The sequence below is a fragment of the Tiliqua scincoides genome, chromosome 2 (assembly GCF_035046505.1).
Source record: "Tiliqua scincoides isolate rTilSci1 chromosome 2, rTilSci1.hap2, whole genome shotgun sequence".
NCBI lineage: Eukaryota > Metazoa > Chordata > Lepidosauria > Squamata > Scincidae > Tiliqua > Tiliqua scincoides.
In genome coordinates, this window is record NC_089822.1 from 122,425,587 (window position 1) to 122,497,164 (window position 71,578).

Below are 71,578 nucleotides of genomic sequence, written 5' to 3' on the forward strand. Positions count from 1 at the left end.
GGCATTGCCCATCAAGTTATTGCATTTCAGTATAGCCTGCCCTTCTTCTATTATTCAATTCCAAGGATAAACACAGGATCCTAAATGCCTCCCATACAGGCAGTGTTCACAATCCATGTTAGATGGACGGGCACCAAACCTGCCATCTTTGTTCACTGGCCTTCCTTCCTGTGCCTTTAAGAACAATCTGCATATGAACACTTGAGGCTGCCTTACACTGGAGTAAGGTCATCAGTTCAGTAGTGCCTGTGCTGCCAGGCAGCAACTCATCCAAGCTTCGGACAAGGGTCTTTCCCTGCCCCAGATCAAGACACCAGGGGCTGAGCTTTCAGTACACAAAGCAGCCATTCTGCCACTGACCTTTTCCCCCACCCCTCCCAAGGCACTGCAAGATAAAACTTCCTAGCATGAAGATAACCTTCCTTTATTTACTTTCTGCATGTTGGACTGTTATTAAGGGTGGGGCGGGGAGGGGGGCAGGGAAAAAGAACAGAAAAAGGGAGGTCTCTTTGGCAAGGCTTGATGGTGGCTGGTATGGAATGGGACAGAAGAGAGTCGGCTCACAGCACGAAAACAGGTACAGTGAGGTGATGTACTTGGACAGATCTTGTGGTGATGTTCAGGAAAGACGTTGTGGCAGCATTCTTTAGGAGCAGTTTGTTTTAAATTGTGCTTTTAAGGCAATTGGTTTGGCACGTTTATCAGGAGTGGAAGAAGTGGCTTGAATATCAGTGCCTGTATCAGTGTCAGAGACAGGATCTGGTCCAGGTTGCAGGTGGTTGCACTATCTCAAGAATTAGGGTTGCCAGGTGAGCAACCAGGGACTGCCAGTAGCCTTTAAAGTACCATTTCAGCATGGAGAAAGAGCAACAGTGCTTGCTCCTGCTCACTGCGCCCTGGAGTCCACCCTCTCCTTGACATGTTGTTGATAATTCCTGCAGCAGCAAAACCACCTCCAGTTGCTGTGGGGCAATCCCTAAATTTGCATTTAGTTGGCAAACGGAAGGGCACTGCTTAACTTTGTGCTGGGAGGATGTCTACACTTTTACTATGTAATTTGCTACAACTGCTTAACCCAAAGCTGTTTTTTTTTCCTCCTTCCTTTCAGTTTTGTATAGCTCCCCTGATTCCTGCCAAGGGCGATGTAAGGAGAAGTACAACCCAAGTGATGTGTGTCACTGCAATCCTAAATGTGAAAAGTATCAGAACTGCTGTGAAGACTACCACATTCATTGCAAACAGAGTGAGTGAAACCCCTGAAACATACATACGTACACGCACATCTCCCAGATGATTGCACATGATTCCTCTTTCCAGAGAACAATCCTAACTGTGCAACTGTTTACCCCATTAAAAAGTGGATGATGTACACATTAGTCTGATTTGGTCTTCGGAATTGGGAAAGATGTGAAATCGAGTTTGATGAACAACAAGGATATGAAACTGTAACTGGTTGTGAAAACCTCGCTGCAATTGTGAAAATCTGCCACTACAATGCAAAGTAGTTCATGAGAGCACAAGGATGCAAACCAATAATGGGGACATTTCTGGTCCCTTCCCCATTGCAAAAAAACAAACACAAACCTAGATCTGTTGTTGTGGATCAGTGTCTTGCATACATGATGAACATTTTTAACAGGATGGAAATACAAGTGTTCATAGACATAAATGGGAAGCTTTTGTATACTCTGAAGGTTGGGCGGTTCATGTGTGATTAATTGGGGTTTTATTTGGGCTTTGATGTTTCATCTCATCATCACTGAGATGATGTTTCACCTCATCATCTTCATCAGAGTTGTATTTCTCAGACACTCCCAGGTGCTTTGGTATGGTTCAATTGGAATAACTTCTCCCTTCTTTGTTAATATAGATGGCAGTGAAATGGGCAGAGCATCAATTGGTGAGTATGTGCATCACTTTCGAGATAAGACATGACAATGAGCGACATTGACTGTTGCCACTATGGAGCAATTGAAGGCACACATGTACTAGCTACCTCCAGGAGGTAGAGGTCGGGGACACTTCAGTCAACACAATGCAAGCATGTGGTTGGTAATGAGCTGGCAGCTCCCAGTGTGGCCAAAAGTTGCTGACATCAGCAGTGACTGGCAGCCAGTCAGCAACCACCCATTTGCATGGTATTGACAGAGATGCATCCTGTCTCCCCTGCCACCTCCCAAAGGTTACCTGGAAAGATGTGCTTTCCCCTCCTGTCAGCTGACCCACAGCAGTAGCAGGTGATTCACCCCACCAGCTGCTGCTGAAAACAGCTGATAATAGCTGTTTACATGGATGAATGTCTTGCAGGGTGGCCACCAAATTCTGTAAAACCTAGAAGTAGGCCATTGATTTGGAAGGTTTGCAGATAGAACCTGCTCTGAAATTTGAGGAATTAGGAAGTAGGGAAATTTGCCAGATCCCATGTTAAGTTCCATTTTGATCTAGACTGAGTCCTCTATTGTGCCAGGCTACCAAGTGTGCCAAGCTAAACCTACCAAGTGTCCTCTATGCTGCCCCAGTGGGGTCAAGAGTCTTTGACACATCTCATTTCTGAAACTCATTTCAGAGTAGTGTCTGCCTATTATAGGCTCCTTACAAATTTGTTACATCACGGGAACATAACTGCTTCTCACATAGAGGGATTCTCCAGTAGTGACGATGGCATCACCAACGAGGACTTGCAACAAGTATCTGAGCAGATTTACCAAAGCGACAGCAACAGAGCAGAAGAGTCTGATGTCATCATTAACAAGCAACACTTTACTTCAGAGACGAAACACCAAGAGGACCAGTGCCCAGAAAAGTGAGTTCCACAGAAACTTGATGGATTTTCAGCTTGCTGGAATGCAGTGTTTGATGATGACAAAAGTGTAGATAGTTAAGTAGTTGTGTCTCAACTACAGAAGGTATAAGTGTTCTGGGGGGGGAGACTTAGAGGTCTCTTTAGCATTCCAGTTTTTAAATCTCACAGATGGAAATGCTCTTCAAGGTTCTTGGCTTTCAGATTTGCACATGGCTATCCAAACTATGGACATCTAAACCCCAAAGATTCTGATTTCCTAATTGCAGCTGGATATTTTTTTTAATTATAAGTGAATTGGGAGGGGACTCTCTCTTTGCTAGATCTGTGTGCATCTCTTTCTTGGAGACCAGACTTGAGTTAAAGCCCAAATAACAGTTTTTCACAGTCAGATATAAAATATCTTATTTTCTTAGATGTTACAGTTAAGGGCCAAATGATACATTAAGGGCACATCCCACTGTGTAATTAGGAGCTTACCTTTATTTCCTGGATTCTATTCTTCTTCCTGGACTGAACTGTGCTGCAGGTGGAGTATCATATGTTGAAAGCAGCAACTTACACAAACCCCTCCCTGTACATGGAAGGATAAAACACATCTTGTCAACATGTTAATATTCCGTGTGCAGAACAGGGCTGTTTGCTCTTTACCTGAGGGGGCATTCCAAATTGTGTTCCTCCATTTGCAGTCTGAAGTACTAGGAACTTCAGTATTTTGGTACTCGGGTATTTGCATTCTGGACGATTGTGTCTTGATCAGATATATTCAGTGGTGGGATTCAAATAAATTAACAACAGGTTCTATGTCCTAATGAGCAATGAGCAACTCAGCTTCAATTGTCTGCAAAGGAAGTTGAAAGAGTACGGCTGCACTCCTATACTGTACAGTACACACTTTCCTGGGAGTAAGTCCCATTGAACATAATGGGACTTACTTCTGAGTAGACAGTCATAGGATTGCACTGTAACTTTAACACGCACCCAATGTCTAAATCCAAATTGCAAGGCTGCAATTCTGTCCTCTATAGTCATACTTACAGGCCTCTGGCCACTAGTTTCCAAGGAGGATAAACATGTGGCTGAAATGCACACTTCAAATGGACATTTTTTCTTGAATTCTCAAGGCAGTTGTATAATGAAATCAGGAAGGCACCAAGAAGAGGAGGTGGAAACTGCCAGGGCTCCAGGTTACCAACCTCTGGAGACACCACAGCAGCATAGCACCTTCACATCTGCACAAACCAACTTGCTGCACTGGGCTTTGAGCTGGGCCACCTTCCTTCTCAGTGGGAACTTGGTGATTTTTACCAGAGCAGTCAATCCTCTCAAAGATCTGGTTCACTTTTAGTAGTGAAGATCTGGTCAGCAAAAGTGCACTGAGCACATAGTCTGACACCTCATCATCAACCAAAAGCAACAACAGCATAGTAACATCTTTACATCTTCCCTTCTTTTTTGTTCTATTAAAGCATTCCTCAGCATCTGCCTCTCGCCCGCTGTACCATTTTGCATGGCCCACCTCTGGGAAGTACAACTGGAAGTAACTGGAATGACTTTATCACCAGTTATTTCCATACTAAGAGGCCAGACATGATGGAACAAACCACGGTAAGAGGCTCAGGCTACAATCCTATCCACTTTTTCCTGGTAGTAAGTCCCATTGACTATAATGGAACTTACTTCTGAGTAGACATGCATAGGATTGGGCTCCCAGGGTAGATGGGAGGGCTTTTTTGAGTGCAAGGAAAGCAGAACTGAGCCTCCTACTACTGTTTGTTGCATCATATTGCTGGTCTCACTGCCAGGCAGTGGAGGTGGGGGGGGGGGTCCTGCCATGAGTACCACTGGACACCACCTCAAGTACCAATGGTGGTATGAGTACTACTGGTTGAGAAATGCTGCTCTATTGCTTTTACCACCCAGCCCCAAAAAGAATTCCAGTGAACTCTAAAACTTCCTCCTCCAACTTGCAACTCTGCAATCCAATGCACATCTACTCAGAAGCCCAACAAGTTCAAGGGGAGTTGTTGACTTCCAGGGTTTGAGAGAGAATGGCAGCCTGGAAGGACAGTTTCACTAACAGTTTCACTGTTATTCTAGGTTGCTTTCCGACAGGGAACAGCAGATGCCCATCACTTTGATCTACTCTAGTGGCGATTCTCCCACAAGTTTGAGGGCTGCTATTGACCAGGGAGTGCAAAGCAGGGGCCTGCAGTGGGTGGTGAGGCAGAACCTCCCCACCACAGTCCTTTGAAAGTGTTGCAGCTGTGTAGGTGCCCAAGCACCCACAACCCAGCCTAAAAATGAAAATTAACAGCACATGTAACAAGCCTTGCAGGTTTTGAGGTTCACCCTGATCACAAGTTAAATAATAATAATAATAATAATAATAATAATAATAATAATAAAAAAACTTTATTTTTATCCCACCCTTCTCCCTAACGGGACCCAGGGCGGCTAACAACATATTAAAAAAACAGATTTTAAAAATATTAATACATAGCAGATAAAAACATTTAAAAACACATTACAGAGGCCATAAAAACAGTAGTCAGATTAAAAGACAGAATAAAAGAGCAAGTCACCGAGGAATCAAGCCTGTAAAAAACTAAAAGATGTATAAAAATGTTAAGAAGGCAGAAATCAGAAGGCTTGTTTAAACAACAGTGTTTTCAGGCCTCGCCGAAAACTCTCAAGAGAGGGAGCCATTCTCAAGTCAAGGGGAAAGGAGTTCCATAATGTTGGTGCCACTACCGAGAAGGCCCTATTTCTTGCAGCCGCCCCCCGGACCTCCTTGGGTGGCGGCACTTGCAAAAAGGCCTTCTCTGATGACCTGAGAGGGCGAGCCAGATTGTATGGGAATAGGCGGTCTCTAAGATATCCTGGCCCAGAGCAGTATAGAGCTTTAAAGGTCAAAACCAGCACCTTGAATTGGGCCTGGAAACGAATGGGCAGCCAATGTAGCCCCTGGAGAAGCGGACTGACAGAGTCAAACCGCCTGGCTCCGGTGACCACACGGGCCACCGCATTCTGTACTAATTGTAGTTTCCGAACGTCTTCAGGGGCAGCCCCACATAGAGCGCGTTACAGTAATCTAACCTTGATGTCACCGTGGCCAGGTCTGCACGATCCAAGTACGGTGGCAGCTGGCGCACCAGGCGAAGCTGAGCAAAGGCCCCCCTAGCCACAGCCGCCACCTGGCTAGGAGAAGTTCTTCCCAGTGCTTCTCCAGTTCTTCTTCATTAGGTGATAAGACCTAAACCCAATTTGCAAACTTGTTCAAAAAGTTCAAAAAATCTTCAATTTCTAGTCAGCCTGCCATTTCACTTGCGTGGGGGTGGGGAGGGAGAATAACCTAAAGGAACTTTTCTGCTAGAGAAGGAGCAATGCTAACTGTACCATCCTCAGCACACTTACCTGGGAATAGCAGCCCAATCCTATGCAAGTCTACACAGGAGTAAATCACATTATATAGTCAATTGGGCTTGCTTCCCAGGTGTGAGTAGGATTGCAGCCTAAGGGCTATCCAACTTTCCAGAGCCAATGCAGCCACATTGCAGTCCCAGGGTAAGGGAACAAACATTCCCTTGTCACAAGGAGACCTCCACAAGGAGCTCCACAACTTTCCAGCACCACAAGGAGGACTTGGTGCTGGAAAGTTACAGTTAAGAGGACTTAGGACCCAATCCTATCCAATTTTCCAGTGCCAGTACAGCTGTACCAATAGCGCATGCACTGCAACCTGTGGTGGGGGCAGGGAACATTTGTTCCCTTACCTCAGGGCTGCATTGTGACTGCACAGGTGCTAGAAGAAAGCCTCACTGAGCACAATAGGATTTACTTCTGAGTAGACATGCATAGAATTGTGCCCTAAGGCTGCAATCCTACTTCCACTTTCCTGGGAATAAGCCCCATTGGCTATAATAAGATTTACTTCTGAGTAGATATGCATAGGATTCTGCTCAAAGGCTGCAATCCTATCCACACTTTCCTGGGAGTAACACCCATTGAACACAATAGGACTTACTTCTGAGAAGACCTGCATAGGATTGTACCCTTAATGAAGTAATGTTTTGTGCCACATTCCTGCCTTTTTTTAGCCTGAGGAATTTCAGCTGTGGGAGCATCGCCTCTATGTGTCTGATAGTGTATTATACAATCATTGTGTAACAACACATTGTATTGCAATGAAAAGATCCCAGGCACAGAACTGCATTCCCAAAGCCCAAGGATGAAAACCAACCCCATGGTGCAGTCCTGTGCTTGTGGGAAGTAAGGGCACAATCCCTATGCCCCTCTACTCAGAAGTAAGTCCCATTATAGTCAACAGAGCTTCCTGCAGCATGAGAGCCCAAGCCTATGCATGTCTACTCATTATAGAGTCTCATTATAGCCAAAGGGACTTATTCGCAGGAGAGTGTGGCTAGGAGTGCAGCCTTTGAGCACAATCCTATGCATGTCTACTCAGGAGTAAGTCATTATAGCCAAAGGGACTTACTCCCATGAAAGTGTGGATAGGATCACAGCCTCAGTGACTAGGATGAGATGCTTCCTTCTTCACCTTCAGATTGACAGTGTCTACTCAGAGGTAAGTCCCACTGTATTCAATGGGGCTTACTCCCAGGAAAGTGTGGCAAACTCAGAGGATGAGATGCTTCCTTCTTTCTCCTTCTGATTGGCAGTGGCTGCAATCCTAACCGCACTTTCCTGAGAGTAAGCCCCATTGAACAAAATAGGAGTTGCTTCTGAGTAGACCTGGTTAGAATTGTGCTCAGTGCCTACCCAGAGGTAAGTTCCAGAGGTAAGTTCCATGGACGTGCGGCAGGGGGGCTCGCTCTCGGGGGGCGGCGGGGGCTCTTTGGGCGGTAGCTGCTCCGGCACCCTCCTCTTCGTCCCGCCCGCGCCCCCGACCCACCAGGAGAGCTGAGCCCAAGGAGCCTCCAGGCGCAGGAACAGTCTACTCGCCAGTTGGCCAGCTTGGCCGGGGACGGGTGGTGTGGGGCAGGCAGCTGGGCTGCTTCTCTCGCCCTTGTCAGCAGGATGCATCTGTGGGCGTGCCGGCCGTTCGCGCCCTTTCGCAGGAGTTGCGAAAGCGAGCTCGCAAGGGCTGGTGAGCGGCAGCCGTGTCACGGGAGACTCCAGTTGGCCTTGTCTGGCTCGCCCCTTCAGCCCCAGCAGCCTCGGCACCCGCTGGGAGCGACCCCCTTTCCCCCGGGACGGGTTGGCCCCGCATGGCCGCTGCCCCCAGGAGGGTTAGCCCTGACATTTCAAGGCGCGAGCTCCCTGGCCAGCAAACGGTTCTTAGAACCAACAGCTGGATTAGGTAGGGGTTCTATAGAATAGGTGAGAACCTGCTGAATCCCACCACTTGATATATCCCACTCATTGGCATCCCTGGACAGTCACATCTAGATTTTTTTTTTTCATCCTGGTTATTTGCATCCCAATATAACTGGGCAATAAATTATAACAGGGCAATAAACCCCTCTTATTATATACATATAGGCTATATTTCCCAAGCCTCTTATTCCAGCCCTAACCCTAATGCTAACCCTACCTTTGCATTTTAAAAATAAAAAAGTACATCTAATATAAATATACATACATTGGGACACAAATATCCAGGATGCAAAAAGAGTGGATGCAAAATGTCCAGTGCTGGGATGCATTTGCCTTGGACACAGTTGTCCAGGATACAAGAGTCCTGTCACTGTTATTTTTTAGGGACAAACAATCTGTTACTGCAGGTTTCAGGTCCTAGTTGTAATATATGTGGAAGCCTAGTTTGACAGGAGGGGGCTGTGGCTCAGGGGAAAAGCAAGTAGTTTGCATGCAAATGGTCCCAGGTTCAGTCCCTGCCGCCTCCAGGCAGGTCTGGAAAAGACCCCTTTTCGAAACTCTGGAGAACTGCTGACAGTCAGTGGATGCTGGATTGACTCAGTAGGGAGCAGCTTCATGCCCCATCCTCCAAGAGATGAGAGGTCATTTAATAGCTGGCCCTGTTTTCATCATGCAGCCTCTTCACGTACGTCAATGAGGAGAAGCTCTTCTCCAAGCCCACCTACGCCAGTTTCATTAAGCTGCTGGATAACTACCAGAAGAGAGTTGGGACAGGGGAAGAATTCACTGCTGAACAGCTACAGGAACAGGATACCTTCCTAGAGATGGTCATGAAGACAGAGGTCATGAAACAGCTTTATAAGTTCCTTCACAGGAAAAGTAAGCCTCTCCTAATACTGAAGCCTATCAACATGTTTACAATAATATAAGAGTACAACAGATTATATCAGTGTTCTCAGACTGTGGGTTGGGACCCACTAGGTGGGTCATGAGCCAATTTCAGGTGGATCCCCATTCATTTCAATATTTTATTTTTTATATATTAGACTTGATGTTGCCATGGGATGTGACTACATTTGGGGGAATGTTACAGACCTGTACTTTTAACAAGCTACGATATACATATATTCTTTTAACAGTGATAGTAAATGGAACCTACTCCTGGGTAAGTGTGGATAGGATTGTTAAAAATTTTCCTCCTTGATGACATCACGTCCGGTCATGACATCCCTTCCAGTGGGCCCTGACAGATTCTCTTTCTAGAAAGTGCTAAATGTGTGGGAACCACTGGTTGATATAATATGAATAACATGGTGATAATAATTGGCAATGGCTTCAGGACAGAGAAAAAGAGGCATTTTTTCCACAGCAAACCTTCAAATAACTTATGGAATTCTTATGCTACAAGATGTGATGATCATTGCTGGCTTGAATTGCTTCTTCTTAAAGCAGTAGACCGGGGTGTTAAACATAAGGCCCTTGGGCTGGATGTGGGTCATAGAAGCTCTTTATCCGACCTACGTGAGAGTTGGGCTCTCCAACCACAATCATCAGCTGCTCTCAGCTGCTGAGCTGTGCTGAGGTGTCACTGCTGAAAGGGAAGTCCACATGATAATTGGGCTCTCTCATATCTAGAAAATATGGTCAAGATCTTCGTATTTTCTCTTCTTCCATTTGCAGTTAATGGATTCCTAAGTGAGCAAAAAAGTGCTTATTTCTGGTCATCACCTGCTCAGTGACATTACTTCCTGCTTTATGACATCATTTCCAGCCCTCAGCAGGCATCGTGAATGCTATTTGGCCCCTTGTATGAAATGAGTTTTGACACTGCTGTGTTAGACCATTTTAGGCAGAATTTTGTCTATTTTTAGTTATTAGCCATGGCAGTTAAGTAGAATTCTCATATTCAGATATAGTATACCTCCAAGTATACAATAGGTCTACTTCTGAGTAGAAGCAGGTGGAACTGTGCTGTTTGGGCCCTGCAGCCCTGAGGTAAGGGAACAAATGACATGACTACACAAGTCCCATGCCTACTTCCACTACTTGGTATTCCCCCCTCCAAATCATTGTTATACTTGAGAATTGCCGGCAAACTCCTGTCACCAGGCAACTATTTTCCATGCTGCCACATCAATATAAAACTCAGTTTGCACACCTCTTTATAATACCCCAGGTATACAGAACAACACAAGGAAGAATAACACCTTGTCAAACTTTTTGCTTTGGTTCTTTTTAACCAGGACGTGACTTTTTCTCCATCCCGCCCTGTCTTTCTCTCCACAGATCGTTACGACACTGAGGCAGAATTTGTTGCTGACCTAAAGCAGATGTGGTTCGGCCTTTATTCTAGGGGCAAAGATGAGGGTGATTCCAGCGGCTTTGAGCATGTCTTTATAGGTACAGTAGCAAAAAACACTTACTTTCCACTCTCATATTTTTTATGCTGTCTTTACAGCCATCCACTCTTTGGGATGATTTCTTTTAAACTAAAAGGGCTTATTCATGGCATGATCCTAGCCAATCAGGGTTCCTGTAGTAAATGTGATGATGTCACAGTACCATGCACCAGACTTGGATTTGGCTACATATGACATCTCTGAGCACAAACAAAATTCTCCCATTGCCCTTAGACCAAATAGGGGTGAAGAAGGAATCTATTTTCCCCACTACCCATGCAATCAAGGCAACGTTTCAAAGAGAGAAAAGCAGCTCACAAACCATTTTTAGTTGTTCTTTTTTTTTTTTTTTAAAAAAAAAAAAGCCTACATGTGGGGAAGAGAACCCTCTCCACCCCATACACATTTATTTCCTACTTTAATTTTCAGACTTCCCAGCTGCAATTTGTCAAACAAAAAAGCATCGGAGCTAACCATATGCAGGTGTGTGTCATATATAGTTTGGTCTTAAGAGCACTACACATAAGCCACACTGACTTGATATCCTGCATTCTAGTGTGCATTTTAGGGATGCTTCCAGGGTGCAGCAACAACAACAACAACAACAACAACAGCAACAAAAATGTGCTGATATGATTCACAGTGAATAATCAAATCTTTACCCTTTAGGAGAAGTCAAGAAAGGAAAAGTATCTGGATTCCACAACTGGATTCGTTTCTACTTGTTGGAGAAACAGGGCATAATAAACTATTTCAGCTACAACTACGATGGACCAGTAAGTACCACTCTGAATGCCAACAGTTTTCCAAATGCACTGGAATACGGTTAAAGTGGCCTAAGGGTAGATCAGGATGTGTTTTTAATCACAATTCTCCTCTGAGGAGCTTAGGGAGTGCTCCTGGTACCACCCCAGTTTTATTCTTACAACAAACTTGTGAGGCAGGTTGGACTGAGAGATGGTGACTGGCTCAAGGCCACTCAGTTCATGGCTAAGCGGGGATCTGAACCCAGGCCTTCCTGGTCTGACAGTCTATCTGCGCGCCACACTGAGGGTCATTTGATAGATGTTCCACAAGCTCTTAGTAAAAGCTGAAATGAGTCCTTCTTCCCCAATGTATTATTGCATGGATATACAGTCCTTCCTCAAAGTGATGCATGCTATCCTTCACCTACCCCCTCAGGTCTGGAGGAGGCAGTGAACTGACAATGGGTGCCCTGTACCTGTCTGCCTGCTGTCTTCACCAGCATCCTGCCCACTTTACTGCTTCTCGATGCACTCAGATCTACTTCCCACTTGCTGAGAGTGAGGGAGAACAAGATCAAGGCACTGGCAATACACCTCTTCTTCCAGTGCTGCTGTCACAAGCTATTATGCAAGCAAGATAATAATAATAATAATAATAATAATAATAATAATAATAGCAATGGCCATTCTAGAAAAAGAAGTGGCAAGGGGCCACAGCAATCTTGTTCTAATCACATTGCTCTGACTTTCTCACCTGTTCTTACTCGGGTGGGTGGGTAAGAAGGGGGAAAAGGCAAGCTTACCTTAAGCTCTCCCCCCCCCCCCAAGCTGGTTCCAGTTAGGCTACTTCTTGAAGCACACAGGCTGGGTAAAGCATACTGGGAGTGGAATCCATTTCTGCTCCCAGCACGTTCAGCCCAGTCTGTGTGTTTGAAGAAGCAGCTGGGTGGGAACCAGCCATGAGCAGAGATGAAGGTTAAAAAGGTTACTCTCGGTAGACCATGCTGCCCTTCTCATTCCCAACATACTTTAAATGACTGGGTGAGCAGAGAAGAGGAGGTGGCCATAAGGGACATGTGTGCATCTCGCAAAAAGGGAGGGGCACAACATTTCTGTGTGGCTACAACTTGGACCACGCCTCTCTCTCTCCTGTAATCTTCACAATAACAAACCTGTGAGATATGTTCACCTGAGAGTGAATGACAGGTCCAAGATCACACAGAACTTCAGGTGGGGAATTGAATCTGGGGTTCCCAGTTCCTAATCTAACCCTCTTGCCATTGCTTAACTATGGAATGGTTGAAATCTAAGAGCAGATAATTTACTGCGGCAGATTCCTGGAAAGAAAGGGTGTAGCATAAGGATAGCCTATCCTTACTATGTCTTCCAACATGTTTACTGGCCTTGCTTGTTTCTCTAAGAGCAGCCTGCCAGGCATATAATAAGCAAGTAAACTTTCCCCTGGCATGGCAATAAAGGGATGGGGGAAGCTTCCGTAGTTGAATTTCAGGATGCTGAGTGTTTTGGGAGTTGATCTAAGACCTGTAAGATGCAGATTCAAATTCCCACTCAGCCATGAAACTTCCTGGGTGACCTTGGGCCACTCTCTCTCAGCCTCACAGGATTGTTGTGAGGACAGAAGGAGGTAGGGAGCTACATACACCACCCTGAGCTCCTTTGAAGAAGGGTGATATTAAAAAAAAATGTGAAAAAATTTCACCATGCTAGGCTGCTGTTAAAGATCTAGGAGCAGGGCTAGTCCAATATGTTGGCAACTCAATTATTAGAAGAAAGGCACATGCCAGAAAGGAAATCTGGCAAAACTGATCAAGAGAGGAAAGAATAATCAGCAGATTTATTCTTGCAAGAAATACAATTGGTGGCAAGCTCTCCTTCCATTTTCCAGGAAGTCAGTGGGCAAAATCCTGGGCCTGCATAAAAAGACACACAACCTCTTCAGCACTGCACATTTTCAGTGACAATGCTGTGGGCAAGGCAGTTCTGCTAACTCAAGACACCTGCCTAAAGAGCAGAGAGAGGCTCCTGGACAGGTGAAAGGGGAGGGGTCCAGGTGATGTGAGCTCACTTCATTGGTTACCTTTGATCGAGGAATGGAGAAAAAAATCTTCAAATGGGACACTAAAAAGAGCTGAAGTGCCTCTAGTGTTGGTAATATTTGGAGTTTAGAAGGAAGTGGAGTGTTTACGCTAGATAATGACAGATGTTTACAGTCTCCTACCCTCCTCTTCCTTCTTTTCATTACTATTTCTGTTTATGGGTCCATTGCCGCCCGCCCCCCCATGCTACAGTAAGCAAGCATTCTGAGCAATTTTCTTAGTTCATCCAAGCTAAGTGTAGGAATTCCCCGACATAATTCTGTTTGGTTGGTTTCATCCTATTGGGGGAGTGCTTTTTTTATTATTATTATTTAATCCATTTTTGCCCAGCCCACGGGTGTACACGTTTGGTCCCAATGGCGTAAATGCAACGTTGGAAAGAAATGACTTAATCTTTTGGGAAGTACCTTAGTGGTGATGTGTTCCTTTTCCTGCCTCAGTGAAGGCTGGTGGATGCACATGAGCAGTTTTATCTGTACATTGGAGCAGGGAGAGACAGGTCCTACTTCTTGTCGTCTCTTTCATGTAATGTCCTATCTAAGAGTTTGGCATAGAACTGCCTGCATGTTGTACCGGTTGTTAGGGGGCTTTATCAGTACTTGCTGGCCAGTCTTCCTGGTGAAAGCTGTTCTTGGTGCACTTTTAGAAGGTACACAGTGCTTCCCTATAGCTGTGCACCCTCATAGATCAGTGAGGGTGGACATGCTGCTTTCTTCACAGCTTGTTTGATCTTCTCATCTTAGCAGCCCTGCTAGATCAGACCAAGTGCCCATCCAGTCCAGCATTCTCTTTCCAAAAGTGACCACCCCAGTGGATGGCCACCTTCAGTCTCGAAAGACTATGGTATAAGCCTACAGCACCAGGTATTCCCAGGCGGTCTCCCATCCAAGTACTAACCAGGCCTAACCCTGCTTAGCTTCCGAGATCAGATGAGATCGGGCATGTGCAGGGCAACAGTTGCTGTGTAGAAAGCCCACAAGCAAGATATTGTTTGCTTCCAGTCTCTGGCATGCTGAGAAACATGCCCTCTGGAGATTCCATTAGAGAATGTGGCTTATACCATTCATTAGACCTACCTTCCACAAATTGGTTTTATTCTTTTCTAAAGCCATCTACTATGCTACCAGCCACCACCATATCTATAAATCAGGTGTGAGTTGCACACAAAAGTACTTCCTTATTGTTCATGCTGAACTCCCTGGCAACCAGCTTCGTTACTGGTGAACCATTCAAATGCCTTCTGGATCCAGGAACTTTTGATTATGGCAGCTCTTTCCCTCCATCCCCATTAGAAGGCATATGCCTCAATGAGATGCTCTGAGCATTTCTCTGCCGTCAGGGCAACTTGTGCCTTCTACCGTGAGACTCACTCTGGTCCCTGAACCGCCACTCAAAGCATGAGCTCCAAAGATTCACCTGTTTACATCAAGATAGGTTCCACTGAACTCAAGGTTGGCCCAAGACCTCCTTGACACACCTGAGGTGGCATTCCAAATGCTGCCACCCTTGTCCGATGAGGTGGCAGCCTCTGTCCCTCCCTCTCTCCAATGTTCTAGCTCAGCACTCTCTTCCCTTCCACATTTCCTCTTCCTCTCTTAACTCCCTTTTTCCTTTTCCAATCCAGGCAATGGGAGGGGGAGCAGTGGAGGCAAGCAGGCAGATGGAGATGGGCATCCCCCCCCCCATCAGTCTGCGGCCTGAGGCAACTGCTTCAGTTGGTCTCATAAATGGGCTGATCTTGACTGGTTTCCTCTCTGGCTGAGATTCCTTACCTGTTACCTGTTGCCTAGTCTTCTTTCTGGTCTGCCCATTGCATCAGGTCTTTTGTTCCTTAATGATAGTCCTGAATGCGGAATTGTTGCATTCAATTGCTGCTGTTTCCTTAGCGCTGACTTAGCCTGCCATCTAGCTTTCCTGAATGGTACTAAAGGACTAGGTACAAATTGCTGTTACTACTCATCGCATGAATGAGATACTATTTTTTTATTTATTTTCACAACTCTGTGAATGGACTGACAGATAGTTACTGGCCAAAGATCACTCACTGCTATATGGTTGGCAACCTTCAGTCTCCTGGTATTCCCAGGCGGTCTCCCATCTAAGTACTAACCAGGCCTGACCCTGCTTAGCTTCCAAGATCAGATGAGATCCGGCATGTGCAGGGTAACAGTTGCTGTATATAATTGAGGGGCTTAATGAATCAGGTCTTCTGGTCCTAGTCCAGCCCTTTAACCACTACTCCACATTGGATCTCTTTAGCCAGCATATTTGGAACTTTACGGGGGGGGGGGGGTAAAATTGGACAGTAGGCTATTTATTTTTCACATTTTTATTTCACCCTTCCTTCAAGGAGCTCTGGATAGTGTATATGGTTCCTCCCTCCTTTTGTCCTCACAACGACCCTGTGAGGTAGGTGAAGCGGAGAGTTAGTGACAGGCCCAACATCAGTCAGGAAGCTTTGCGGCTGAATGGGGATTTGAAACTGGATCTTCAAGTTCTTATTTCAACACAAGAACCACTACACCATCCTGGCCATCAGTCCGATGTCACACTCAACCCCAGTTGTTGCCTGCACCAAAGCTCAGAGTTCACACCAACGACTTTAACTTAGATATTTCCTTTTAAAAGCAATCATAATGCAACACAACCAAACAAAATGCTAAGAGGCCTTAGAGTCTGTGCCAGGCAAGCCTGCCAGACTGTACACTACTGTACACATCAGTCACTATAGCCATGTGAAGATATATGAAACAGACAGCAGAGAATGCACAGCCCTCTTTAGTGTTGTAGGAGCCCCTGCTTTGTTAGAGACAAAACAAGCTTGCCTGTATTTTTCTGGCAAATGCTGACAGGTTTTGCTCTGTCATTTACACATCACCTGTGTATCAAATGCTTGCATCTTCAGGAGCTGGATGATATTTGTTCTGCCTCTGATAGGTCCAGTGGGAGCCTTTCTCCTTGCAATGTTGAAGATCTGCATCTCAGAATGACCCTGTATCTGAAAATTCCATGCTTTTCTTTTTTGGTTTAGTGGACCTCCTACCCAGATGTACTAGGAATGCAGTTCAACTGGGATGGATTTTACAAGGAGGTTGGCACAGCCTTCATAGGAAGCAGCCCTGAATTTGAATTTGGCCTCTACTCACTGTGCTTCATCGCTAGGCCCGGGAAATTGTGAGTATTGTATCGGAGTTGAGAGTCTTTTTCACAGCTTTTGACGATGGATAGATCTGCTGTCATAAATGGTTCATAGGATAGGGCTATAAGCCAAGGAAGCCCTCTTAAAATTGCTAAGTTTGCTTTCAGTAGTTATGTAGAATTCAGTGCTGGTTCCTGGAGATTCTTGGTCAGTCCTAGTGGGTTGACAATGCTAAGGGAAGGGTGTGGTTGAAGTTTGGACACAGAATTTTGGGAGGCAGCACAATGCAGTCAACTGACAGCCCAATCCAACATAAATCCCAGCGTGGCAATGCAGCAGCGCTGGTGTAGGTTATGTTGCACTCCAAAGGGGATTTTTGGCTGCTGAGTTTCCCTGGAGTAAGGGGACTTTTGTCCCCTTGCTTCAAGGTAAGCCATAGTAGCTGCCCCAGGTCAACTCAGACTTGTACCAGCAATATTGTGTTTTCCACCCACACAGACCCTCATTAAGATTGGGTTGTAAGGAACGATTCACACAAACAGTTCTATATGAGAAGACCTTTCATTTGTAGGTTCTGAAGATGTTTTTGCTCTGCTCGTGTTCAGATCACAGTCTAACACAACGCTAGTTTTATCCACTCATTGAAGATGTGTTGAGGTGAGACCTGGATCCCAGTCATGAGATTCCCCAGTCCTGAGACTGGTTTCACATTCGCTAATCCATTAAATACGATATATTTATTGTGTTGATGGCAACACAAGGATTGCATCCAGCTTGTTTCAGAGCTGGCATTATTCCAGGTCAGAGCGATTGCAGGCTGAAGATTCTGTTAGAGCAGTGGCGGGCCTGGAGGGGAGGCGGAGGGAAAATGCCCCAAGTACCACACCTGCGCAGCTTTGCAGGCCTTGGAAAACCTTCTGAGGCTTCTGATGTTTCCCGAAAGTACTGTTTAAGACCATGTGGAAAGCCTCAGAACGCTTTCCAAGTCATTCTTAATGCCACATGAGGCTTTATTGAGCTGGGTAAGTGTGGAGGTGTGGTGTGGTACTGGTGGAATGGCATCGCGAACCTTTGCCCCAGGGCACATCAAGGGGCATATCTTTTACTGAGTTAGAGGTAATATTACTGTTCTGAATACATCAATGACCAAAATGAGTAGTTGCCTGCGAAGATAACCTTGTATATTTGCTTAGAGATAATGACAAGTATGTCACATAAGATACAATCCTAACCAACTTTCCAGCACCGACATAGCTGTGCCCATGTGGCATGCACTGCATCCTGCAGTGTGGAGGCAGTCAAGGGGACCTCCTCAAAGCAAGAGCACGTTTGTTACCTTAACTTGGGGCTGCATTGCAGCTCGGTCAGTGCTGGAAAGTTGGTTAGGTTTGCACCCATAGTCTTGTTTGTAGTGGGTGTGGCTAAGATTAGTTGCAAATCCTCAACAATGAGTTGAGAAGCTGTAGAGATGATGAATATAAACAGATAAGATTGACTATACTAGTGATTAGTGTATCATTTTTGCAGACCTGTTTGTCCATCTGTTATATTCATCCTGATCCAATGCTCTTGCTACACAATAAAGATTTATTGTGAGATTTTACGTCAATTTTCTGTTCTTCAGATGTCACCTGAAAATTGGAGGCCACAATTTGGGGATAAAGACGTACACCTGGGATAAATCCACCTATGGTAACAGCAAAAAGTACATTGCCACAGCTTATGTTGAGTCTTCATGAAGTTGCAAGACCACAATTGGGCAAGGATATCCTGAATGATGACCAGATGTAACCTGCCCATTGCACATGTGCTCCTGCCTTTACACCGTACCAGAAGCTCTCCAGCGGACCAATTATTTAATCTTTTAAAGCAACAGTAATATTTCTTTGTTTTGCCTTAGTAATGTGGAATGTGCAATAGGGCTGTGAAATTCAGACTCCTGTGACTCATCCGGTAGCTATAACCCAGCTAAAAATCATGTGAACCAGTTTGTGCTACAAGGAATTCCCTATTCAAAGGAGACAGTGGCACTGAGAAAACAAAATGGAGGGTGAGTTCAGGAAAGTCATCTGAGGGATTTGAAGGGACGGTTGAAGAATTTAGAAAAGAATAGTAAAACTTTCAAGGAAGTTCTCCTGAACTTTGCCACCAATGTTCACTGTGGAAATGTGAGATATGGAGGAAGCCCTGCCCCAGCATCCAATGCAGCAATGGCGTATCAAAACGTAACCTCTAAAAGGGCTTTCGGCAAGTGGCACATTTGTTGGGGAAGCCCCATTCAGATAAAGCAGTGTTATCCTGGAATGAGCAGAACTCCAGCCTACTCAAGAAGTGGATTTGCTCCTGAGCCTTTGATAGTCAATATAACTGAGTGGGCTGATGATTGGCCTTACAGTTAGAAAACTCATGTTCAAACCATTGCTGAGCCTTGGACCAGTGACTGTTTCTGAATTCCTCAATCTATGACAGCAATTTTCAGTGTGCCATGACACATTGGTGTGCCATGAATGATTTGCAGGTGTGCCGCAGCGGTTTGGGGGAGGGTTATTTATTAGTAGGGCCATTGGGGAATGTAAGCCGCCCACCAGCAGTGCAGTGTGCCTGGTCAATTGTCAAAAAACTGGTGGTGTGCCTTGAAAAACTTAGCATCTTGTCAGTGCGCTGTGAGATGAAAAAGGTTGAAAATCATTGGTCTATAATACGGGGTCGGTGATGTCCTACCTGCTTTGTGGTTTTGAGGATAAATGAGATTGATGGCAAATACATTTATTTATTGAAATACTGTGGGCATTATTAACAAAGTTAGGCTTCTGTGTGGTTTTTCTAAACTCCTCCTTGTTTGTGTTGTGACCTGCTACATTTCTCAGAGGTAGTAGTGCTTTATGGCAGAACACTCTACACTAGCACTAGAGTTCAAGCAGTTTTACTACAGTTTTGTGACACTTTGATTCCATCATAAATTATATGCACATTGCTTTCCAACAGTAGTTGTTGCTGCATCATTGGTTCAGGGATTAAGGTGTAAGCTTGGTCTAGCCCGTTGCTCTGGATCTTCTAAGCACTTTTTAGTGTGGAATTTGAACTCTGAAATTCAAAGTCACAGTTTAAATGGAAATTTTCTTAAAAAAACACAATTTCAAAATTTGAGTCTTTAGAATTGTTGGCACCTCTTGGTTTGTTTTTGGTTTTGTCAGACATCAAAGGGAAAATCTCATATGTGGTCAAAATATTTATTATTGTCAAAAATAATAATAATAGTAAAAATATTAAATGACATTACATGTTTATGAGCAAACACTGAATGTAGACATTGGATGCAAAAGTCTAATAGCAAATACTGAAATTGCCTCTCATTGGTGTCAAATACTGATGCAAATATTTTAGTATTCAGAGAATATTCCATATCCCATCCACCATATGTTGGCGCAAGTCATTTTTCTTCTGCTTATGGCTTTTCTCTAATACCATCTCTAATAACAATCTCTTTTAGATGGTTCCATAGCTAAAAGACTGCAGAGTTATCTGCAGCCACTGGGGGGTGCTGATGCGACACAATCATCTCATAAAGTCCCTGGTTGGATTGCTCCTCATCCTGTGTCTAGTGTTTGCAACAGGTGCCTTGATTGGCAGAGGTAGCTTGATTGGTAGAGGGAGGCAAAGTAATGGAAAGTTTTAATCTGGGGTATCAAATATAAGGCCTGAGGGATGGATATGACCCCCCAGAAGCTCTTTATTCGGCTCATGTGATATTTGGGCTCTCCCAACACCATCAGCTACTCTCAGCTGCTGAGTTGTGAAGTGACACCTTGGCAGAAGTGGTGCTGCTGAAAGGGTGGCCCACATGATAATTGGGCTCTCCCATATATTGAAAGTATGATCAAGATTTGCATTTTTTCTCTTCAGTCATTTGCAGCCCATGGGATCTGAGGTGAAAAAAGTGCTTATTTCTGGTTGTTACCTGCTTAATGATGTCGCTTCCTGCTTAATGACATCACTTCCAGCCATCATGAGCACTATTTGGCTTGCTGTAGGAAACAAGTTTGACACCCCTGTTTTAGTCTTTTCCCCAATACTTTAATCAACCATAGATATCCCTTACTCTTCAGACTAGGGGTGGACAAACTTTCAACTTTAGGGATCCTGGACCTTTAACATCTGTGTAGGAGAAAGAATTTCAGCAGGTGCAGCTTGTCATCATCTAAAGTTGTTAGTTTGCCCATCCCTGCTCCAGGCCATCACTGAGGCAACTGCAGGAGCAGATTACATGACAAGGTCAGGCCTGCTTTTCCAAATCTGCCTCTGTCCTTTCTCTCCAGTTTGAACACAGCCTCCCACTTCCCAACCTGGAAGCTGTGTTCCCTCCTCTCCAGGCTCAGGGATGGGCAGGAAGATGAAATTCATTCATTTATTCATTGAGAGCCCAATCCTATACATGTCTATTCAGAAGGAACTCCCATTATAGTCAATGGGACTTATTCCCAGGTAAGTGAGGATAGAGTTGCAACCTCATTCATTTATCAGTCACATTTTTCTACTGCCCTTCCTCCATGGAGCTCAGAGGTACAAGGTTCATCCCCCCTTTTGTCCCTGTGAGGTAGGTGAGGCTGAGAGATTTGTAGGTTTACTGTGTTTATATCTTGCCTTCCTCCCCAAAGGGACCCAAGGCGGCTTACAACATAAATAAAAGAATACAAAGACATAAACAGATAGTGACTGGCCCAACATCACTCAGGAAGCTTCATGACTGAACAAGGATTTGAACCTGGGTTTTCCAGGTCTAAGCAATTCTAGGACCACAACACTTTCTCGCAGTAGAATAGTAGCAAATTTTGAAATGTATGAGGTTGTCATAATGCTTCTCACACATAACCATGCCCCTGCCAAGCAACACGTTCAGTAGAACTTATTCCCAGGTAAGTTCACCGAGGATTGTAGCCTCAGTGTTAACATAAGCTACATACTGTCCCTCAGACAGCTATTTGGCTCAGACACCAATACAAATGTCTAGGCAAATGTCTCAGTTTGCCTTCTGCTGAGCCAAATGCTTCTTCTCTGTTCAGGTTCTTTGAAAAAAAGTTTCAAAGGTAGCACCTGGGTGTTCTGCTGCTGACATTGCCACTTCTGCTGCAGGAGAAGTGCTGGAGCTCTCCTCCTTCTCAACTACACCTATTTCCTCATCTACATTTACTCTGCCTGACATGTAACGTTATCCAGCCGTTCCTCTGAAGAAATCAGCTTACATCCAACCCCATGGGGTAGACTAGATTGAGACAGTGACAAACCCGGTGATCTCGTCTGATCTCGGAAGCTAAGCAGGGTCAGGCCTGGTTAGTACTTGGATGGGAGACCGCCTGGGACTACTGGGTGCTGTAGGTTTATACCATAGTCTTTTGAGACTGAAGGTTGCCCGCCACCTGTTGGTTGTTATAATACCGTTTTTCAACAAAATGTTCTCAAAGTGGTTTACGGAACAAAAAGATTGAGAAGGTGGTGCCTTGTTGCAAAGGGACTTGTGTTCTTTCCAAAGGAAGAGGGGACAGGCAAGGCCACCCCAAGCCCTTCCTGCACAGATCCAACAATGAGGTGTCACCCCTGACTTCTCCTCCCTCGGGGAGCACAGCACACCATGCCCACCCCCCAATTTCTTTCCAACCTCTGTGCACAAAACATGCCACGATCAAGGGTCTCACAGGCTTCCTCCATCACTCAGTGGCTTGTTTGTTTGTTTGCTTGTTTATTGCACCCTGATACAGATACTTTACTATCTGAGCAGCTCTCTTTTTAAATTCTGCCCAGTCTTGAATGTTTGTGCTCCTTCCACACTGCTGTATTTCAAAGATTGTCGCCTTGCTTCCACTGAATCAAAAAAAAAATTGCAGGGAGGGATGGTTTTGGCAGAGGAGCTGGGATTTGCTTCAGAACTGAAAAGATGCTGCGGTTGAGTCTTTTATAGGTGGGTCGAATGCATCCTTCCTCAGAGTTCTGCCCTACCGTGCTTGACATGGAGGTTTATTCCAATCTTAATATGGGTGTTGGATTGCAGCCTTTGTGGTCGCCCAGTCCAGGAACGCTTTTCTTGGGACTAACCAACGTGATGCAAAGCTGTGAGGAACACGTGCTCAAGGACTCGGGGACGCTTCATCAGAATGAATACCTAAGAAAGACATTGTTTTGGGATTTGGTTGAAAAGAGCACCGATGGTTCTCTACAATGTTGGGAAGCCTTGGAGGTGTGCCTCTTTTGCTCGCTGAGTGGAAGGCCACATTGTAGCTGGAGACCTGGCACTTTTTGGAGGAACTTCCTCTACTGTTCTGCATGTCCTTTCAGTTTTATGTACAGCACAGAGGCTGGCCCTGCCTCAGGGCTCCACTACAGCATGGCTTGACTTAAACAGGGTGGCCAAGCATCTTACCAGCCCAAAGCCTTGAAGGCTTTGCCTTCCCTCCCTCCCCTGCCGGGTAGGGGAAAGAGAAACGGAAGGAGCAGCCACGGCAGCAGCAGCCCCCAGGTCCCAAGGTGGAGAGAGAGAGAGAGAGACGCAGCTTGAATAGGGGCCTCCTGAATGCTGCGCTTCGAGTCCGCAGCCACTGGGAGCCGGGACCTGAGTGGCTTGACAGATGGCTCAGCTGCAACAGTTTTGGAGCTGGGGGGCGGGCCTCCCTCCACCATCTGCCAGGGGGTCACAGGTGACACCCAAACATTGCAGTTTTTTTTTTTTTTGGAGGGGGGAGGGAGACACAAAAAAGAAGATGCCAGGGCTTGATTTATAGAAATGCACTTGCGTATTGAAGCCTATGCCTGGCTCTGCAGGGCCTCGGCAGGACAGAGTTTGTTTACTCCAAGTGATTCTTTGCAGCCAGTTTACAGCTGTGGCCTGCATAGACTTCTCTCGTGGAGTGGAAAGGGGAGGGCCACATCCCTTTGGCCAGCAGCATATTTACTGGCATGAATGTGTGTGTGTGTGTCTGTGTGTGTGTGTGTGTGTGTGTTTAATGAACTGGCCTGAAGGAGCAAAGCGTACTGCACTACAGCACTGTTAGCCAGTTTGGATCCTTCCCGGTTTGCCTTGCGGGATTTGGCCTCTGTCCGATGGCTCTGCTCCGATGGGGATTTCTCATTGCTTAACATTGGGGTCTCAGTGCAATGACCCAGTGCAATGACTTTGGGGTCCCAGTGCAATGACAATTGATGTGCTGCTTTGCCTGTACCCCTAAGAGTACCAGGTAAACCCCAGGTGAGACTTGCCACAAAAAGCAGCACTGAATAAAATGATACCGTTTCAGGAGATCAGATTTTGGTTCCAAACATTCTGGCAGCCACACTGAATTCTAACATGCGTTCCGCAAATCTGCTGAACAATTGCCCTGGACCTTGTAATGTTCAGTGTTGTTGCACAGCAGTGTATCTTACACATTCTTGAGCCCACTACATTCTTATGCGATTGCAACAATTACGCTTTCTATGTGCACGCAAAACCATATTCTTTTGTCTCATCTATGCCTGCAATGTCATCTTTTATTCCAAGGGCAAATATGTGTGCAGGGGAATGTCCCAGTGCTTGCACTAGTTTAAAAGTTACCAGTCCCATCACATGCCACTATATGAGTCTACCTATCCTTTGATATCCTCACAAAAGCTCTACTCCATGCCAGTGACTGAGGCTTGGCTGGTATTAGGGTTGTGACCCTTGAAGATTGGTGCTGATTCATAGGGATTCCAGGCCAATCTCTAGGTCAGTGGTCCCCAAACTTATTTCACTGGTGGCTCCCTTGACCTACTGGGTCATTGGCCGTGGCTCCCTGTTAGGGCTACAATTCTATACATTGTATAGGGTGGCAGGTTTTTTGCAAGTGGTTACCCTGGCTACCCTGGCTCACAGTTTGGGAACCACTGCTCTTGATCACTACTGAAACAGTCATGGAGATTTTAACAGGGCTTCTCCGGCTTAATGACACTGTCATTTTGTGTTTATATGTGCGTGTGTGTGTGTGTGGGGGAGTCATCCAAGAAAGGTTCAGCCAGAGTTAGCAACCCTAGGGCCCAATCCTATCCAACTTTCCAGCACTGGAGTAGATGCAATGCAGCCCCAAGGTAAGGAAACAAATGTTCCATACCTTAAGGAGGCCTCTATGACTGCCTCCCCACCACAGAATACAGTGCACACCCCATTGGCATAGCAGCACTGGCACTGGAAAATTGGATAGGACTGGGCCCTTAGTCAGCATGTACACAGGGCAGGGCCTTCTCTGTAGAGCTCTGGGACTCCCTGCCTTAGGGGACTGTGATACTCCCTCCCTCCAGTTTTTAAGGAGGTGCTAAAGAAATACTTGTCCTGCAAGGCCTTTGATAGATGTCCTGGTAGTGGCTGCTGCCATGTGGTTTTTACTGTCTTTGATTAAGTTTGATTGTTAAGTCAATCACAATAAAGTGATTGTGATTCGGAACAATAAAGTTGTTTTATTGTTCCGAATTATTTTTATCCCATGTTGTTCGCAGCCTTGGGACCTATTGGTGAACAGTGGGGTAGACATTGAGTAGGTCATTCAGAAAAGAAGCACAATGGTGCAAAACTATGCATGCCTACTCAGTCAGAACTCTCATTGAATTCAGTGGTACTTACTCCCAGCTTACTCCCTATAAGTGTGTATAGGATTGCAGCCACAAATGTGCCTTATCTTTTACTGACCTTTCCATTTCTCTGTTGGGTGTGGTGCTCATTTTGGGCCTGATATCAGCAGGAGGGAACTCACAATGTGTGTGTGTGGGGCGGGGGGGGGGACGACACAGAGAGAGAGAGAGAGAGAGAGAGAGAGAAACTTTGAGGGAATCCAGTTCAGCAGTGGGTGTTAGAATATCAAACAAAACTTCAGAGCACAACAAAGGCTGGCGCAATGGACTGGGGAGAGAGGGAGGGGCTGGGGCCGGCGAGCGGATTGTCAGACATCTGTTGCCAATGCAGGGTTGACATGGACGGGGTTCCCACAGGCCTGCATCTGACGGGGGAGCTTTATCTCTCAGAGGAGCTGCTGGAGCCTCACACCCCACCTGAGCGCAGCAAACTCAGGGAATTTAAGATGGTGATGCCAGCCCCTCCCCGGAGTGTCCTGTGGGTGGGCTCTTTTTGAGTTTTGTTCGGTTAATGAGTTTGTAGCAGAGCATCTGGGTGACGGTTGGACAGGAGTCCCTGTAGGACGCTCCCCGCTCAGCTCTAAAACAGCAGAAAGGGCTGCTAATGAGACAATAGCTGGCGGAAGAGAAGCCCCCTCCGAGTGCTTCCATCAGAGAGGCACCTTGGCTCCGCTTGGGACAGTCTTTCCTTAATTGGGTCTCCGGCTGGTGCTATTCCCAGGGGACCGATGTTGAGAGGTGCCATGGGGCAGCGACTCTCAGAATTCATTCCGGGGAGCCCTTTCCAAATCAATGGTTTTCAAAACCAGTTCAAATCCCTTAAGTGTAGTTTAGGGCACGGGAGCCAATCTTACCATGCGGCAGTGCAAAGTGCTGCCTGAGGCTGCAAATATTAGGGACCATTAAGGTCTGAGAAATTGTCAGTCATTTGTGTTTTTATGGAATGGGGCACTGCACCATTGAGACGGTCGGCCTCAGGCCTCCAAATGGCTTTTGCTGGCCCTGCGGAGCTCTCTCTTCTAGAAGCTGATGACGTGCTGGTGATCATGGAATCTGGTGAAAGGGGCCTGGCAACAGGGTGAAGACAAAACACATTTTCCTAGACTAATGTGATGCATTCAAGCACAGGACGTTACAACGATGTGTCCTGTCCCTTTAAGAACAGCCCAACCATTACTCCTCCCAATCCTATTTGTTCCTTCAACCAAGAGAAACCCTGCTGCAAGCCTGTGTTAAGCACCCTACCATGGAGCTGTGTAGAACCCCACCGGTAAACCTCTTTCATCGAAAAGATATGTGAAACCTGAATTTGATGGCTAAGGTTTCACAGACAATAACACCAATTTAATCCCAGTGTTAATGATCCGGAATTCATATTAGCACAGACACTTGCTCATGTGGATGTTCTCTCTGTCTTTATTAGGACTGGCAGCCTTCCAGGTTCTCCTACATCAGGAGCAGTGATGTCATCAGGGAGAGCACTCCAATACCGCCTTTAAACTTTAGTCAAAGGATCTGAGCTGTGAAGAAGCAGCAGGCTCAATAGGAGGCAAACTGAGACATTTGCCTGGGGTGTACGTGTCTAGGATTAGGCCATTGCCATACCCAGGGACTGCCTGAGAGACAGTATGTAGCTCATGGTACACTTATCCCCCTATGCAGGCATGCCCTAAGCACTGTATGCTATATTGGGGGACTGACTAGGAGGCTTGGGAGAGGCAAGGGAAAATATTTTCCCTTACCCCTCCCTCTATAAGTTCAATCGCCTATGGGTGTCCTTGGACCTGCACCAGCTATATGGCTTCTGCAAGCCCGAGAACAGGTATGTGTCAGGAGGCTCTGGAGAGGGGTGGCATCTCAGTGCAAGTTGCTTGTGCTGGGATACACCCCTCCCTCCCCTGACGTGCTCTTTCCCTCTGCCAATCTGCCCAGGAATTCCCCCTTCCCTGCCCACAGAATGCCTCCCCACCATTGTTCTTACCCTGGTGGGTTCCAGGCGATCTGTTGGCAAGTGCTGCGAGAAGCTGGCAGCTTCTACTGCAGGTTCCTGGACTTTGTACAGCAGCACGCCATATTTATAGAACATTATGATGTCATGTTTGACAGTATCCTTCAGGGATCCAGAGCCAAACTGGTAAGCAGTGCCACATGTTTGGTTGCTTGGTGGCTTTTGGGATTGGGTTACGTAATAGATATCAGTATAATTGCTTCATCCAAAGAAGAGGCCAGGAGTTCGGCCCACTTTCCGGAGGGATGGAGCTTGAAGTTTGCTTTTGCACTTCTGTTTTTGCACTTTCTGCAGCTACTGATTGAACTTGGGGGAGCAACAGATTAAGCTGCCTTGTACGGAGTCAGCCCAATGCTTCATCTAGTTCAGTGCTAGTGCTAGCATTGCTGGGCAGCTGTTCCTGGGGTTCCAGCAAGGGCCTTCCTCTGCTTGTATCAGCTGTGCACCGGAGGGCCGTTGCCATTGCATGAAGTGAGTGAGCTTTCATAGTGTGTTCTTTTTGCCCAGGTGGTGAAGCCTAGTGAACTTCACCAGTCTCAGTGAATTCGCAGTAAGGCCTCTGCTGCTGTATTCATACTTTGCCCACCTCTGCCTGCTTGTTTCACAAGGCCTGAGAACCACAGACTCACAACTACTTTCTGGAGCAGTTCCTGGTTGGCTCACCATATGCCTTAGAGAAGGCAAGGCTCAGATGGAAGGCGATCTGTCTGTGTGGGAAAGAAGATGCAGGATGTTTTGTATTATAGGCAGGCCTTTAGCAGCAACTACTTGTTTCTTGCAGCTTCTTTGGGAGTGGGTATGTAACACACATAAGAACATAAGAAGATAAGAACAGCCCCACTGGATCAGGCCATAGGCCCATCTAGTCCAGCTTCCTATATCTCACAGCGGCCCACCAAATGCCCCAGGGAGCACACCAGATAACAAGAGACCTCGTCCTGGTGCCCTCCCTTGCATCTGGCATTCTGATATAACCCATTTCTAAAATCAGGAGGTTGCGCATATACATCATGGCTTGTACCCCGTAATGGATTTTTCCTCCAGAAACTTGTCCAATCCCCTTTTAAAGGCGTCCAGGCTAGATGCCATCACCACATCCTGTGGCAAGGAGTTCCACAGACCAACCACACGCTGAGTAAAGAAATATTTTCTCTTGTCTGTCCTAACTCTCCCAACACTCAATTTTAGTGGATGTCCCCTGGTTCTGGTATTATGTGAGAGTGTAAAGAGCATCTCCCTATCCACTCTGTCCATTCCCTGCATAATTTTGTATGTCTCAATCATGTCCCCCCTCAGGCGTCTCTTTTCTAGGCTGAAGAGGCCCAAACGCTGTAGCCTTTCCTCATAAGGAAGGTGCCCCAGCCCTGTAATCATCTTAGTCGCTCTCTTTTGCACCTTTTCCATTTCCACTATGTCTTTTTTGAGATGTGGCGACCACAATACTCCAGGTGTGGCCTTACCATAGAACCCACGGAAATACCCCTTCGGATTTCACTGATGGACAAGAAACTGCGCAGGTGTGCCCCCAGAATCTGCCCCATTGGAATCCATTCAATGCTATCTGGAATCCCCAGCAAGCTGAAGGACCATTTTTGTAAGCCTTTGTTTGCCCAGTGCCTAGTCCAAAGATTCATCTACCTACCACATTTTCTGCCTATAAGCTCCCTCTTGCTTCTCTATATCAAGAAACCTTACTTTTTCTAACACATATTGTGCTTTGACTCCCTTCCCAGCTTAGGAAAAGTGGAGTTTAGCAAAATGCTCTCTTACATGGGAATGACAGGGACTGAACTTGGGATCTTCTGAATGCCAAGCATCTGATCTACCACTGAGCTCTGCTAGGGGCAATAGGGGCCAGAGTTGCAAGCTTTGTTGTTTGGTAATCGGAGCTGCAGGCATAGGTACTGGGTTTGCCTGGAATCCAAAGAGAATCCCAACTATTAGAGCTTCCGCAAAGTGAGGATGAAGAGGGTTAGAGTCTCCTCTGAGCCTGATTTCAGCAAAGCTGACTACATTAGACACTAATCCTGGAGACCTTTGGGATGCTCACTAATCCTTTCCAGTAAGCGATATGGCTATAAGTACCCTGATGGCACTCTGGCCACATCTGGTAGCAGAGCACATGGGGAAACCCAGTTGTATATTTTTGCCTAAGAGGATGAGAAGAACATGTGTGGGTGGGAGCTGTGTTGTGTGTGTGTGTGTGTGTATGTGGTGGGGGAGGCAGATGAAATGGAAGATGACTGAAAAAGGGTTATCAGACGCAATGGAATTTTGAGGGGTTCAATAACTGTAAGAGCTATATAGAAAATATTTCTAGATATGCAGCTTTTGTCACTCCTAAACTGTAAGTGATGCCTACCAAAATTCCTTCTATTGAGCTGTCAACTCTCCAAAATACAAACAAACAAACAAACAAAAACACCACATATTGTACCATGGAAAATCCACCTGGTTCAGAGGACAGAGCCCATGCAGGTAGGCGGTGATGGTGCTGGGAGCCTGGAGGAGTCCAGAGTGTCCTGGCTTCCAGAGGCAGAGCCCAGTGCTTTGTGAAGATTTCAGAGATGACTCGGCCTAATTCTATCCACACTTTCCTGGCAGTAAGCCCCACTGATTATAGTGAGATGTACTTCTGAGTAGACATGCATACGATTGGGCTCTCAAGCAGTTCTTGGGAGGTCCAGAGGCAGAGAGTTGTCTCCTCATCTAAGAGGCATGCTTCTTAAAAAGAAAAAAAGAAAAGAAAAAAAAGGATGGTTCCTTGTGCTATAAGAGGAAAGAGTCATTGTGGTATAGTATATAGAGTGAGGCTGGAGATTGGAACGAGGCTGGAGAGCCTGGCTTTCAGATCACCACCTAGCTATGAAGCTCATGAGGTGACCCAGGGCTTAAAAGAGAGGGATGCAGGGGGTAAATTGTACCAGAGCCCAGGGTCAAAAAGGGGGGCAGGAGCCAAAGGAGGAGCCCCAGAAATTTCTTGGGATCTCAGCTGGCCTCATGGACAGCAAGAGATAGAAGCTGGGCCAACCAGCAGGCCAGGTCTACTGGGTGGGTAGACCAGGGCTCTGCATCGGAAAGCCCAGTAGACATGGGCTGCGAAGATTTTTCAAGTGGTCACCACTCTCCCCCTGCCCTATTTTGTCCCTCCTCCATCTTGTTTTCACCCTTCCTTTTCCCCTTTTGAGAAGGGATCCAAAAGAAACTTTGAAGTCTCTGATAAAATTCCTTCTGGAGGCCCTGAGGTGACCGCAGGCCAGTCACCAACTCTCAGGCTAGTCTACCTCACAGGGTTGAGAGGATAACATGGAGGCAGACTATGTGTGCTACACTGAGTTCTTAGGGGACAGGCTGAGATACAAATGTAATAATAAAACACCAGTCTTGCCCCTTACTTCTTGTCCTTGTCCTAAAGCAAACAATCAAACCTGGCCAGATGGTTCTTCTTTTTGGCAGCTCTCCTCTAGAGTCTTGTCCTCCTCTGACAGTGCAATTCTATTCATAACTACCCAATAGTAGGACCTATTGGGTTCAGCGGGGTTTACTCCTGAGAAAGTGAGTATAGAATTGCACCCTGATTATGCTATAGTTGGTTGGCAACCTTCAGTCTTGAAAGACTATAGTACAAGCCTATAGCATCCTGTATTTCCCAGGTGGTCTCCCATCCAAGTACTAACCAGGCCTGACCCTGCTTAGCTTCCGAGATCAGACGAGATCGGGCATGTGCAAGGTATGCTACAGTAGTGCTTCTCAACCGGTGATACACGTACCAGCAGTGGTATGCTAGGTGGTGTTGGGTGGTACGCATAGCATCCACCCCCCAGCAGGGAGACTGCAATGGGAGCTTCCAATGGCAATAGGAAGCTCAATCCAGCAGGCTGAGCTGTAGTGCGCAGTTCTTGAGTGCAAGAAAAAGGCACCTGCCCTGAGCCTCTAACTGGGAGCTCCCATCACAGTCTCCAAATCTGGAAGTAACTGGTGATGACGTCATTGCCAGTTACTTCCGGTGGTACCTCTGAGGACAGCGTAGCGGCAAGTGGTACGTCAAGGGAGCAATGTTGAGAAACGCTGTGTTGAATGAGACAAATGGAGGGTATCCAAGCTTAACTCTCTTCTCCATTTGACACTCTGGCTTGAGTTTCTTCAAATGCATGGAGCTCCTTATGCCCCAGCATCTTTCTACAGGGAGTATATGATAAAGGCAGGCTCCAATCTTATAAAGGGATATGCTTTTCTGGGAGTAAGTCTTATTGAAATCAATGGCGCTTACTTACTTCTGAACAGACATGCATAGGATTGTGCTGGCTCTGTCTACTGTTAAGTGCATTTGACTTACCAGTGCCCACAATTCTTCCATATGAGTGCCTGCAATTTTTTTAGAACCAGTCATCAAACATCCTGCAGCGTAGGATAGCTTTCCTAAATAACAGAGGTGGCTTTGTGTTTTGTTTGGCTAATTAACCCATTTCTGCCCAGCGCACAGGTGTACACATGTGATCCCTGTTGCATATATGCAGCATTGGGCAGAAATGGCTTACAGCCCAATCCTATGCATGTCTACTCAGAAGTAATTCTCATTAAAGTCAATGGAACTTATTCCCAGGAAAGTGTGGATAGGATTGGGCTGTTAACTGGCAAATTAGAAGGAATTAAATTGTTTAGATATTGTTCTAGTATGTATATTGTATATTGTTCTAGTTTGTTAGCTGCCTTGAGTGCTCATCGCAGCAGGGGAAACTGGGGCTAAAAATATTATGGTTGGCAACCTTCAGTCTCGAAAGACTATGGTAGAAGCTTACAGTACCCGGTATTCCAAGGCAGTCTCCCATCCAAGTACTAACCAGGCCTGACCCTGCTTAGCTTCCAAGATCAGACGAGATCAGGCATGTGCAGGGTAACCCATTATGAATGAATGAATAAATGAACAGGGGTGCCGAGTACTGTATTAAATGCCTACCAATCTCTAAGCACACATTCCATTTCCAGGCACAGGAGATACTAGGGACTTTTCGATGCAGAGAGTTGCCCAGACTACCAGCTCCAGGTTGTATTACATCTGAAGGAGAAGGCAAGTCCTTTATGCTTGACAGATCTACTCCCGCCCCCCCTCCCCAGTCCATGCTCAATAATGAATTCTGGGCCCAAACGTTGGTGTTTCAAGTTGCAGAAAGTGAGGTCTTCATGCATTTTTTACATCCAGCTCTTTCTTGAAAGGGATTGCCAGGAGGCCAAAGCTTTATCCATGGAGCCTCACCACCAATCGGCTTGCCTACAGGGGAAAGGGGGGAACATGGCTCTCAGTGTTCAGGCTGGGCCATTTGGTGCAGCCTGAAGTGCGCATTGCTCTTCTCCCTATCTATGCAGAGAGCAAAGTGGGGGAATATGCAGCAGGTCTCCTGAGCATGGCTGGCAGCTCATCGACAGCTGGGCATTAAACAAAGCAATTCAGAGCAAAGGTTAATGAGGAAAATGTGCTCTTTTGAACAGAAGTCTGTGTGGCGGTTATCCCATATGGATGTAGGAAGCTGTCTCCGCAAGTCCTAGGAGAGGTTTAGAGGAGAGGCTGAGAGATGGGGGTGGGTGAGAGGAAGTTTTAAAGTTCCAGAGCTCTGTCCAATGGGTATGCTGATGAAACCTCCTCCCCCTCCCCCCCAGGCATGGCCTAATCAAGCACTGAACATAGTACTGAACATTGGTCAAAGTTCCTTGCTAAGCTGTATTCCGTTCCAGCAAGAACCTCAAACAGGCAGCCATTTCACCTCTTATTTGGCCACGGATCTGTATGTGATGTGTGGTGATCTCCTCCTTTCTGTTTGTCAGGAAGATGCAGACAACCAAACAGCTCAAGAATGAGAGACTTCATTCAGAAGATGTTTGGTGGGCAGTCTAGCCTAGTTCACATGCCTAATGATCAGCGTTTAGTTCAAGGGATGGAGCTCAGAATGTGCTTTTTTTGTATCTGTTTTTATTCTGCCATAAGGAACCTTGGGAAGTCTTGTATAGAAGGGCAGCTTATAAATGTATTAAATAAATGATTACAGCAATACTTTTCAAGGGAGGTAGTGCCTTGAATGCAGAGAATGCAGGGTCTTCTCCCTCAAGGTTTAGTTTGATTTCCTAAGGGCACAGCCCTAACCTGGAGTTGGGCTGATGCAAGTCCCTTGCACCAGCCCAGGAGGGTCGCAAACATGTCATAAAGCATATTTGCACCTCCTCATGAGTTGGCTGGGCTGGCGAGACTTGTGCCGGCCCGCGGAGACTGAATCTAGCCTCTGCGCTGAGTCTGCTGGGGAAACTTACATCGATTGAGCTCGGCCGACACAAGGCTGGGGGGGGGAGAGGCGAGAGGGAGGCATTCTGGGTCAGGTGGAGGGCAGGCAGAAGGCGGTCCTGGGGGCAGGTGGGCGGAGAGCAGAAGGTGGGGCTGGGACCTGGCTCTTATGCTGGATCCCAACCCCCATTCCACAGCTTCAAGCCACTCCACTCTCTTCGGACTTATGCCACCTCAAGAGGTGGTGCAAGTCTGAAGAGACCCATTGGGGCTGCAGTAGCTTACCCGGGGTTAGTGGAAGAGTTTCCCCTTATCTCTGGCTGAGTCACTTCTGGGCCCTATCTTGCACCAGATACAGCGCAGGCCTCCTGGCTTGCCTGTTCCAGCGTAAGATAGGATTGCACTGCACATGAGACGAATAGCTCATCTCCAATTGGAGCATTTTGAACAGTCACAGAATTTGGTAGGGTTACTCCTGTCTGTGGATTCATTTGAGTCGACTTTGCATCCATATTCCTATTTTATTGCTATCATTTATTTATAGAGCATGACAGAGATAGTAGGAAAAGCTAGTCTAGTGAAAGGGATTTGGTGGAAATCTTCTCATCCCCAATATTTTCTTCCATGGTCCAGCACCTGAAATGATGTGTTAATGCTATCAAGTTGTGCCTATTCCCCAACATCATGTGGAGATGCTGCACACTGAGCATGCAGTCTGACCATGCCTAATCCCCTATTTAGGCTGCTTAATTTGTACATATTCTTCATGATGCTTGAGGAATGTGCACAGTGGCTCCAGTTCATGCACATTCTCTATTCCAGTTTCTCTCATGTAAAATTGGTCTTATTATATACTAGGTTTTCTTCTTCTTTAAACTATTATTTAACCACATTAAAATGAAACAAGGGCTGGACCAACAATAGAGGCAAAACTCTTTGGGTAAGGGCAAACTCCAACATATCTTGGTGGTCTTGAAGAGAGAGTTGCTGCCTGTATATCTGGAGGAGATATACAATACACAGGCAGAGTTTGTGACTGTCGGGGTTCCCCTCCTTCCACAAGTCCCCAGCGTACCCAGGGAGGAGGCTTCTGGGCCAGAGGATCAGGGAGGAAGCTGGTGGAACAGGGGGCCACCTCCCCATAGGCTGCCTGGGCACTCCTGTAGGTGGCAAAGCGCAGCAGAGGAACACGGCGCGCTGAACCCCCTGCTTCTCCCTCTGCCTTGGAGGAGGGAGGGGGGAGACAGGACACAGGCCATTCAGCTGCTGGGTAGTCGCCCCTCCCCTGCCTCGGGGGAAAAGGGGAGCACTCCCTCACCCAGCCAGCCAGGACCTGCCTTGCCAGGCAGGGCACCTGGCTATGACTTTGGGAGCCCACAACTGGACCTCCCTGAGTCATCTGCAGAGCTACAGGCCCAGGTGGGCAGGGCCAGCCCACCCCCCAAAGGCAGAGGCTAGAGCAGAGGCAGCAGCCTTCCCAGCCCTCTCAGGAACAACCTTGGCAGCTCCAGGTGAGAGGAGGTGGGAGGGAAACAGAGAGGGGAAGGGGAGGAGTCATGGTAAGCCGGGGGGGGCAGTCCCAGAGACCGGCCCTTTTTGTACCATCCCTGTGAGGGAAGGGGAGGGGCCAAAGGGGTGGGGCCTGCCCTACATAAGCCTGGAGGCCAGGGATGACAAGGCAGTTGGGAGTCAGAAGAGCAGGCAGGAGGATCTGCTGCTAGCAGCCCCTGCTCCTGACTGGCAAATGCTGCCAACCCAGAGAGGGGGAACTGGGTGACACAACCCCCCCTTCTTCTGGTGAACTGTTCTGAGGCCTTCACAAGGGGGTCCCGCTCAGAAAGGCTGGGTGGGCCCTCCCCTTCCCCCCCCCCACAGGGAGGCCTCATCTGGCCTCCATCAGTTGCCCAGCGCATGGACACAGCTGTCAAGAAGGACTAACAGACATTAGAGAATGAAAAGGCAAATTTAGAATCCCAATCAACTCTTGATTATTAAAATGTAATTGTTACATCTACAATAAGATGGGCATGCATGCATGTGTGTATATACTTGGATTCCAGAGTGGTTGTGTGAATTTGTCTTGAGCATGAACATAATAGAATGTAAGAACATACCAAAAGCACTTCTAGATCAGATCATTTAGCCCTGTCCAGCATTTAGAACAAACAAAAGGAAGTATTTCTTTACCTAGTGCAGCCATTTTCAACCACTGTGCCGTGGCACACTGGTGTGCCGTGAGTGGTCCACAGGTGTGCCACAGGAATTTAGGGAAAGGTCATTTTTTTAATAGGACCAATGGGAAATGTGAGTCTCACAGTGACAGCATGGTATGCCTTGTCAATTGTCAAATTGTCAAAACCTGATGCCTTGACAATTTTCGTCCCTTGTCAGTGTGCCATGAGATGAAAAGGGTTGAAAATCGCTGACCTAGTGTGTAATTAATCTGTGGAAGCTCCTTGCCACAGGATGTGGTGTTGGTGTCTGGCCTAGATGCCTTTAAAAGGGAACTGAATATATTTCTAGAAGAGAAGTCCATCACAGTTTACAAGCCATGATGGGTATGTGCAACCTCCAGATTTTAGAAGTAGGCTACCTCAGAATGGCAGATGTAAGGGAGGGCACCAGGATGTAAGTCTCTTGTCATCTTATATGCTCCTGGAGGCATTTGGTGGGCCACTGTGAGATACAGGTGGCTAGATTAGATGGGCCCTTGGCCTAATCCAGCAGGGTTCTTACGTTCTTATCCTGCTTCCCATAGTGACCAACTGGATACCTCTGGGAAACCTGCAAGCAAGATATGCTGGCTTTTGCTTTCTAGCAACTGTTAATAAAAATAAATACATGGAATAAAAAAATATGGTTATGTTGCTCAGGGAGAGGCTGTATCTCAGCGTCAGTCCATATACTTCATTTGCATATTCTCCAGGTTCCATCTGCAATGTCTCATTCATAATTCTCAAGGAGCAGAGTTTGGGAAGACCTCTTCCTGAGATGCTGGAGCTCCTCGTTAGTTTCTGAAAATGATGTTGGATTAGACTAGTGGTCCCCAAACCTTAGCATTGGAACTCACCTTAAAAAAAAAGTTTCACCGTTCCCAGCCACTCAAACCTCTGTGGTTATAATGGTGATTGGGCAGCCCTCCTCCCAAGTAGCAGGTTATTTAACGCTTGATGCACATAGCCTAATCTGCCTTGTCAGATTCGCAACCTACCAAAAATTGGGTGGTGACCCACTGGTGGGCCATGAACCCAGAGTTTCGGAACTGCCAAGACAGAAATCTTGGAAAACCTCTCTGCAGCCAGTCCAGTGTGCTTTGGGTCCATGAAGAGTACTGATGGAGGATTGGGTTTGATCAATTGTGTAGGAAGGGCAGCTGCTCCATTGTAAAATTAAGGAAGTGGGTACTAGGGTATTGGCATCCTGATAAAATGCATCCCAGTCATTGGCATCCCTGGACATTCATGTCTGTTTTTGCTTTTTGCATCCCTGTCATTTGTATCCCACTATAATTGGGCAAAAAAACCCATGTTATATATCCTGAGCCTCTTATCCCAGCCCTAACCCTAACCCTACCATAGCATTAAAAAAATTTAAAAGTACATCTAATATAAATTTATATATTCCGGGACACAAAAAGAACAGTTGCAAATGTCCAGTACCAGGTCACATTTGACTGGGACACAGTTGTCCGGGACGCAATAGGTCCTACCACTTAGGGGAGGGGAATAGGACCCTTTATCTTTGCTGAAGCTTCTTTCTGCAATGGGCTCTTCCTGCCCTCTCAAGCATGGCCTTCTTGCTGGACTGAAAGCAGCCAACTGTTCCCCATGGTGGCGGTGGCGGCCTCCATCCTAATCCAATCTATCAGGGAGGTAATGGAGTATAAAAGTGTGGATTCAATTAAAAGGGATTTTGATGTAGGATGGAGCTGGTGGGTAGACAGGGACAGAAGCCGGTTCTGTTTTGAAAGGGGCCATCTGTGCCACCATGTTGCTGCTTTTGTGTCACCCTGAAAGGGCAACCCTGCTTCACAAAGGTGACGGCACGGCCCCTGACACATCTCACTGGCAGCCCCTTTAACTTTTAAACTTGCAGGAAAGAGGGGGAGTGTCCTTCAGCCCCTCCAGAGCCTTGACCTCTTTCCCTCGCAGGTCTTTAGCATGTCAGCAAAATCACATCCTTGCTGACCTACTCAAGGACCTTGAGGGCTTCACAGGCAGGGATGGCGCAAGCTCAGCCAGTCATGAGGGGAAGCTCAAGCAGTTAGCCCTGTGAGTGTAGGCTATGACTAAAACAGTGGTGAAGGAGGCAGATGTTCCTCACTGGCTGATTTATGGCGCAGGATTTGTTCTGATCTATACCAGTAATAATTCACGTAAGTCATCATCTTCTTCAGCTTTCCTGTGGTGGTGAACAATATAAGCATCTCCAACACTCTCTCTGTGTCACTTACTGAAAAACAGGATTTGGGGGTCTAGTTGAAAAGGAGAAGGCGAAGAGGAAAGGCCTCAAAGGGCCCAATCCCATCCACCTTTCCAGCACTGATGCAGCTGTGACAATGAGGCGTGCACTGCATCCTGTGGTGGGGGGCAGTCATAGGGGCCTCCTCAAGGTAAGGGAACAAACAGGGATGCATTGCAGTGGCATCAGCACTGAAACATTGGATAGGATTAAGCCCAAATGTTCAGAACCCACCCTCCGAGAAATTCCTCCACCCTCACCACTGCCCTCCGAGAAATTCCACTTGTCCTACTGAAACTAATTTGGCTTATCTTGACAATTCTCAAGAACCCTGATGACTTCAGATTTCACTTGGTGTGGAATTTAGTGCCAACACTAAATGTCCTCTTTCCGTCATCTCAATTTAGTTTAACCGGGGTGGAAGACAAAGGGGGTTGATGTGTTTTCCACATTACTGGGAGTATGGAGGGAATCCTATCCAGCTTTCCAGCACTGATGCAGCCATGCCAGTGGGACATGAGCTGCATCTTGTGGTGGGGAAACAGTCAAGGTAAGGGAAGGGAAGGGGTGGAATTGCGGAATGGCCAAGGAGCAAGGGGAGAAGGGCTGGATTGAGAGAGAGACATCCCCTTACTCCACACCATGCCCCCATCTCTGAGGCTTCACTGGCCTTCTTCAAATATTGCATAAAAACAAGTGATACAAATATTCAAATCAAAACGCTCAACAGAAGCAAAACCACTTTATCCGTCAATCATACATTTAAACATTTCTCCGAAAAGGAAGACACATCTTCAGGCATCCCTGGGGATGGCATTTCCTAAATATGGGGCAAGTGATTGAAGAGGCCTGGCTCCCACCTCTAGTAGGTGGTACTTCTTTCAGGCTAAGAATTGGGACTGAGCTTCCTTCCTCACAGCGCCTCTCCAAGACTCCTGAGATGACAGCTGTCATCCACAGGGCCGCAGACATGCCCTGCTTTATTACAATACACAGTTCAGGGGACCTCTCGAGTTAATCCCCAGCAGATAAACTAACAGAAGAGAGATTTGGAATGATTTGCAAAATCTTGCTGCTCCGACGAGATTACAGCTCTGTTTAATCTTGTACAATGAGGGTTTGGAGGATGGTTTAATGAGAATTTGCGCAGGAATAATCCTGTCTTTAAACTCGTCCCATAGACCAATCCTCCCAGAAAGTTGTAATCGGGCAAGACGGTCTTAGTCAGAGACTCAACGGGGGTGGCTGGGGTGGTGGCAGCAGTGTCGGGAGAAGGAATCTTGAGGGGAGGCAGAGGGAAATCGGTCGCTCACATGTGGGGCCAGCTGACCTTGTGGTTGCGCTGTGTTGTGAGTCGACAACTGAGATCAAAGCACGACCTGTGTTTAGCAAACAGTTTAGCAACAGTCTCCCCAAAATCGTAGGAACCACAGTCTTCCATGAAAACCTGGTGGGGAGCAGCAACAAGGACTGTTACTAAGCATGAATGGGAATTAGGCAAGCACCCAGGCAGAAGCTAAGTTTAAAAAACCTCTTTATAGGGGCAAGAGGCACCAAGAGGAATAGAGGGAAGAATTTTGGCAGGAGACACTTATTGTGCAGGAGAGAGAGAGAGAGAGAGAGAGAGAGAGAGAGAGAGAGAGGCTGTGCTTCCTTAAATCAGCAATTTTCAACTGGTGTGCTGTGGTACATAGGTGTGTCATGAATGGTCTACTGGTTCGCTGCTGGAGTTTGGGGGAGGGTCACTTATTACTAGGGCCATTGGGGGATGTGAACCTCCCACGGGCAGCACAGTGTGCCTTGTCAATTGTCAGAAATCTGATGGTGTGCCTTGTCATTGTGCCGTGAAATGAAAAAGGTTGAAAATCACTGCACTTAATAATAACTTAATAATAATAACTTTATTTTTACCCCGCCCTTCTCCCCGAAGGGACTCAAGGTGGCTTACAACAGGTTAAAACAGATTAAAAACTTAATTTAAAAACAGATAAAAGCATATTAACACATATAAAAACAGCAGTCAGATAAAAAGTAGTCAGGTAAAAAGAGCATAGAGCAGCAGCAAGTCATAAAAGAATCGGGCCTGTAAAAAATTAAAAGATGTTGAAAAGATGTTAAAAAGGCCGAGAACTCAGAAAGTTTGTTTAAACAGAAGGGTCTTCAGGCCTCGCCGAAAAGTCTCAAGAGAGGGAGCCATTCTTAAGTCAAGGGGAAGGGAGTTCCATAGCGTTGGTGCCACTACTGAGAAGGCCCTATTTCTAGCCGCCGGCCCACGTACCTCCCTAGGCGGCGGCACTTGTAAAAAGGCCTTCTCTGATGACTTAAGAGGACGAACCGGATTGTACAGAAGTAGGCAATCTCTAAGATACCCTGGCCCAGAGCAGTATAAGGCTTTAAAGGTCAAAACCAGCACCTTGAATTGGGCCTGGAAATGAATGGGTAGCCAATGTAGCCGCTGGAGAAGCGGACTGACAGAGTCAAACCACCTACCTCCAGTAACTACATGGGCCGCCGCATTCTGCACTAGTTGCAGTTTCTGAACCATCTTCAAGGGCAGCCCCACATAGAGCGCATTACAATAATCTAGCCTCGATGTCACTGTGGCATGGATCACCGTGGCCAGCTCTGCACGATTCAAGTACGGCCGCAGCTGGCACACCAGGCGAAGCTGAGCGAAGGCCCCCCTAGCCACAGCTGCCACCTGGGAATCCAGGAGCAGCTGCAAGACCAGGTGAACCCCCAAGCTGCGGACCTGCTCCTTCAAGGGGAGTGCAACCCCATTCAGCGCAAGCTGATAGTCCAGCACCTGCATCGAGGATTTCCGAACCAGGAAAGCCTCTGTCTTATCCTGATTTAATTTCAGCTTGTTAGCCCCCATCCAGATCTCACTGCCTCTAGACAGTTCTCCAGGCCCTCAACCGCCACCCTGGAATCTGGAGGAAAGGAGAGATAGAGCTGGGTGTCATCGGCATATTGATGGCATCCCACTCCAAACCCCCAGATGACCTCTCCCAGTGGTTTCATGTAGATGTTAAATAGCATGGGGGACAGAATTGAACCCTGTGGCACCCCACACCTCAAGGGCCAGGGTGTCGAACAGGCATCCCCCAGCACCACCATCTGGGACTGATCCTCCAAGTAGGAGTGGAACCACCGCAAAACAGTGCCTCCAATTCCCAACTTGCCCAATTGGCCCAGAAGGATACCATGGTCGATGGTATTGAGAGCCGCTGAGAGGTCCAGCAGGACCAACAGGGACACACTCCCCCTGTCCAGTCCCCAGCGTAGGTCATCCACCAAGGCGCCAAGGCAGTTTCCATCCCAAAGCCCGGCCTGAAACCAGATTGAAAAGGATCCAGATAATCCGCTTCATCCAAGACCCTCTGGAGTTGAAGACCCGCTTCATCCACCACCCACTCAATTACCTTGCCCAGAAATGGGACGTTGGAGACTGGCCGGTAGTTGTCTAACACAGTGGAATCCAGGGAGGGCTTCTTCATGAGGGGGCGAACCACCGCCTGTTTCAAAGCACATGGCAACATCCCCTCCATCAAGGAAGAGTTGACCACCCTCCCCATCCACTCAGCCAGTCCACCCCGGGCAGCTCTTATCAGCCAAGCTGGAAAAGGGTCAAGCAGGCAGGCAGATGGCCTCACACTCCAAAGGAGTCTGTCCACATCCTCAGGCTGCGCAAGCTGAAAAGAATCGTACAACATCGGACAAGCAGTTGCCAAGGGGACATCGTCAGACATTGTCAATGTGGCATCCAAGTCGCGACGAATACGATCGATTTAATCTGCAAAATGTTGTGCATACATGTCACAGTGGCTGACCGTGTGTTCCTCCTGGTCTACTGGAGGGGCCTGATGGAGGAGGCCCTGCACCACATGGAACAGCTCTGCTGGACGGTTCTCAGCAGACGCAATGGTAGCAGAGAAGAAAGATCTTTTCACTGCTACCACCGCCACGGAATAGGCTCTGTAATGAACTCTACTCCATGTCCGATCGGATTCATCCCAAGTTTTGTGCCACTGTCGCTCTAGATGCCTGCCCTGCCACTTCACCATTCGCAGCTCCTCAGTGAACCAAGGAGCCGCTCCGAGTCTGCGACGTGGCAGAGGTCGCTCCAGAGCAATCTCATCCACTGTCCTGGTCATTTCCCCATTCCAGAGGTCAACCAGGGCCTCAGATGAGATGCCAGTCTTGGCAGTGGGGAAATCCCCCAGAGCCCTCAGGAAACCTTCAGGATCCATTAGCCTGACGTAGGAAGGTAGGAAGGTAGGAAGTCGCAACAAGCCTAAACCTTACCAGGAAGTGATCTGTCCATGACAGCGGAGTTATCTTGATCTCCTCTACATCCCGATCACTGCCCCTGTGCCCAGCTGAAAACACCAGGTCCAACATGTGTCCTGCAGTATGTGTTGGGGCCAAGATCTTCTGGGACAGGCCCATGGTTGTCATGGCAGCCATGAAATCCTGAGTTGCACCTACTGCAGGGGCCTCGGCATGAACACTGAAGTCCCCCAGCACTAGTAGGCGGGGGGCCTCCAATGCTACCCCTGAGATCACCCCAGTCAGCTCAGGCAGGGAGACTGTTGGGCAGCAGGGCGGATGGTACACCAACAGAATCCCAATCCTGTCCGGTCCTCTCAACACAACATGCAGGCACTCGAACCCAGCAAACTGCTGGACAGGGCACCTGGTAAGGGAGATGGACTCACGATAGACCATTGCAACTCCCCCTCCCCGTCCCTGCAGTCTTGGCTGCTGCAACACCTGGAAACCTGGTGGACAAAGTTCAGAAAGACTAACGCCTCCTGCCATGTCCAACCAGGTCTCCGTAATACATACCAGGTCGGCTTTCTCATCCAGGATTAAATCCCGGATGATGCAGGTTTTGTTATTCACCGACCTGGCATTCAAAAGCAGCAGCTTCAGATCCAGGGACTCACTGTCAAGACCACCAGGCATCTGAGAATTGGGGGCAGGACCAGAAGGAGAGATGATCTGCCTATGATGGATTCTCCTTCTCCAGTAATGGCCTGTCCAACCCCCACCGCCATATCTCCCCTGGCCCATCACTCCCTTGATAGTGGCACCCCTCCCTTCCCCTGAGCTCCCTCCTAAAAAGAAACACATGTGGCGAGGCTCACCTTCTGAGACTGGCCTGTACAGAGAGAAACACCCAGCAGGACTGTTTATGAAAATGATAAAAACAAGGCAAGCCTAGCACTGGGTGTCTCACAGGCCAATCCTCTGCTGGAAAACGACTGTGCTGCCCTAAGAGTTTATGTTGCTCCTCTCTCCCCTGCCTCAACAGAAGGGGAGGAATATTCCGACCACTGTTTTCGGTCCGCCAGCCAGGAAGGGAACCTCTGTCTTCTGGGCACGATCCCTGGGCTAAGAGCCACGGGCCAAGAGCCCTTAGGCTCGTGCCAAAGGCTCGCACCTCTGGCAAGCCAGAGGCTTTAGCAGGTACCTTCAGAGAGAAGGATCCACTCGTCAGTCCCAAGGGTCCACAGGTGTTGCTAATGAGCCGCTTCCGTCCTCCCTCCTAGCAGCTGACCACCACCACCACCACCACTTAAGGGCTATTACTGGCACACAAACCCTGACTTCAGCACCTGATGACTTCAGCAGAGCCAGGAGGTAACCAGCTCTGCCTGTGTCCCACCATGTTAAGTTCGGGTATGAGCCTATATTAGAAAAAAGTCGGCTACTGCATTAAAAAGAAAGACCCTTGGCAAATATTATTTTGAGAAATGAGATAAATGAAGCTGCAATGAATGAATGAAAGGAATACCTTTGTCATGAATGAATCAAGCATTTAAAATTAAAGCCTTTGGAAGACTGAAAAGAAAGCATTGATCTGCACCACTCTTATATAGGAGAGGACTTCCAGGAAGCTTTGAGTCTCAGCTGAGAAATTAAACACCAATGCCTTAATCTGTGAGACTTAAGAATCCCTAGAGTGTCTGCAGAAGCACATGCCCCCCTGTTCTCCCCCCCCCACCACCACCATGTGCACGCCCTCTGGATCTCCAGTTCACTCAGCCCCAGGAGACTGGGGACTCTTGTGAATTTCGTCAACTGCTGCTTGCTGACCTCCATGCTCACCACTGAGCCAGCCTGGACGGTTCCAGGGAGCACAATAGCCTGGGCGGGGGCCTCAGCCCCTCTGCCAGAGAAGCACCATCTGCCGTGAAAACTGACACCGGCTGACAAACAGGCAGAGGCCACCCCCACAGCCCAGCAAGCGAGTGCTTGTGAATCAGACTGCGGCCAGGTCACCCTGTTCCTGGGAGCCCTCCTCCTCCATAGGCAGAAGTAGATCAGTGCCCCCCGTCAGCTGAGAAAGGAAGTGGGTGGAGGAAAGCAAACAGCATGGAGCAGAGTGGCACAGTGGCATAAGAAACAGGGCAAATCTATTTGTTCCATCTTACACACTCATCTTGTTTCCTTTTATTCTTATACGGTTTTAAGAGCTGTGCAACAGGCAGAAATGCAGCAGGTGTAGTTTCCCCATCACTGCCTCTGGGGAACAGCAGCATCTGTTGAATTGCTACCTGTCCGGCAGCTGACTAAATATACAGGACCCCTACGGGGGGGGGGGGGGGAGGGAATGGCAACTCCACTGCATACCTACAATTATATGGGAGGAAGTTTAAGGGTGGAACTGAATGCTATCAGAAATGTGACATGGTCGACCCAGTGTTGAAAATGAGTGGGGAGAGACAACAGCTCAGTCACAGAGCACACTCTTTGCATGCAGGAGGTTCAGATAAACATGAACTTAGCAGAAACTTAGAATTCACCAAGCTGAGTGTATCCCCCTAACTATATATATGGTAGCCTCCTAGGGGTTTTGCTGCCTGCCTGGTACTGCAGAAACCAGGGGGGTATCAAAGCATGTGGTAGGTCACCATGCAGGGTTGGTGTCAGCTTGGCCCATCACGATTTGTGAAGGCCCGTTGTTTCAGTGATAAGAGAAGTGGCACCTGCTGCATGTTGCCGTTTTAGGAACAGTGAAATTGCATGCTTATTTTTAAATCTATTAGACAAGGACGCAATCCCAACCTTGTGCCATAAAGCACATTTGCACCTCCTCGGGAGCAAGCCGGGCCAGAAGATGGAGGTGTACTGGAACACGGCAGCTGCATCCAGCCTCCATGGTGACTTGTGCCAAGAAGGGCGTATCAGCCAAGCTTGGCCAACTCAGGGATCTGGGGAGGGCGGGGAGGAGGGAGGTGTTCTGGAGCAGGGAGAGGGCGGGCACAGGGTATTCCAGGGGGCAGGCGGGTAGGTGGGGAGTGGGAGGCGGTGCTGGGACCCTGCAGTTATGCCGGATCCCAATCCCATGCTCTGAGCAGCGCGGAGCGGCTCCAAACCGCTCTGTTCTCTTCAGACTTGTGCCACCTCCTGAGGTGGCACAGGTCTGAGGAGACCCTTTGGGGCTGTGGTGGCTTACCTGGGGATAAGGTGAAGAGTTTCCCCTTGCCTCCGGCTGAGCCAATTCTGGTCCCAATCTTACACTGGATACAGCTTAGGCCTCCTGGCCTGCCTGTTCCAGTGCAAGATAGGATTGCACTGTAAGGATGGGTCTATCAATGGCTTTTAGTCATGATGGCCCTCTAGAACCTCCAGAGCCAGGAACAGTATACCATGGGGAGCAAGCCACAAGGGAGGGATGTTGCCCTTATGCTCTTATTGCACAATTCCTGGAAGCATACGGTTGACCACCATCTTGGTTGCCATCTGTGGTCATTTGCATCTCATGGGCAAACAAAGTGTCCCAATGCTCTGCACTTGACTTGCAATACGGCTGAGGCATGTTCAGAAGGGGCACTTTTGTGAATGTACTGGAAGAATGGAATGAAAACAGTGCAGAGGGAATGTGGCAGGAGACAGCCCTGATCAGAGTTGACTGGGAGCTCCTGTCTGTGGGCTGTCTGAGCAGATGAGGGGAGGGAGAAAGCCCACTTGTTAATCCTGTGGCCTTTGGTCTCCACTAAGCGAATATTTTGTACTTCTCCCAAAACAGATTGAAATGCTGGCTGATCTGCAGCTTATCCGGTGTAGCTTAGAGCCACGAGAGCGTAGCTGAGTATAGCTCGGAATCACCAGAATTACCAGCTTGCTTCTCCTCTTCATTGCAGAGAAACGTCCAGGCAATGAAGTAAAAAGGGGGCACTATTGTCAGCCCAGGCCCTGTTTGCTCAGAAGCAAAACCTGCTATGTTTTATTGCAATGCTGATTGTAGGGAACAAGCATGCAGTTGGGATGGCTTTCAGTGTTGGTCCTTTGCTGCCAGTGCCCAAATGAAGCAACATAGGCTGCAATCCTATAAACACTTCCCTGGGAGTAAGGCCTACTCAACACTTGGTTTTGAGTAGACATGCATAGGATTGGGCTGTTAGCTGGTCAGGCCTGTTGCAATCGGGCTTGCTTGCAAGATATGCTCTTTTGTAGAAAACAACCTGCAAAGCTGCTATTAGTCTTAGGGCACAAGCCTAACCAGGTCTACTCAGAAGTAAGTCCTATTTTGTTCAATGGGGCTTACTCTCAGGAAAGTGTGGTTAGGACTGCAGCCTTTGGCTTTTATATGTTTGCTGCTGTTTTTAAGCTATGTTGGTTTTACATACTGTATGTGAAACTAAATGTCCCATCACAGGCTTAGGTTTACTTATGTGTAGAAGCTGTGAAGTGCAGATCAGGACTGCAGAGTGGAGACAGAGGGGATTTTACTCCTAGCTCCTCGTTCTGCAACTGATAATTCTCTCTAAGAAGTGGAAATTTCAAAGCCATTGTTAGGGTTAAACTGATGCTTATAGTATTGACTTTCAGGGTGTGTGCGCCCAGGTAAAGAGTTAAGCAAGCAGTCCTTGTTCGGACCAGAGCTTACCGTTCCGCCTCCAGGCTGCTCATATTCCAAGTAGATCTGGGCACTGGGATGTTCTGGGCAGTTGTGTCTATTGCTTGGCATCCCAGAAGACTGTACAATAGGATGTCCAGGTAGACAGGACTTCCCAGAGCATCCTGGTGCCCAGGATATATGAGGAATATTCCTCATATTCTACTAGGAATACGAGCATGCGGAGGCAGAATGGTCAGCTCCGCTGGTGAAAAAGAGGGCTTTCCCCAAACCCAGGATCTGGCCTCCTGGCCAGGGTTTGAAGGAGCTTGGGCTAGAGCATCAGAGAGGGTGGCTTCACCAGTGCTGATGATCTTTATTCTGAGGTATAAAAAAGTAACTACTATACAATTAAATGCTGTATAAAGATCCTGTCTTTTCCACAAATGAATCTTGGAAAATAACTAAGTGGAGGCTTTTAAACCTCATTAAGAATTGGATCCCTTCTTGAAATCTCTTTTCCCCTCCCTCCCCCATGCGCACTGAAATCTGAAATGGTGTCCCTGCCCCAGATTTCTGCAAAGCCCCCTCCATCCTTCCGCTGGTGTTGCCTGACTGACAGGGCCCCACAGAGCCACCAGAGGCTCATCAGACCAGCGCTTCTCTCCCAAAGCTTTAGCCTTTAATCCCTCCATGTTTCCGCTTCAGAATTACATGTGTTTATTAGAGCTGATCTCAAATCAGTTGCCCGGATCAGATGTTACTGGCTGGGCCGGTGTTGCTTCCCCTCTCTCGGCGCACGGTGGACTGTTGCTGTGTCTCCTGCTGCTCAGCAGAATGGGGGACCCTTCCAAGATGTCTCATGTGGTGGACATCAGAGTCCAATAAACCAATTCCTTTCCCCCAAAGTGCAGCACTCAAAATACAGACTTGCGAAGCGGCTGTGTTCCACACTGAACGGTTCTGAGTAATCCAACCAGAGTTCTGTCTCCCTTAACTGTGGGCTGCATTTTCAGTATGCTCCCCCTCCAAGCCTGCAAATCCCACTCCCCAAATTGCAGCCAATGTGGAGCTGTAAATTGAAGCTGCTGCCTCAGACAGCAGATTGGGGTGTGTGTGGGGGGGGTGCCCATCTCTGTCCACATACTTGCCCCCACTGCGCCTTTTCTTCTTTTCACTGCCTAGCTTAGAAAAGGAAAAGGGGACCAGAGAGAAATGTGGAGGGTGCTGAGCTAGAATATTGACGAGTGGGAGGTGCAAAGGCTGGCACATCATCAGTTAACATCATCTGCAGGCACCAGGAGATCTTGGGTCAGCCCTGGTTTGAGGAATTAGTGGTCAGAGTTGGCAATGTCATTCCCCGCTCCATTTTACCAGGGAGATGAAGATAGTGCCCTTATTGGCAGTGCTCATTCATGTCCCCCTAGCAGGCAGTTTGTTCCCAAACCTCCTTCAGTCCCATGCCTGCCGCTAGAAGTGGAAAATGCAACTTCTGCTTGCCTAGCCACCCAAGTCCCTGCTTCTCAGCTATTTCTGATGCACCTGCCCCGGGCTTGTGCTTTTGTTGTCAGATGACTGCAACATCCTTCCTCTCAAAGAACTGTCAAGTGGAATGGCTCTATATTGGGCTAAATAAGACAGGGCGTCTCCTATTAGGTGTTTCCCAGTGCTATGGGATGAAGAGTTCCTTATTACTCAATGAAAAGCAGCATCCCAAATAAATCATTTCCAGTTTCTTTTACTGATGTTGCTGAAGTTCCTAATGACCTGCTTAGGAATGTAAACCTTTCATGCTCACAGCTGTCTTAGAAGTTGAGTCTTCCCTCCCTCACCAAATAAGTTTTTTTTTTCTGGCTTGGAATGCGGACTTGAGATTTTCTTGCCTGTATTGTGAATGTTCAGCAGATCAGGCAGTCCAGAGGCCAGCTGCTTTCGAAGATCTTTAGCGTTAACCCTTTACTTTCTGTCAGCGAACCTGCCTTTAACTCTTGTGGACTGTGTGACCAGGCCATGTGTTGTAGCAGCCTGTTGTCTGGTGAGTAACTTTGCTATCTGAGTCAATTCTATTCGTTTCCTGTGAACACTTTATATGGGCACTATCCCCCATCCAGATATAAAAGCCTCTCTTGTTCCTGGTTGCCTTTGTTTTAGGAGAAGGTGGTGGTTACATTTCAAAGCAGCTGAGCTGAGTTAATGCTGGGAACAACAATTCCAAGGGGCAATAAAATGAAATGCCTATGTGTGCAATTCATCAGCATGCATGTGCCAATGTGATGAGATGGGGAACAACTTCAGACAACAGATGAGCTTTTTCTGAACACTTCCAGGAGAAAGCCCTTAACCACAGAGCTCATCCTGAACTGAACCAAAAGGAGTTCGCCGATCACTATTTTTTACTTCAGCAACTTTTAGCTTGATCTGATTCAGACAGACAGACAGACAAAATAGTATGTGGTAAGCCTTTCCTGGACTATACCACTTTCTACTACAAGGAAGGGGCTATAGTGAAACATTGGGGGAAATATTGTGACACTCGGGGTATAGCTTGGGGCCGCTTGTGACACTTGGGGGACACTTGGATCCACCACTAACATGGCAGCTGATGCGCCACCCTCCTCTCAAATTCTGCCTCACTCTTGCATGTGTGCAATGTGCATGCGAGCTTCACCCCATCCCACACCTTCTGAGCCAGGCAGCATGCATTTCCCCCTCCCTTTTTTTCTTCTGCTGCATCCTCCAAGTTGGCTGTAAGATGTAAGCAGCAAAATGGTGGTGGAAACCTTCACCAAGGTGGCAACATCCTTCTCTACCTCTGCTGTCCCAAACTTTGGAAGGAGCACTCGAGGCAGGCCACATAGCTCACCCACCCCGCACCAAGTCTTTCTTCATTTTTTCTTCCATGGTCTTCATTTATTCTGCCCCTGTTTCCAAACAGAGCAGCAAAGCAGACTTGAAGAAGGAAGTTGGGAGAGGCACTGCCCCACTTCCAAAAGAGGGGAAAGCATCTTTTTTTTTTCTTTTTTTCTTTCTTTTTTGCAGCAGGGCAGTGCTCCTCTTCCTTATTCTGGCCTACTCTCTGTTTGAAAATAGCTGCAGAGCAAAGACCAGCGAGGAGGCAAGGTGAGATTGTTGATGGGCACAGGTTGGTATCTGGGCCCTTCCTGCCACCAAAGGCAACCCATCTTTCCTCACCTCATAGCTGGGCCAGTGTTGGTGGCACCCACTGTACAAAATGATCCCTTGGCATGTTATGCCAGATGCGAGGGAGGGCACCAGGATGGAGGTCTCTTGTGGTCTTGTGTGCTCCTTGAGGCATCTGGTGGGCCACTGTGAGATACAGGAGGCTGGACTAGATGGGCTTTTGGCCTGATGTAGCCAGGCTTTTCTTATGTTCTTAAGTGTGGTTTTTCTTTTCTTTATTGACAGGTTTTATGACTGAATTTTTATTGATTTCTGCATTTTTTTTAAATCTTTGAATTCATGTGAGCCACTGTGGTGGTCTCTTGTTGGAACTGAAAGGCAGCATGGAAGTGCTTTAAATAAATAAATGCATTTGCTTCCCATAGCCAGTCTTTTTTCTCTTGCTTCGTAAAAATATCTGTACTGTGAAAGGTGATGACCAAAACCTGATATTAAGGAAATGGAGAAAGTATGCTTTAAAAAAAAAAAGACCATTGACGCAAGACTCAACAGTTCGATATTTTGGTTTAGTGTACATGAAATCCTCGGGGTTTCACTCAGCTGGGCACATTAGAGGCTCACTGGCTCATGGAGTTATCAGATTACAAACTATCAGAATTATAGCCCATAAACCAGGGTTTTTAAAGCGCTTAGCAATTATATGGCTCTGTGCTCCCCAACCAGCTGGTTGCAGGGGGGAAAGAGCAGGGTAGCCAGCTTGGGGCAGAGAGAATTTATTCTGCTTTTGCATCTCCCTCCTAGCCCTTCTGACTGGAAGGGTGAACATGAGTTGGCTTCGGCATTGCTGAAAGAAATCAAGCAGGTGAAGCTTTTCCTGGAATGGAGAAGTAGTGATGGGGAGTGGGGGGGGGGGGGACTTCATCTGTTGATTTCCGCCTCTGTCATGAAACAGTTAAAGGACAGAGCCTCTGTCCTTGAAAAACTGACTACTTCTAAACCAGGAAGTAAGGAAACATCTTCTCTGAACACAGTTGCTTATATATCAAGATGGTTTTCAAATCACTAGAGCAGGGGTGCCCAAACCCTGGCCCTGGGGCCACTTGCGGCCCTCGAGGCCTCTCAATGCGGCCCTCAGGGAGCCTCCAGTCTCCAATGAGCCTCTGGCCCTCCAGAGATTTGTTGGAGTCCACACTGGCCCGACACAACTGCTCTCAGTGTGAGGGTGACTGTTTGACCTCTCACGTGCGCTGTGGGATGAGAGCTCCCTCCCCTGCTTGTTGTTTCACGTCTGTGATGCAGCAGCAGCAGCAGCAAAGAAAAGGCCTTTTATAGGCCTTGAGCTATTGCAAGACCTTCATTCATTCATATAAGTTCATCTTTAATATATTCATTTATGTAAACTTATGTAAATTTATTCAAATTTTAAATGTAAATTAATTCTTTTTCCCCCCTGGCCCCTGACACAGTGTCAGAGAGATGATGTGGCCCTCCTGCCAAAAACTTTGGACACCCCTGCACTAGAGTAACTTCATTTTTCCTTTTGTCTGCTCAGTTATGGCAAGTCAGTCATAAGGATCAACAGCACCAGGCAAATGGCCACGGTGAGTTTTGCTGTTCTGGAAATTTTTAAGTTTTGCAGTTTTGGAATTTCTAGACTCCACATTAATATCACTTGTGGCTGCCTGGGCCACAGCACCGGCAAAACCATCTGCCCTAATTTCAAACAGTTCCTGAAATGGATTGGGAAAGTTAACAGTCAAGTCACACATGCCTGGAGATTTGCATATCTCAAGTGCAGGAGAACTGTGAGTCTTCACCCATAGATGTGCTCACCGGGGGCCACATCATATGAATTGTGCTTCACCATTGCACATTCCTTGTGCAAAATGGACTCTGTCTGGAAAAACTGACACAATAACTCTCAAGCGCATACATTCACAGCACATTTGCAAGGCTGACTCAAGGTCCCTGTGTAGGATGATGGTGCTTTTTAGGCAGCCATGGACTGGCTTTTTAGGGGGGTGGGTATTTCTAAGTTTCTGTATTTTTAAGTTTTGCAGTTTTGGAATTTCTAGACTCCACATTGACATCACTTGTGGCTGCCTGGACCACAGCACCGGCAAAACTATCTACCCTGATTTCAAACAGTTCCTGAAATGAACTGGAAAATGTCTGGATTCTTTTAGTTATTTAAACGGCACACATTGCCCGCGCACCCAGGCACAGGAGGCTGATGAACATTGCCTCTTCTGGGAAACAGAGAGCTTCACACAGCTGCAAGCTGAGTCCCGGCTGAGCCAGCAGCTGCTCCAAGCTTCCAGAGCATCAGAGTTCAACCACGGCTGGGCGATCTCACTGTGAATGCTGGGAACTGGGCACACTGTCAATTGCTGCTTCGGTTTGGCTAATGGGAGGCAGTCTTACCCAGGGTCCAGCTGTGTTACCCTGCTGAGGACGTTGATGCCTCCAGTGCTTTCTTGTGAAGGATCCCCTTCGCCCCCCAAGCACACAAGCGCTTGCAAAATCACTTCTCAATCAGTGGTTGCTAGAAAACTTGTATCCCTGTGAGGTGTGGGTGGGCGGGTGAAGGTTTTCTGTATTTCCACAGAGAAGATTAGCACAGAAGGAAATTACATTCCATAGGGAAGCCACAAGAAATTTTGCCTGAACCAGACCAGAATGGCCAGAATGGTGGGGAAGTGTTTCCAGTATATCTGTGGTATTTGGAATCCATGAAGAAAAGGGGAGAAGGATCAGAGAAGTCATCAAATCTGAAAGAGGAGTCACAAGATGATCCCAATGAATGGCACTTTGGATTGTCACTGCAAGGAAAGGTTTTTAAAGGTTGTGGGTACAAGTTTCATCAATCTGTGCATTTGGCAGGGGCCATAACTCGTTGATAAAGAATGTGCTTTGTATGTAGATAGTCCTGGGTTCAGTGCGGTTAGTCTGTGGAACTCCTTGCCACAGGATGTGGTGATGGCATCTGGCCTAGATGCCTTTAACAGGGGATTGGACAAATTTCTGGAGGAAAAAAAAATCCATTACGGGTTACAAGACCTGATGTGTATGTGCAACCTCCTGATTTTAGAAATGGGTTATGTCAGATGCAAGGGAGGGCACCAGGATGCAGGTCTCTTGTTATCTGGTGTGCTCCCTGGGGCATTTGGTGGGCTGCTGTGAGATACAGGAAGCTGGAATAGATGGGCCTATGGCCTGTTCCAGCGGGGCTGTTCTTATGTTCTTATGACCTCCACTTTCAGTTACAAAAAGTTACCAAAGAGCAAGGTTGAGAATGAGCTCAGCTTGGGACCTTGAGAAGCTGCTGACCATTAGTGATCAATGGTTTCATTCAGTAACAGGCAGTTTTATATGTTCACCGGCAATGGAGAATAAGAACAACTCAGGGTAAAACCAGTCCCAGGTCTAATTAGACCTTAGGTAGAAGGACTGGGAAAGCCCTCCAGTTGAAATCTAGGAGGACCCAGTTAGAACTGGAGTGAACATTCTCTGGGCTGAACTTTTGGCTAAATTGGGGGGGGGGGGCGGTGCTGAAGGATAGCAAAATCACTGTTCCCCTTCTTGTTTCTTCAGTACTGCCACATCTGTTGTTTAATAGGGATGGCAACAGCACTTCTCTCAGTTGCTTCCAGTTCACCCACAATGTCCCATGGAATGAAGCTCCATGATGGCATAACGTTTCATTCCAGATGAAAAGCTGAATATTGCATTCAGTTTTGGAAACCGTCTTTTAAGATGAACTCATCAGCAGGAGCACATTCAGGAGAAGGCAACGAAGACAGCGAAGGCTCTAGAAACCAAGTTCTATGCAGACTGGTTAAAAGAGCTTGGAATGAGAACTGGAGAAGACCAAAGGGAGATATGATAGCTGTCTTCAACTATCTGAAGGACTCTCATGCTTAAGAAGGGGAGAACTCACTTTCTGTGGCTCCTAAGGTCAGGACTAGAGCCAATGGGATGAAACTACAGGGAAGCAGATTTAGGTTAGACAAGAGGAAGCATTTCCGAACTGTAAGAGCTGTCTGGCATTGGAACAGCCTGGCTCATACAATTGGGGGCTTTCTCTCATCAAGCAATGGCTTGTCCTTGTCAGGGATAATGTTGTTGCATGTACTGAGGAGGGAGTTGGACTAGATGATCATCAGGAACCCCTCCAATTTTACTGTTCCATGAGTCTATGATTTTGTGATGAAGCACTGCTTGGAGGGGTTTTCTGGTTAGAAAAAGGACAACCATTAATCAGCATCCCCTGAGAGGAGTACCACCCTGCCAGTAGTAATTTTGTCCTTACCTTTAAAATTCCCTCTTACCCCCCCTCCCCAAAAAAAAATAATCACCAAAATGACCTCACCTTTTGCTTTCAAATGGAATTGTGAAAGGTGTGTACAGGGGTTTTGGCTTGGTTCTAAACCAGAGTAGTGATCTAGATGCACCAATGGTACTGAGCAACTACCTATGTTCATTCTAGAATCATTCTGGACCACAGTATGCCATATGAGTAAACGGGTTCCAAATCCTCTTCAGTTAAATGAGTGGAATGTGGGAGGATTTCCTGATAGATTGCGCCCTGTGTTAAGAGAGGAAAGGAACCAAAATGTCTTGGGCTGGCCAATCACAAGCATTCTCTTTTCTCATCTAGTTTGGCCTGAGATGACGAAGGAGATGCACAGCCACAAAGACCTACGTCCTAGTTGTGCATCACAAAGGCACGCGCTGAAAAATGGGACTGCTTAAAAACAATGATTGGTCTTGCATTCAGCAGCATGACCTGGTATATGCGGAGATTTATATATGCAGAGGAAATAGTGATGAGAAAGACTCTTCCATTGTGCTGCCTTAGGAGGTAAATTCAGCAAGAGGTCTGACTTAGATTGAAATCTCTCCCACCCGTGAAATCCGAAACAGCACCCCTGCCGTGCCTGTACTTTAGCACCCTGTCCCAAATACACGCATATGAAATGCATGCACTTTTTGGCTCTCAGACAAATGCTGGCCTGAAACCATGGAAAGGGACGAGGAGCAGCTGAGATTGGTAAGGGATCTCTCCCAGGGTTGGCCCCAGGCTGCTCTTTCCCCATCACTCTCTGTCTGCCTCTCCTTGCAGCTGCCTGTGTCCCTCGCCATGTGCACTGGGGCAAGCAAGCCGCCTGATGCGCACATCTTGTAGGGATCAGGTAGGTGCCTTTGTCGGCTCCCCCTGGGCTGGGCACTTGGGAGGCAGCAGCCGCAGCTTCTCGAGCTCTCTGTACACATGGAACTGGCAGAAGGCACTCAGCTGTGCGAGATGCATGTGCCGCCAAGGAGCCTGGATGTGCCTGAGAGTGCCGGGCCCTGCTGCCGCCTGGGGGATGCCAGGCTGCACTTTACAATGGATTAGGCAACAGAGACAAGGGCGAGGGAGGGGCTGATAGAAAGGGCTGTTAGTAGCTTTCCAGCTGGAGCCACAACACGCCAGGGAGTGCTACAAGCTGAGGGGGCTTCAGAAGATTCTTCTCCTATGCAGTTTCCTATGTGTCTAATGAAGATGATTTTACACACACACACACACACACACACAGAGAGAGAGAGAGAGAGAGAGAGAGAGAGAGAGAGAGAGACTAGGATGTCTGAAATTTGGTGAAAGTTGATTTTCCCCTGTGAACCCCAAACATTCTAAATTAATCTTGCAAGACCAGTGTTTGTTTGTTTGTTTTTTTTGGGGGGGGGGGGCAGTATCATTGTGCAGCTTCCAAGTCCCTGCCTGATCCCTGCAGGGATAACATAAATGTAAAAAAGATAGATAGATAGATAGATAGATAGATAGATAGATAGATAGATAGATAGATAGATAGATAGATAGATAGATAGATTTCAAGCTGCTTCAGTTAGGTCTATTGTGTGCACAAAATGATGGGTGCTTCAACTTTGAGAGAGTGAAGCACAGGATAGAGATGCAATTTCAGAATTCAGCAAAGAGGAAATGAGATTCAACTGAATTTAGGGCCCAATCCTATCCAACTTTCCTGTGCTGATACAGCCACAATGCAGCCCCCGAGGTAAGGGAACAGATATTCCTTTACCTTGAGGAGGTCTCGGTGACTGCCCTCCCCACTGCAGGATTTAGCACATGCCCTTGGAAGCTAAGCAGGGTCAGGCCTGGTTAGTACTTGGATGGGAGACCGCCTGGGAAAACTGGGTGCTGTAGGCTTATACCATAGTCTTTTGAGGCTGAAGGTTGCCAACCATTTTTATTGACACAGCTGGATCAGCACTGGAAAGCGGGGGTAGGATTGGGCCCTTAGGCTTTTCAGCACTGACCTAAGGGCAATGCAGCTCCGAGGTAAGGGAACAAACATTGCCTTATCTTGAGGAGGCCTCCATGACTGCCCCCAACTGCAGGATGCAGCACATGCCCCACTGGCACAGCTATGCCGGTACTGGATAGTTGGTTAGGATTGTGCTCTTAGTTGCACTTAATTTTAAATGGGACAAGTTGTGCTTTATTTATTTTAATGGGAGAGACTGAAATCACTGAAAGCACAACTTACTTGTGTGATGAGTATATAATACCTGTTGATTGTAGCATGACTTGGGCTAGACTGGATGTTACTGAATGCTAATTGGCAGCTCTGTAGGGGGAGGGAGGGTACTGATCAAGATTTAGCCCTTTGCCCCTGTCAGGGGTCTGGATCCCACCCTTCATCCCAAATGCTATTTTTCCTGGAAGAAATGCTTCCGTTGGCATGGATGATTTTAGGTTCGTTCCTTAAAAGTGAGCCTTCTGTCTGAAGAGGCCCAATCCAGACTGATATTGACTCTCATCTGCTTTCTGTAAGCATTAAGCCTGTGATTTAGCTCTTTAGAGGAAGAACATTATAAGATGCACTTAATGCCTGGAACTACATACTTTACATAACATTTCTCCCTGTATAATGCCCCCGCTCCACTCAATCAAGATATTTAAGTAGGGTTCTGCTCAGTGGACTGTGTCACTCTGAGAAGTCAGGTCAACAGTGGGAAGGCACAGAGTCATTTTCACTGCATTCTCAAGGCACTGAAATGAGCTTTCTGAAGAGGTGTGGCATTGTATTCCCCTTGCTAGAGTTCAAGCAGCTCAGTAAACCTCTCTGATATGAGTGGAGAGTGCTGCTCAAATCTCTGCTGATGTTTGGTTCTGGTATCTGCTACTGAATTTTGCGTAATGGTGTGGCATGATCTAAAAGGACATCATTGTAGTTGTCAGAGACACATGTATGTACCTGGCATTTTCCCAAAAAATTAGAAGATACTTGCCTGCCCAGAGGGGCTCATTATCTAAAATCAATCTTAAGGGAGACAAGTAAGGAAGTAGAGGGCAGTGGAGGAAGGGAAAAAATGGGGAAGGATATGTAATTATTTCATTTACTTGTATTTTATGACTGTTATTCAAATGGATGACAATCTTTGGGAATTGTCTTCAAATGACTTAGGTCCAAAGAACTGCATGACCAGCTTTGTGCATCCAAGGGAGGGGGGGGGTCTCTTGTGTTCCTGAAACAGCAGCCTCCCATGCCACGTGACAGCCCCCTTCCACACATTAAGGAACTTCCAAAGGTCATCTGTAATGGTGCCACAGTTGGGAAAGATGTCTGCCACTCAATGGGGCAAAGTCAGAGGACGTACAAGGCATTTCCAAGCAGCCTAACAGGTGGATGTGTTGGGTTTTAAATCAGTTGAAAGCCACCTTGAGAGGTGGAAGCGTGGTCCATTAATTAAATAAGTGTAATTGACAAGGCGTGTGTCAGAAGATGAAATACACCAATAAAGTGAGACTTTTGTTCAAACAAGATTCACCACTTTTATTTGGGCTAAAGAGCCAATTCTGCTTTCTGTACAAAAGGATAAAATATATATACTTTAGTACAAAAGAACCATGACATAAATCCAACCAATAGTTATCACCCTCCTTATTGCAGGAACTGTTGCTGGTGTGAACAGCTTCCTTTGGAGCATAATAGAGTTCCAAAATTCTAATCTCTGTATATAAACCCTTTGCAAAATATGGGGGCAGGGCTTCTTTATCATGGCTGCCTAGCTGGAGGTTGACAACAACGGGCCATGTGGATGAGGCCGTCTGACCCACAAACAGGTGGGCCAGGAAGCAGCACTTTGAGGGAGGGATTAGGTCTGAGGGTGGCCAGTGGCCACCTACATCTTTAGACTGTTTAAAGCCCACAATCTTACTCTAGTTTGTCTTGACAAGAAAACTGAATTGCATAGTCTTGGGTTTTATTTTGCTTTTAATTTTATTGCTTGTGCTACTGTTGCAGCCAATGAGGAACTTTCCTATGAAGCTACCTCTCAATGGGGAACACAAACAGCATCAAATAATATATTATTGCTTGGTGAACGATGAACTGGATCTCCCCCCCCAAAAAAAAGGGAAGGGAGAGGAATAAATTAAATAAATAATGTCTAATAAATAACCATGGAGCAAAGGCACCATGAAAACGAAAACAGGAGAAAGAAAACCCAGATTCACACACACTTTTATTCCCACAGTGCTAAACCTCCAACTACGAGCACAATCCTATGTGTGTCTGTTCAGAAGGGAGTCCTATTGGGTTCAATGGGACTCACTTCTGGGTAAGTGTGTATAGGATTGCAGTTTAAGGACTTCAAAGTCAGTGAATGAAAACCCATAGGTCATTCAGCGCATTTCACATTTTATGCAAAACAAAAAGGAAATATCGTAGAATCCAGTCAAATAATAAATAAAGGAGCTTAAGACATGGCTTTTCTTGGCTGGCTGTGCTCTAAAACACAAGTTACAAAGAAGCAGGATAGAAAGGAAAGTCTACCCGTGGATTCCTTTCAATCTTCCTTCTCAATCACAGTCTGGAAAGTGTTCCAGGTAGGGACTCATGAAACTTCTCTGAGCAAAGGTGGTGCCAGTGGCCTGCCAGGTAGGGCACTGACTGAGGGCTCATGCTCATCAGAGGACCCACACAGCCAGGCTGACCACCAAATCCTCAGTATCCCTGGCAGTGGTAGCGCCCAATAGGTCATCGGGGGCACCTGGATCCAGTGCTGTCTCTGAGAAATGTCACATCATTTGACGTTTCTTAGATGCTTCACATAATGTGTCATCTCTTCATTTGCTTTGAATTTTGCTTTATGGAAAATGGTTGCAGCAGCCTAAGGATGGGAGGACACCCCCACTCTGTGAGATGTAGCTAGAATGTTACCAAAATGCCTTCTCTCAACATTCCTCACATGTGGAGGAAGAGCCTTCCAAATTCTCTTCAAATTTTGCTGGAGATGGTGTGCAGTCCCACTAGGGCTAAGCCAAAATCCCCCTCCCTGCGGCTTTGCCATTCTTCCTGTAGGGCACACACAATTCAGACGCATTTTGGTGATTTGTGGGGTGTAGGCACAAACTGGGGCAAAATAGGAGGTGAATTTGCCAGCAACAGTGATCACACTCCTGATTGCTGGTTGGGCACACACAAGTCTTCAGTGTGAAGCAGGAAGCATTGCCCATGCTCTGGCTGCTTTATGACCAATGCCAGCTGATGACATGGCATCAGCATGAAGCCATATATGAAGCATGAAGGGCAATGCTTCTTGCCTTCTCTCAGGAGTATTGTGTGAAAAAAAAAGAAGTATCAGCAACTGAAATTTTAGTATCTACCCTGCTTGGATCCTCCCATCCTTCTCTCTCAACAAACACACAAACTGCGTTGTTGCTTTAACTTCTAAAGATAAAATAGGGTTCCATTTGAGTCTCAGAGTCCACCATAAGCTTTACCTGGCACTGTGTTAATGTGAAAACAAACAATAGTGCATAGTAACTGATAACGGCATATGGAATTCAACTGGACAAACATTATCAAGAGTATTTAAACTGTGTAACGAAAACAAACAGACATTTTATCCAGGGGTGAGGGATTGTTGGCAACAGTATCATATTAACATTCTGAAAAATTCAGGTAGCCAACCCAGTAAATTGGGTTGTGCCTTGGAACTTGAATCACTGACATAGCATGCGGTGTTATATATAACAAAATACGTTAGCATCCATTGGCTGGCAACAAGACTTCCCCAGAACATGCACTGAGTACCCATGACTACCTCTGGTAGTGGTCAGGGTACACAGGCTCCTCTCAAATTAAAGATGGCAGTCTGAGATAGGTTCTTGCAAAATGATGTCCATCAGTTTGATACACCCACATTTGCACCTCTGAGTCTTACAAAAGTATTGTATGTTTCCATTGGATATTGCAGGAAGAAAGAACAGCCCAAGGGAATTAAGAACCAATCTCTGTTCACGCAAAGATACATGACTCATAAAGAGCTTTGTTCTTGACTAGGCAGTTGGAGGTATCTTTCTGTTCGGGTCTATTTCCCTCTTGTCACCAGGTCACTACTTTGGTGCTTGCCAGGAGAAAGAGGTGATGCAGCTGGTAAGAGTAATGCCAGTGTTTTATTTATTGCTGTTTTAAGTCCTGAGTGCTAGCAATGTCACCTTCAACATGCCCAATTGCAAGTCTTTCATTGACGGAGATGGAGAAGAATCAACCTTGCATCGCTCCTGGAAATATATCAACAATTTCTCACCTTTAGCATGCAGAGTGATGGTTGTCCATAGCGTGACTGAGAAAACACCATGCTCTACGAGAACCCTGCCTAGGGGATGCATGGGTGGTGAGGTCTAGCAGGGCTCTTATCTGTGAACACTCTCAATACAAGGGAGGAATGTTGGTTTGTGTACTGCCCGAAGAAGCAATTGCCCTGTTACTTCTTTGTCGCAATCATAGCTAGGTGCCTCTTGCTTCTCTTGAATTTTCTCCAATGCCCTTTGGGAAGACCCCATGAATTCTGACATCCCTATCATGGTTGAATTCTCCTTAGAGCTGATCAGGCTTTTCAGGTGACTGAATATGTGTCTGAATTAACAATTCCAATTGACAAACCAGCACAGTGAGGTTGCTTTCAAAATGCAACAAAGGTGTTGTTGCAGGGTCTTATCCTATCAGGAGTGCCTGTAGCAGGATTCTTGCCAATCTAAGTCTAATCTGCATAACTCTGTGTGTTTGTGCACATGTATGTACCTGTGTGTTTGCAAGCCTCTAAGGGTGCAATCCTAACCCCTTATGTCAGTATTTTCCAGCACTGGCATAGTGGTGCCAATGGGACATGTGCTGCTTCCTGCAGTTGGGTGTCACTCACGGAGGCCTCCTCAAAATAAGAGAATGTTTGTTCCCTTACCTCAGAGCTGCATTGCCCTTATGCCAGTGCTGGAAAGCACTGACATAAGGGGTTAGGATTGCACCCTAAGTTGAATTCAGACTGAGGCTACTGGGTTGGAAGAAGGACCTCTCTATCTATATTTCCTCCATGACCAAAGCCCTGGTGTTTCTCATGGAGAGGAAGCACTAAGGTCCTTGGTCTCCATTACAGCAAAATGTTGGCACCATTTCTTTAGAGGAAGGGAGAGGAGAGGAGGCGAACAGGTAGAATCTTTCTGGTGCCTGATTTCTGTTTTTTGTTTGTTTTGCTGTTCCACAGGCTGTCCATAGAAATGGGAGCTTGCATTTATTGGAGCAACCTCATGACTAGCATTAGAGTTGCCACAGACTTTTTCCCAGTATGAAAATTGGAAGTTCCTGCTAAGGCAAAACATTCACATGAAGCATGTTGAAAGAATTGTGTTAGCAAACTATCTAGTGGGGTGGGGGGGGGGGTTGAGGGAAGAGTAGTCTAGCAAATCTTGTATGAATTGGCATCAAATTTTGCCTACAGACAAATGTGAAGTAGATGCAAAGTATCTTGCTCTGAGTAAGAAAATTTTAAGAACTTGGAAGGGGCAGCATAGTGAATTTAAAGTTAGCGAACTTTTCTTAGGAATTTTCCAAACACCTCTAATTACAGATTAGTTTCCCAGGAATGGGGTATGCATGGCTTTTTTCCTTTCCAAAGGGCTTCCCATGAAAGTAGGTCCATCCTTATCTCCACATAACTCTGGAGCAGGCACATGTTCGCCGCCTGCTGTATTAATTCTACAGACATCACAGTATCTATAAAGCATCATACTCCTTTAATCCATGGGTGCTTTGCCTTCTAGGGTTATTCACTAAATATTGCATTCAGCTGGGCACCGACTACATGGTGAGGATAGGAGTCATAGGTCATATCTATTGGGATGTCATACCTGGGCATTGTGGTTGAGAAATGAGAGGTGTGACCGTGAGCACCACCCAGGCTAACAGACGGGTAGTGAGCCATGAAGCTATAAGATTTTTCCAGGTCTGGAGACCCATCTTGTTTTAGGGAAAAGTTTCCACTGATGCTCAGGGGAGGTGTCAGGGGGCCCTCATATGGTGGAGATGTGCAGTCTTGGTGGTGGCTGCCAAAGGAAGGATCCACCAGGCTTTTGAAGGTGGGAGGCTTTAGGTGTACAAGGTGTGTCTCCATATTTCCATACGGTGGACTGGGTAGCCCAGGAGACTGGTAGGAAAAACTGTGACCAGGCACAGACGCATCAGAAACAGGGACTTTCTCCTCATGCTTCTCCAAAAATAGGGACTGAGGTCCTAGTTGCAGACAACCAGCAACCAGGTTGCTGGTTGGTTGGGACAAGCCTTTACACAGCATCTCTACAAAACCTTTCCCTTCTGGAGTCTGCCCGCTTTCCAGCACCTCTGACAAAGCCCATATATAGTTCCTGGCTAGCCTCAGTGTCTCAATTTTGGACAATTTCTGTGTTTTAGAGTAGCAGGGCATCACCCGCCTAAGGTTGTCCAGAGCATCATTGAGCCCATGCATTCGTGTTCGCTCGCGAGCATTTGCCTTGACCCGGCGGGCCCTGAAACGCTCCAATCTTGCCTTGGTCATCTTTTTCTTCTTTGGGCCCCTTCTTTTTGGCTTTCCACCATCTTCCTCCTCTTCTTCTTCCTCAATGCTGTCGTGCTCCTCATTAAGGCCAGCAAGTATTCCATAGGAGACCGGTCTGCTGTCATCTTCCTTCATCTCATCTTGAGAGCTCAGGGCTTCATCTATCCATGACTGAGAAGATATGAGCTCAGCCATCTCTTTGGGCTTGGCATAGAGTTTGGCCATCCCCTTACCCTGCAAAACAACAAAGAGAAACCCAAATGAACTCAGTGATTTTCAGATCTAGATTATGTGAATACTCTTTCCTGTCCGATCCTATCCAATCCAATCCATCCTTCATTGGCATAAACATTACTCTCTCAAATGAAGAGCTATTGTAAAAGATATTATACACTTTTATATAAATTGGATATAGACTTTTATATAGACACTCTGCACTATACCGTATTTAGCATATTACATAATAAGAACATAAGAACATAAGAACAGCCCCACTGGATCAGGCCATAGGCCCATCTAGTCCAGCTTCCTGTATCTCACAGCGGCCCACCAAATGCCCCAGGGAGCACACCAGATAACAAGAGACCTCGTCCTGGTGCTCTCCCCTACATCTGGCATTCTGACTTAACCCATTCCTAAAATCAGGAGGTTGCGCATACACATCATGGCTTGTACCCCATAATGGATTTTTCCTCCAGAAACTCATCCAATCCCCTTTTAAAGGCGTCTAGGCTAGACGCCAGCACCACATCCTGTGGCAAGGAGTTCCACAGACTGACCACGCGCTGAGTAAAGAAATATTTTCTTTTGTCTGTCCTAACCCGCCCAACACTCAATTTTAGTGGATGTCCCCTGGTTCTGGTATTATGTGAGAGTGTAAAGAGCATCTCCCTATCCACTCTGTCCATCCCCTGCATAATTTTGTATGTCTCAATCATGTCCCCCCTCAAGCGTCTCTTTTCTAGGCTGAAGAGGCCCAAACGCCGTAGCCTTTCCTCATAAGGAAGGTGCCCCAGCCCCGTAATCAGCTTAGTCGCTCTCTTTTGCACCTTTTCCATTTCCACTATGTCTTTTTTGAGATGCGGCGACCAGAACTGGACACAATACTCCAGGTGTGGCCTTACCATCGATTTGTACAACGGCATTATAATATTAGCCGTTTTGTTCTCAATACCCTTCCTAATGATCCCAAGCATAGAATTGGCCTTCTTCACTGCCGCCGCACATTGGGTCGACACTTTCATCGACCTGTCCACCACCACCCCAAGATCTCTCTCCTGATCTGTCACAGACAGCTCAGAACCCATCAGCCTATATCTAAAGTTTTGATTTTTTGCCCCAATGTGCATGACTTTACACTTACTGACATTGAAGTGCATCTGCCATTTTGCTGCCCATTCTGCCAGTCTGGAGAGATCCTTCTGGAGCTCCTCACAATCACTTCTGGTCTTTACCACTCGGAAAAGTTTGGTGTCGTCTGCAAACTTAGCCACTTCACTGCTCAACCCTGTCTCCAGGTCATTTATGAAGAGGTTGAAAAGCACCGGTCCCAGGACAGATCCTTGGGGCACACCGCTTTTCACCTCTCTCCATTGTGAAAATTGCCCATTGACACCCACTCTCTGCTTCCTGGCCTCCAACCAGTTCTCAATCCACGAGAGGACCTGTCCTCTAATTCCCTGACTGTGGAGTTTTTTCAGTAGCCTTTGGTGAGGGACCGTGTCAAACGCCTTCTGAAAGTCCAGATATATAATGTCCACGGGTTCTCCTGCATCCACATGCCTGTTGACCTTTTCAAAGAATTCTATAAGGTTTGTGAGGCAAGACTTACCCTTACAGAAGCCATGCTGACTCTCCCTCAGCAAGGCCTGTTCGTCTATGTGTTTTGAGATCCTATCTTTGATGAGGCATTCCACCATCTTACCCGGTATGGATGTTAGGCTGACCGGCCTATAGTTTCCCGGGTCCCCCCTCTTTCCCTTTTTAAAAATAGGCGTGACATTTGCTATCCTCCAATCTTCTGGTACCGTGGCTGTTTTGAGGGACAAGTTGCATACCTTAGTCAAGAGATCTGCAACTTCATTCTTCAATTCCTTAATAACCCTTGGGTGTATGCCATCAGGGCCCGGTGACTTATTGATCTTTAATTTATCAATGAGGTCTGAAACATCTTCTCTTTTAACCTCTATCTGACTTAACGCCTCGGTTAGGAGGGGCCGTTCGGGCAGCGGTATCTGCCCGAGGTCTTCTGCCGTGAAGACAGATGCAAAGAACTCATTTAATTTCTCTGCCATCTCTAAGTCTCCTTTTATCTCCCCTTTCCCTCCCTCACCATCCAGAGGGCCAACCGCTTCTCTGGCGGGTTTCCTGCTTCTAACATATTTGAAGAAGCTTTTATTATTCCCCTTAATGTTGCTGGCCATGCGTTCCTCATAGTCTCGCTTGGCCTCCCCTATCACCTTCTTTATGTTCCTTTTTATTCTCTTCATTAGGGCAAGACTTCCATTTACGGAAGGAAGCTTCCTTGCCCTTCACAGCCTCTCTAACTTGGCTGGTTAGCCATGCTGGCACTCTCCTGGATTTAGTGGAACCCTTCTTTCTTTGCGGTATACACCTCTGCTGGGCCTCTATTACTGTTGTTTTAAGCAGCCTCCATGCACTCTGGAGAGACTGGACTCTTTTTACCCTCCCTTTCAACCTCCTTCTAACCAGCCTCCTCATTTGAGGGAAGTCCGCCCGTATATTATAAATATTGTATAATTGACCCTAATCTTACATGGAGTTGTCATCCTTTCCTGTTTTCACATTGGAATTTCAGATTCAATTTTTTTTTTTTTTTGTATTCCTGTATATGTATTTGAATAACATCAGAAAATGATGGTGAACTTTGAATATTTGTGATAATTCATTTCAGCTCTTCTACAGTCTTCGTGGATATACAAACCTGTCACTTTTCAAACATGTCACTCACGTTTTGCAACAAGGGCCTCATCCCAAGCTTTCTGGACTCAAAAGCATCTCTTGGAGAGATGCTGGTTTTTCTGATGTTCTGTCTGCACTTTCATAACCTGTGCTCCTTTATGGGTAACCTTATTTACCTCTGGTGAGTAATGAATGCTATAGCAACACCATAGAAAAACAGCCCACGTTTCAAGATAATCAACTGCTTGTCAGCTTGACTGACTCATTTAATAAAGCTTAATGTGTAAGCAGCTTTGTTGAAAATGTGCCATCCAACTAATCGGTCAACTGGCTGCCACCTCATCCAATGTGGCAAATCCCACATTTAATATGCCTGATGGGGTTTCTATAATGGATTAGAGTGATAATTGCTGTGCAAATGGGCAGTGTATCCTACAGGCTCCAAGCAGACCCTAATTATATCTTAGTAAGTGATTAGAATGCAACAAACTTAACCTTATCCTCATGAGCACATAGCTGAATATAATGGGGTGCTCTGCTTTTGAGAGCCAGTGAGGTATTGTGGCTCATGTGCTGGTAGAACTACAGAAAATCAGGTTTAAATCCCCACTCAGCCATCAAATCCAAAGGGTGATCTTGGGCCAGTCATTCACAAGGTTGGGGTAGCCATATTTGCATACACTAGCATCTCAGTAGCAATTAAACATGTCATGGAACTCCACCCTTGGTTCACCTGCAGCTCTGGTTAAACAGAGATGTCAGTTGGGCACTTGACAAGGCAATCAAATGAACACTGCCTGCATTTACTCAGGTCATGTTGTTAGCACTCTGTGTTTGCCATGAGCATTAGCCCTAATGCAAGGCCATTTATTGCACTCACCAGTAACATGACCATTGCAACTCAGCTGACTTCAACCTGCTGATGCCATTCAAGAAAGTGCTTGTATGGACCTGTTGCTCTTCTCAGAACGGAACTTTCAGTACTCTCCTAGGAAGATCTGGCAAGACCCAGTTGTAGCAGCATGTCAAATGACAATGCATGTCATGCATCTCCATGTGCAGAACCCGTGAGTAAACGTCAGTACAAGATTTGTTTCTTCTGGACCACTAGGGCCATGAGAATTGGCCCTTGATTCTACACCCTTGCTGGCATATCTACCAAACCTAGATTTCTTCCTATTTCATGAGTCTGTGGGGTGCAGGAGTGGGGCATAAAGGTTCTGCCTGCACTGAGCGTGATAGGTTCCATTCACAGGGCACACTCAAAGTATCTCTATATGGTAGGATTCTCAGTCATACATAGAGATTTGCAGCTCTGTAAGAGGTACAAGATGTTGGATAGACGGTGTTGGTATATCAACCCAGCTTCCTTTGCAGATGTTTGTAGCAGCTGGGTTTTGCTCAACACCTTTTCCTCCAGGTCAGATTTGCAGCTGTTTTAACTTATTATTGTAGCACGTGGTTTGACTCATTTGTTTTTGTTCTCTATATTTATCTGCACATCCACCTGATTCATATGGAGCAATCTGTTTGGATCTGATGGCCTTTAGTGGCAGCCCTAACATCTCACCCTGTTCTGCCATCTAGTTTACATCTTATTTCAGTATTTTAGGACTTAAAACTACTAGCACTTCTAGCAGTGGAACACAATGACTTTGTGAATAACTTGTCTGAGTGATTAATAGATCAAAGAGAGATAGCAAGGGGAGCAGTCCTATGTGGCATGGCCAGTTGAGTAGATTGGCTTATGAACTCAATGGCCAATTTGCTACTGCGATTGTGATTGTAAACAGTCAAATATGGCTTGGTTTCCCATATCAAAGTGCCTATGCTGGTGGGTGGGGAAGGCTATGTAGGAATCTGCTTTCAGACATCTGCTCCGTACTCATGGAAGTAGCCAATGTAAGAGCAATTCTTAAAATGGATTCTAGGAGGCAGGTAATTACAGGTTAATATGTTTAGAATCTGTTCTGGTAGAAAACTTTAGTTAAATAGAATTGGGTGAATAAAAGGACAAGCCTTGCTGAGGAAGAATTAGCATGGCTTCTGCAAAGGGAAGTTCTACCTCACCAACCTTTAACCATATGAGTTCTTGTACAGTGTAAACAAGCAAGGTTATCCTGTATACATTTATATACATAGACTTCCAAAAGGCTTTGACAAGTTCCCTCAGGAAAGACTACTAATGAAATTTAGCAGACAAGAGATATGTTGATAGATCCTTTTATGGATTAGTAACTGACTGAGCAACAAGAAGCAAGAGGTAGGACCAAATAGTTCTCACAATAGGAAAAAAAAATAAACTGTGATACCAAATTATTCAGAATGGTAAAAATCCAAGCAGACTTTGATGAACTCCAAAATAATCAGATGTTGGTCATGGCCCAGGGTACTTGTGCCCACATTGGACTGGTGTGCAAGCTACATCTTTTCCTCAGTCAATCAGACCTGATTGTGGTTGTCCATGTACTGGTTACATCTCATCTGGCTTACTGTAATGAGCTCTACAGGGGACTATCCTTGAAGATCATCCAGAAATTTCAGCTCATGCAGAATGATGCTTTCCAGTTGCTTTCCAGCACAAGGAACAGGAATCATATCATATTATCATACCATTGATCAGGCTGGGGCTTTACTTGGGGTAAGGGGAGAAATGTCCCCTTACCTTTGATCTGGTCAACTCCAGCACAGGATACAGCAAGTACCATTGGGTGCCACTGTTCCCATTCTGGATAGGATTGGGCTCTTACTCAACAACCTTTAATTGCTTTCAAAACTTTTTTAAACATCTGACTCGAATTCTTTTCTTTTCACAAAATTTGGTGGCAGTTCTAGTGATAGAATTATCTTACCTTAGATGCTTACCTTCAGCGTAAGTGTGGAAAGGCATGTATCAATGATGCTTTCAAAATAAGGAACACTTCTTTGGGATATGTCTCATACTAAATGACACATGGTATTTTATCTAAGCCTTAGAAGTACTCTTATATTCCCCTATGCCATAAAATTGTAAAGTGATCCAATGAAGGCGTACTAGGGAAGATAGAAATTTAAATCTTAGACAAATTTATCTAACTTGAATTTTAAAGGATGGTGGAAGGGAAAAAAAGAACTATGTTTGAAATGAACTGGAAGGGGGGGGTCTGTCAAAAAAATCTTCATCAGCATTGAAAATTAGCCCCCCCCCCTTTTAAGCATTTTTTTCTGGTACAAAATTGTAAAGTGATCCAATGATGTAAAGTGATCCAATTTTGTAAAGACAAAATTGTAAAGTGATCCAATGAAGGCGTACTAGGGAAGATAGAAATTTAAATCTTAGACAAATTTATCTAACTTGAATTTTAAAGGATGGTGGAAGGGAAAAAAAGAACTATGTTTGAAATGAACTGGAAGGGGGGGGGTCTGTCAAAAAAATCTTCATCAGCATTGAAAATTAGCCCCCCCCCTTTTAAGCATTTTTTTCTGGTACAAAAAAAGGAGTCAGGTACAAAAGTGTTACATCATTTTTAGATGGGCTAGGATGACCCATGTGACCAGTACAGAAAGCATAGTCTGCATTCTGAATGGCTTCATTTGCTTTGAATGGCACCAACGTATAGCTAAATCGGATTTGCTATGTAGCACAGTGACATCATCACATTCAGTACATGATCCCTGATTGGCTGGGATAACTTGAAGAGGGATGAAACAGAATCATAATGGCACTTAAAAAATGAGGAGAGTGAGGACACACAATGGCTGTAAACTACCACCAAAAAAAACCCCCAAATATGTAAGAATAAGGAATTTAATACAGATGACACTCCTTAAAACTGCTGCTTTCAAGGAGAAAAGTGAACTATGAAAACATGCATTTCAGTACAAAATTGTCCATCAGCTTCACTGCATTAGTAAGGAACAATAGCCAAGATTCAAGGACATACTTGAAGCATACTGAAGTGCCCAGTGGGATTTTTGACTTTTTCTTTGAACAGCAAACCTGATGACTCATTCTCAGTCCCCTCGCTTTCAAAGGTGATTTGCTATGTAGTACGTTGGTCTGCTGTTTTAGAGAAACACAAACCCCAAACCCTCTGGGCCATGTGGAGTTAGGGCCCGATTCTATTTGGCCTGTGCCTGCCTAGCCCCAGTGCTCAGTGTGGAAAAATGTGCTGCAAGACATGCCTGTAACACTCTGTACCAGTCTGGCACCGGTGCTGGCTCAATGCGAGCCCACGCGGAGCCAGTTAATGGAGACCGAATCCCAGAGCTCCATATGAGCACTAGGCAGCAAAAAGGTAAGTCAGGGAAGAGGTGTTCTGGGGGGGGGAAGAGCAGAGGAAGGCCCTGCCGCCATATCCTAACGTCCCTCACAGTTCAGGAGACCGTGTAACACCAGAACCAGGGGACATCCACTAAAATTGAGTGTTGGGAGAGTTAGAACAGACAAGAGAAAATATTTCTTTGCTCAGCGTGTGATTGGTCTGTGGAACTCCTTGCCACAGGATGTGGTGACGGCATCTGGCCTGGACGCCTTTAAAAGGGGATTGGACAAGTTTCTGGAGGAAAAATTCATTACGGGGTACAATCCATGATGTGTATGCGCAACCTCCTGATTTTAGAAATGGGCTATGCCAGAATGCCAGATGCAAGGGAGGGCACCAGGATGAGGTCTCTTGATATCTGGTGTGCTCCCTGGGGCATTTGGTGGGCTGCTGTGAGATACAGGAAGCTGGACTAGATGGGCCTATGGCCTGATCCAGTGGGGCTGTTCTTATGTTCTTATGAGACCCGACACGTGTCTCTTCAAATCTGTACCTGCTCAATAGCAGACGCAAAGCCAAGGAGACCCATTGGGGCCACCTGGCCGTTGCACAGGGTAAGGGAGCATAAACTCCCTTACCCCAAATAGTTTCCCAGCCCCATGGGATGCAGCAGTAGCCATTTCAGCTCTGCTGCAGCCCTAGTTGCTGGGAAGCACGGGATTGGACTGTTAGTTTGGCTGGCATCCAAAGAATGACCAATGGGTTTAGATAATTTACAAGCATACAGATTTAAATGGAGTATTGAGAAAAACTCCCCACTTGACTTTCTAGTTTCAAAACTGTTCATTTGAATTGGTTTTGCAGTCATAGCTGTAGATTGTACTAGATAGTGCCTTATTTCATTTTCCCACTTATGAATTCTGTAGGATTTATGAGTTGCAGGAAGGGAGCAAAATTGGGTGTAAAAGAACTAAATTTGGCAAGATGATGCTTACAATGACTGCTTTGAAAAATAATCAACAGAATTAATGAACGTTTCTCTTTAAAAAAAAATACTGAATTTGAAAAACAAAGCTTGGGGAAAGAAAACTTCAGAATTTTAAAAGCTGATGTGAAGTTTCCAAAAATAAAAATATATATAAATAAAAATTCAACAATATTTGCTAAACTTCAAGCTTGTGGAAAATTTCATTTCACTGACATAAAGATGATGTTGTAATTGCTTATTCACAAACTTTTCTTCTGAGATGCTATGTATCGAATCTTAAAGTCCTACCCTAAAACAGAGCCCGTACAAAGGCTATGATCCTATATATGCTTACCTAAGTATAAACCCCATTGAACAAAATGGAACTTATGTCTGAGTAGACATGCATAGCATTTCGCTGTAAATTATTTCAGGGTACTTCTATCTCCCTATCCATATTTCCAAAACTATATTCCTAAAATGTTGTGTCCCAAAATGTGGGCCATTCTTTACAGTAGTGATTCTTTCAAAGTTTTTTTTTTCTTCTTCTCAACAATATATCACTGATTAAATTCCAGTTTGTTAATCCTACTTTGGGTTACGTCCTGCAAGAAACCTTGTGATTGAGCAAGTTGTGTAAGAAGAGAGAAAAAGAAATGCACTCCTAC

At 46.4% G+C, this 71,578-nt stretch overlaps 2 protein-coding genes and 2 pseudogenes across 2 annotated transcripts; 1 reads left to right on the top strand and 3 right to left on the bottom strand.

The window, feature by feature from the left end:
- Positions 1-522: 522 nt before the first annotated feature.
- On the top strand, positions 523-18,280 carry ENDOU (endonuclease, poly(U) specific). Its single transcript, XM_066612798.1, has 8 exons — positions 523-577; positions 1,109-1,243; positions 2,638-2,803; positions 8,817-9,019; positions 10,427-10,540; positions 11,209-11,315; positions 16,434-16,576; positions 18,166-18,280. The coding sequence occupies exons 1-8, from the start codon at positions 523-525 to the stop codon at positions 18,278-18,280; spliced, it is 1,038 nt and encodes a 345-aa protein (XP_066468895.1).
- Positions 14,251-14,372, bottom strand: LOC136643330 (5S ribosomal RNA; annotated as a pseudogene).
- A 12,524-nt stretch (positions 18,281-30,804) lies between the features above and the next one.
- On the bottom strand, positions 30,805-30,920 carry LOC136642639 (5S ribosomal RNA; annotated as a pseudogene).
- A 31,089-nt stretch (positions 30,921-62,009) lies between these two features.
- On the bottom strand, positions 62,010-63,002 carry NEUROD4 (neuronal differentiation 4). The gene has a single exon (XM_066617064.1). It carries the CDS (start codon positions 63,000-63,002, stop codon positions 62,010-62,012), a length of 993 nt encoding a protein of 330 aa, XP_066473161.1.
- Between the last annotated feature and the right edge of the window lie 8,576 nt (positions 63,003-71,578).

Coding starts and splice junctions, on each gene's coding strand:
- ENDOU (XM_066612798.1), top strand. CDS start 523: ATGGTGGCTGGTATGGAATGGGACAGAAGAGAGTCGGCTCACAGCACG. Junction 578..1,108: donor GGCTCACAGCACGAAAACAG/GTACAGTGAGGT, acceptor CCTTCCTTTCAG/TTTTGTATAGCTCCCCTGAT. Junction 2,804..8,816: donor GAGGACCAGTGCCCAGAAAA/GTGAGTTCCACA, acceptor TTCATCATGCAG/CCTCTTCACGTACGTCAATG.
- NEUROD4 (XM_066617064.1), bottom strand. CDS start 63,002: ATGGCCAAACTCTATGCCAAGCCCAAAGAGATGGCTGAGCTCATATCT.